The 71,552-nt window shown below is 43.0% G+C and overlaps 2 protein-coding genes across 15 annotated transcripts in view; both read right to left on the reverse strand.

Moving 5' to 3' along the window:
• Nucleotides 1-1,792: 1,792 nt before the first annotated feature.
• On the reverse strand, nt 1,793-34,945 carry CAPRIN2 (caprin family member 2). Of its 11 annotated transcripts, XM_064737482.1 has the most exons (21): nt 34,925-34,945; nt 33,544-33,806; nt 31,824-31,886; nt 28,708-28,794; nt 26,583-26,821; nt 25,137-25,219; nt 23,178-23,342; nt 22,629-22,672; nt 20,459-21,304; nt 19,530-19,571; nt 15,207-15,338; nt 14,922-15,009; nt 14,413-14,468; nt 13,728-13,829; nt 12,041-12,151; nt 11,254-11,406; nt 8,174-8,357; nt 6,460-6,645; nt 5,066-5,166; nt 4,282-4,348; nt 1,793-2,713 (listed from the first exon to the last, which is right to left on the reverse strand). In XM_064737482.1, exons 2-21 carry the CDS (start codon nt 33,790-33,792, stop codon nt 2,145-2,147), a joined length of 3,567 nt encoding a protein of 1,188 aa, XP_064593552.1. In that variant the 5' UTR covers nt 33,793-33,806; nt 34,925-34,945; the 3' UTR covers nt 1,793-2,144. The 11 variants fall into 11 exon arrangements, with proteins under 11 accessions (XP_064593552.1, XP_064593548.1, XP_064593538.1 ...); XM_064737478.1 differs by lacking the exon at nt 34,925-34,945 and having other exon boundaries at nt 6,460-6,582; XM_064737468.1 differs by lacking the exon at nt 34,925-34,945 and having other exon boundaries at nt 1,793-2,710; nt 6,460-6,642.
• Nucleotides 34,946-52,480: 17,535 nt separating this feature from the next.
• SINHCAF (SIN3-HDAC complex associated factor) overlaps nt 52,481-71,552 on the reverse strand; it is a 19,483-nt gene continuing 411 nt past the window's right edge. Inside the window, exons 1-6 of one of the 4 annotated variants that reach the window (XM_064737520.1) lie at nt 70,064-70,181; nt 60,154-60,301; nt 58,456-58,555; nt 57,401-57,527; nt 55,904-56,054; nt 52,481-55,035 (exon numbers count right to left, since the gene is read on the reverse strand). In XM_064737520.1, coding sequence (XP_064593590.1) covers nt 54,873-55,035; nt 55,904-56,054; nt 57,401-57,527; nt 58,456-58,555; nt 60,154-60,281 — 669 coding nt within the window. In that variant the 5' untranslated portion in view covers nt 60,282-60,301; nt 70,064-70,181 and the 3' untranslated portion in view covers nt 52,481-54,872. Of the gene's footprint in view, nt 55,036-55,903; nt 56,055-57,400; nt 57,528-58,455; nt 58,556-60,153; nt 60,302-62,134; nt 62,346-62,392; nt 64,119-70,063; nt 70,182-71,552 lie in introns of those variants that run through there. The other 3 variants (XM_064737523.1, XM_064737529.1, XM_064737536.1) reach the window with 3 other exon arrangements.

The following is a 71,552-nucleotide window of genomic DNA, read 5'->3' on the forward strand; positions in this document are numbered from 1 at the left end:
GAGTTGCTTCTAGTCTGAAACCTTCCTTTGGACAGTACCTGCTCAGTCGTACTTACCCTCCTTTTGGTAACAGAGGTTAGCAAAACCTGCATTCACAGCTGGCAAAAACACAGTGAAAACCAACAGTTCTAGCTAAAAAAGTTGGATGTGTGATACCTACAAGTCAATCATATTTTTTAGTTATTCTAAGGGAGGAGACTTCTCCAAGTTGTGCATTCTTTTTAAATAAAAATAGCAGGACAAAGCCAGACATATTTTAAAGTAGCTACTACTTGAAAATTACTGTAGTAGAGATTACTGGATTCAGGCTAAAGCTTAAAAACATTCACTTCTTTAAAAAAACATCCATTAGATAACCTGTGGTCAAGGAATTGTATAATTAATTTTTGTATTTCATCTTACCTGCACAATTCTGGCTGTAACTGTGTATTCTTTTTAGTTAGGAAGGTAAAAATGCATCTTAAACAAGATACAGATCTAAAACTGGAATATTTACCTCTTATCAAGTTAAACTGCCTCTTATCAAGTTATACTTATTCTGTAGTGGGTATTCTACATTCAATAGATAAGGCTTGACATTTTTGTACTGGTAAAAACTAGGTTTCCCAAAGTTTGTCCTACCTCAACTTCTCTCAAAATTTCTAAACCCATACTTGAAATATGAGCACCCTCAAAATCTGTATGAAAAGAAAGCTGAGCTTGGAACAAGATCTTTATGCCAGTAACTTTATGAAGCCATGCCAGACTGGTTTTGGCATCTGCATGATAGCAAGGGCAAACTGAAGCTGGAAGCTGTGAAACCACTTAGCAAGAAACAGCAGCTTTATACCAGGCCTGAAGTTGTTCAGTTCAGGTTCTTACTTTTATTTAAATAAGCAGATAGCTGCCTTCACTCTGCATAGTTCTGCTTCAGCCTTAGATATACCAGTCAGGCTTGTGCACTGGCTAATTTAGTGCACTCAGATCAAGTGCTTTCTACTGTTAAAACAATTTACTGAAGCTTTTGAAAGGAGAGAGAGCCACTGACCTACCTTCTTACTAGTTCATATTACCATTTTAAACATTGAAACTATTTATAGTATTTGACACAGTAGCTTAGACAAGGACTGTTCAGTTCTCAGGCCACAGGAGTGCTGAAGGCTGGTCCAAAACCCCAAGAGCTTTAAGAAAGGGATTTCAGAAACACTTCCTAGCATTTGTATTCAGGTTTGATGTAAAATGCAAGCACCAGGCTTCAACTACAAATACCAAGTTCCTCAGCAGTTCTCTGAAATGAGGAAATAACCTGTATTAAAATATGATTCAAATTTCACACAGGGGGAAGCCATCCACATTTATGCTTCATAAAGTTGATTTTAACTTTAAAATATATTGCAGCTGAACAACAGCATAAGCCAGCCCCTTGAGTGACTGTTTGCAGGTTTAAGAATTTCAACTAGTTGACTTCTGAAGGACTGATGCTATGATGACCATGCCAGATTTTGACAGGGTATGTATTTAAAAGCAGTAGTTCTGATGAAGTATGTAGCATTGCACTTGGAATTTCTTGATCTTTCAGGTAATTTCTGGACCTTTAGAAAGAAAAAAGGTAACTAAATCTTGAACTCATTTTGATCAAGGTAACATTCTTGAGAATGGCATTAGGCAGGAACTAAATCAGAGTTAAATTTTAAAACAAATTAGCCTAAATTATTGAAACTTGGAGACCAGTTCTATGTAATATTCATATTCACCCCACATCAGGAAAAAGGTCACTGATGTGTCTTAAAATTAAAACCACAGGCAAGATTAATACTAAAATGCATATTAACTTGTTTTATTGAGGCACAACAAGGCATTGTGAATAGCCCATACTTGAGGCAATCAATAGTGTAGTAAGCTGGACATTAATACATTTTAGGGTAAGTGCAAACAATATACATTCACAGCTTTATTAGCAAGGCTACATCACAACTGATAAAGTGCCAAATTAGTGCTGATTCAGTACCCCAACTCCATGATTTCACCTTGCAAAACAGGACCACCATTTCCCACCAATAATGGAACCACATATCCTCTATAAAGTCAGTAATAAGTGCAAAGCTAGTCCCACCCCCCTCACCAAGGTGTTTGGAGCAGCTCTTTTGTAAACATTGCACTGGATTTTAGTCCTGATAAAGGAGGTATCCCGAAAAGGTGGAGTATTTCCAGCTACTTCCATAGATGGCTCCCCGGTGCAGCCGTAGCCAGATCTGATCTCCCTGGAAGAGCTGCAGCACTGCATGGTTACTGGCTGTCTCATGGTCAGGAGCCCCATCGTTGGCATAGGCCGACACAAGGACCTCCTCATTCTTCATGAGATTCACATACAGAGGGACATTGACAGCCAGTTTCAGCATGTGGAAGATGAAGACGTAGGTACCATTCACTGGACAGTTGAACCTCCCGAGCTGGATATCAAAAGTTTCTCCGAGGTTATTGAGCAGCAGGTCGAACACGATGGGCTGGTCCAGAGTGCCAGGGGCCAGGTTGGATGTCCGGGCGGCGGAGAAGGCGACCCTCATCTGCTGCGGCAGCGGGTACACGTGCACGGGCAGGATGGTGGCGGCCTGGCTGCTCACCGGCACGTCCACGGGGGTGATGCTGCGCGAGTCGCCCTGCCCCGAGTCCCCGCTGGTAAAGGTCTCATTGTCTCGCTCTGGGCTGCTCACCTGAGAGGAGTCACTCCACCCTGCTGGTAAAAGCCATTAGCAGCAGTGAGTATTGTAACAGACGGACACCCTTAAGCCTGTGGGCATAATCTTAAGTATACAGGCTTTGCAGCAGATTGATCTTCAAACCACAGCAAATTGTCAAACGACCCCAGTGAAAACACAACTTGGAAGCTGGCTCTCATTCATCACACTAGTATTGAGCAGTATGAGACATAACTGAACTATGAACAACTACTTATACTTCCAAGTAGGAGAGGGCAGCAGGTTGTAACACAGGGAACTGCTGCTTTTACCTAGTCAGGTTATTTGTGAAGTTCAATAAGGTACCATTGTGTCAAAATTTTGACATGAATGCTCCAGACTAAAAATAGTGAAATTAAATCCTCTGTAATTGTAATTGTTTTTGCTTTTTTTTTGCTTTAGCATATCATATGTGAACTTAAAAAGCATATGCTAACTTCTGAGAAGAAATAAAACAATTCTGAAAACACTGACAAAGTTAGAGGCAAGTTATCTTCAAGATCTCAATTTTCACTTCATGTTACTCAATACTGTTCTTCTGCAGTTGCATTTCTCGTAGACTTTGTCAACTTATGATGCTAGAATATTTCAAGTCTGACAAACTAGTGTTGCTTTTGCATCTTCTGCACCTCACTCCCCAAAATAAAGCTGTTAATCTTTCCAAATACCCAAGTTAGAAGGGTGTAAAATGAAAACCTTATTAGATCTGAGAAATTTGGAGCAGTCACAGTCAAGCTGCAAACCATTGTTACTTCCACAAGAAAACAACACCTTAAGACAGACATTAAAATAAGTGAAGCTGCTGTGAGATCCTAATGCTAATGAGTACTTTCATCAGCTGTTAATTCACCATCATCTCCTATTTAGTTCTCTTCTGAAATACATTCTATCCCTCAAGCTAGGATATGACCTGTGTTATCCTAAAACAGCTTCTACAATACACTATAAATTCTCTTTAGTATCTAAGATAGTGATCTACAGCTATTCTATCTCATTTCTCACCTGTAGCACTGGAAGTCCATATTTTTCCACCACATACAGTAGAAACAATTCATCTTGTTTCCAACTCAAAACACATGCTATTCATGCTTGGACACAACTAGCATTATGTATTTCTTTAGGTTTTATACTCCACTATGGAAGTACAAAGTACACCTGTATTACCAAATACATTTTCATGGACAAAATTACTTTACAAAGTCTCTGTGATCTGACAGCCTACCCAGAATAAGGGAGGACTACACACTTCAGGGGAGAAACCCAGGGCTCCTTCCCTGAACACAGGGAACTGCTGTTTTCTCCTAGTCAGGTTATTTGTGAAGTTCAATAAGGTACCATTGTGTCACAATTTTGACATGAAGACTCCAGACTAAAACTAGTGAAACAAAATCCTCTGCTGTGCTGTGGAAGAATAGCACTGAAGCCTCCAGCTAAGCTTGGTTAACTTACACCAAGCTCGATCTGCTAGGTGAGGGATCCTGTTCTGCTTTTCACACTGCTCCCAGTGACACCCCAGCTGCAAAGCCTCAGCACACACTGGACCACAGGGGGCTGGTGTTGGCCTTACCTCTTGAATTTGCTCGAGGACCACTGCTTATCCCACCTCGTTTATAGCACTGCTGGTAATTGACATCCTGGAAGAGAAGTGTTAGAAGAAGGCTATAAGCAAATCTGAACTCAATTGAGGTAATACACTTTTTTCACAATGAATTCCATCTCTAAAGTACACTGACAGTTCAGAAACAAGATGCAGATAAACAGCTTTACTTATGGAAAATTTACTTATTTTAATAGCTTGTATGAAATGAAAGATCTACTTTGATGCCAGTTGTAGAAAATTAGCTTCTGAACAATTGAGGTTACTGAGCAATACTCTTAAATCTCAAGTCTGTTCTAAGTCCATGAACCTGCACAGAAGACACTGACAGACTTGCCTCACACCAGGAACCTTTGCCTTTAAGTTGTTTTTATTATTATTTGTGGGGTTTTGGCCTAGCCACATTCTCAGCCAGTCCATTTAGGAGTTCATTATTTTACATTACAGAGGCATTTTAGTGAACCAACTCTTTTAAAACAACAGACTGGACCCATACAATATATTGTTTACCATCTGTTTGCATTTTAAAGATTCCTTTCAGACTAAAATCAACCTGTCATACAGAGATGTTACCTTTCTGAAATAACTTATTTCAGCTGCTAGCTACCATTCCACAAAAGGGTTTCTCTGTGAAACAAAACTAAACACTAGCTTGTAAGTAATAGTTCACCTGTTAAGGTAATGAAAAACTACCATGTTAAAAGATTTGGCTCCTATACAGTGGAAGGCTACTGGAAATAAAGTCAATACCTACCCTCTGAGAATATGGCATTCCAGCATAATCTCTACCAGGAAACTGTAGCTGGCCATAGTTGCCATTGGTTAATGAAGGTGAACCTCTGTAAGCATCAAAACCTGTTCAAATAAAGTTGATTATTCAGTATCATTTACTGTTTGATTTACAGTACAAGTCCAGAATATAACTACAGATCTTTTTTTGGCAATTATGTACATAAAGTTATGCAGTAACAGAGCTATTCTTAAATTTGGAATTGAATAAGAACCTTGCTACTCCTATAACAAATGCATTTCATTAGCTACTCATAACTTACACACTATGGCTATATCAAAATTCTGTATTTAAAAATATTAAAATCAGGCCCTATCCATTGCCTGTGATACTAATGGGATGTCAGAACAGCTGAAAAGCTTGCTAAGTCCAGAAATGGGATTAAGAAACATTTTCTGTTACATACACTGAGCTATTACTGGTATACATTAGGGGCTACTACAATATTTTGCCTCTTCAGCTATTAACTTAAGCTATTATTTAACTACCAAAGCAGAGCTGCAAGTAATTTCATAGCAGACACCACCAAACCCAGGACTGCTGTTAAGTCAGAACTATGAAACTCATCATTTGGTACATGTTCCTACAAGGTACTGAGCAGGCTCAGCCCAACAACTGAAGCACCTATCACAGACTAAGTGCCCTTCCCTTCAAAGGGAAATATGCCACAGCCTGCAGCTGGTAGCTACCAAAACCCTTATTTTAGTAACTGCTTAAAGTCTGCTGAAACTCAGCAGTAGTTTTTCAGTACTCAGCAGTAGTATTTCAGGTAGCAGCCAAAGAATAACTGCTCTGCAGAGACCAAATAAGCTTCCTCATAAAACTCTTCAGTTTGTTATTTGTCTAGAAGGACTCTTCACTACTGGGAGCCTCTCCCCCATCCTGGTTTCTGCTGGTAATATTAAAGTGAGCAGTGCTAAGCAAAAATTACTTTATTTTGCACAAACACAGTAAGTGGTATGTGAAGAGGAAACTGGCCTGCCCAGTTTGTCAGCAAGATACCAAGAGAAAGATTTAAGTTGGTGAAAAGTTCAGAAAAAGCAAATTAAATTGCCGACAGAAAAGTCCATATGAGTAATCTAATAACCTATTAGTGAAAGTTTCTATCTTCATATTTAGGCAAGCTGTGAAATTGCTCTGCCATTTGGCCTGACATCAAGTCCAGGGACCACAAATAAAAGTCAGAATGAACTTCCTTGAATTCTACAACAGAGGGCCCCATTCTCTGCACATTGCCCTTAGTCTTGTTTGGAGACATTTCACATACAGAACATGAATTTAATACTGTGTCGTGCTAAATCACATTCTACTGGCAGGACATTAGATTTTCTTGAGGATGCCAGTAAACACAGACATACCTTTGTAGCCACCAGGGGGGCGATAGGAATTAGCCAGCGACCTTCCACCTCTGGCAGACCCTCTGACAGACCCACGACTGTTGAGGTAAGGCTGAGGGGGTCTGGGAATAACATTAGCCTGTGCTGGATAAAAGGCAAGGCTACCATTGCTAACAGGAACAGCTCCATCAGGCTGATAGTTCACTGCTTAAAACAGAAGGCACAGGTAAGTCAAAGCTCTTTATAACTGCAGTTAAGTTACCACACACAGAAGCAAGGGCTGTATTAGGACATTCAGAGACCAATTAAGCTGCTCTGAATAGTCTGTTCTTCTGTCCCTTCATTACTTCATTTAAGTGATTGGATCCTATTTTTTTGTAAAGTGTAGTGCTTGTTAAATCTACTGGAGACATCAAGGCTCTGAGTGCAAGCCCCTAATGCATTCACCAGGAGTCAGTTCTCAGGTGAGAACCAGCAGCATGAAAATACCCAATCTAGCTTAAAATCAAGTAATATTTGATTAAGAATTTTCACTGATAAACTAGGTCACCTCAGTATTGACATCCCTTGAAACAGCAAGACAAACTCCATCACACCCAGATAGCAATAAGATAACTGTGGAAAGCAGGTATTTGGGTTCAGTCTCTTCAATAGACATTCCTACCATATGCTAGGCCCTTCACCTCCAAGCAAAATGTATTCAAGATTGCTTTTCACTCAGAAGGGTGAGTGTGTGGTTAGCTTTAAACACAAACCTTGCAACCATGAATGTATTTCCACAAGATCCTCCTTTATTTCAACCCAAAAAGCTTAAAATTGATGCAGAACAACAGTATAAATCCCTGTATGAAGTGTGTGCAGAGCCATTGCACAAGGCTATTAAAAATTATGATTTTCCACAAAAAAAACCCAAACAGAAGGCTTACCACCCATAGCCTCAGTGAGGAGAAGGAACATGGAAGCTAAACATGCTTTCCTGACTGCTACACTTACACTGTTCTTTGTCTCACTGACTTCACACACTATCAGTCTGTTTCTAGTCTAAGACCTGTGACCATCACTCTGCAGAACAACAGCAGTTGTAAATGACCTTGAGCCATTTCATTAGATTGCCTTATAAACACAGATCCCTCGTTGTCACTTTCTTTCCTCCTAAAACCTCAAGACATTCAGGGGCCAGTTTCATGCCAAATTTAGCATTAGCTATACAAACCCACCTCTTGCAGTACCTGAACATCAAGTAAGTCAGGTTTGTGTTGAAGACCCCTTAGTAGCTCAATATTTCTCAAGTCAGAATGAAAACTTATCCCAGATTTCCTACTTAGCATTCAGCAACTCCCAGCACTATTACCAGAGACCAAATTAATGGTGCCAAATAAGAGTATTTCATCATTGCTACTATTCCAAGCAAGTCATTGTTTGACTGGCAAGCATCACCACATACTTGAATTTCTCACCTACTGGGAAATTCAGGCATGTAAGTGACAACAGTCTGTTCATCTAATATAGAAACAAGTTTGAACCAGCCTTTCATCCTGCTAGCAGTTTTTAAATTAAGTTTACATACCATCAACTACATTAGAGTTGATGTATGCCTATTAGACATTTACGTAGCACCTGTTAAGAATTTCACTGGTTAGAAGTATTCACAGCACATGACAGTGAATTTAAGTACTATTAAAGACTGAACATATTGAAAGACTACTTGAAATACAGATGCAAGTGCAGTTCTCACCTGAAGACAGAGATTCTTGTGAAAGAGAGGTTTGTTCTGCAACATGAGAAGACTGCAGCTGGCATTGAGGAGGAGTCTGTGTACTTGCTGTGGAGAAACTCTGGTTATATCCCGCTGAATATGAAGAATCCTCTTTAATTTCTTGGTCTTTACGTGGAGGCAGTGGTGCATTCACTTTAAACACCTATATCAACATATTTGAAAACAATTGCTTAACACTACCAGCTAACATCCCTACCTAATGCCCCCACCCTGCCATGCTGTGGTTTGAATCCATATGCTTGTTTAGGGTACTTCTAGAACACCAGCTGTTTCTTAGAAATAACCAAAAACATCATACAGCAACCCATGCTTTTCCCTCTCAAACTTCCAGAACACACTCTTGTTTATGGAGCTACTACCCAAGGAACAGCTTGATTTGCCATAGCTACTGTACTCTGTCAGCAGAACAATGACCATACAACAAGCTATTGTCCTTCTATGGGAAATCCTCTGTGAAATCCACAAACCTGCTGTCCTACAGCTCAAGCTGGAGCTGGGACAGCCTATTCTGAGATGAGATATTCACATTTGGGAAGAACCTGAGTCTTTCTGCATGTCTTGGAACCTGATATAACACTTAGCCACTCAAAAACCATACTAGACATCATTTGCCCCTTCAGTAAGTGGAGCTTCATCTTTCCTACTCATTTAACATTCTCCAAGAGTAAACACAACCTAAGTCAAGCTTGTCATTCAAATGTTATAGTCTGGGCAATAGAGTGATGAGCAGATACTACTGCTAGTTAAATCTAATACCCAGACTTCAGTCCCTCCAGTGAATGTACTGCTTTATAGCCAATAACACAATTACCATAAATAATGCTGTCAAAAGTGACAACTGTATCAACATCAAATAGGCAAAGTCTATTTTGATTAAAAGTATCTAAATTTCACATAAAGAGCTGCCAGCAGTACTGATACTAAGTCTACAGGTGTATCTAACAAGACTATAAACTCTCTGCAGACAGACTTGGGCCAAAGCCACAGCTACATGATGCAAGAAACAGCTTCAGAGCTTGACACTTCTTGCCATTTGCAGACACCCTTATCATTTAAAAAAAACCCAAAATAATACTTTTTCCAGGGTCAATAAACCCAGTATTGCTTCTAAGAGGCAGTAGAAATGCCTCATGATACTGAAGTGTTGAGCATAAATTTTGAACCACTGTAAAGTAAAACTAACTTATTTGTTTTATTTTTAATTTTTGATCACTTCATCTGGTAAATAAACTGATCCAAAGCTATCCTTTTCCTAAAAGGAATTTGAGAAGGGAGGGCAGTCAGGCTGTCAACACCCATACTCTGAAGAATTTGTAGCAAGTGGTCTGCTTTTTCCTGCAGTGAGGGTTACAGGTGGAATTCAAATCAAGGACTAGGGCTACAGGTCAGGCCTGCCTTTAAGCTTCCATAAGCACAATAGCAGCAATGGGATGTTTGAGAACCTGTGATCAGATACTTCCATTACTGTCACTGTGATACCACTATTTGGCACAGAACCATCCTGGCTTGTCTCCTCCAGTCCAATGGCTGTGCTTTCCTGGCAGCAATAAGAACCTAAGCAATGCAGGGAAGAAGAAAACCCTGCACTGCATAGTTTGAGATTTCTACCACTACAAGAGGAATGAACATCCTTGTGACTTAGTGACAGATCTTTGCCAGCTTTCCCCAAAAATCCCAAGAGCAATCTCAGACACTTAGCATCTCTGAAAACATGGAAATCGTTTCAGTGGTATTGTTATGATTAAAGCACTCTGAACACAGACAGCAAGTTCAGACATAACCAGAATGATAGGCTGGGACTCCATATTAATACCATGACAGATGCTTCTCTTATAGATTGGGTCCCCAAAAGACCCTGGATTCCTTAATCACAGCAAGCTGCCATTTCTCCACTTCCAGAAAAATCACCAGCCAACAACTTAGCATAATTTAAACACATCCAGCTTAAAAAAAACCACCTCCCTACCACAAGTTACTTCATTTGTAATGTGTAACACAATTCTGTGCCTCTGAGGTAGGTTTGACTTGAACCTCTTCTACAAAGCCAGAAAATCAAGCAGAAAAAGTCACTGCAGTGATTTTACTACAGACCACACCAGGATGTCACAGAAGTTGTAGTTGTTAACTCCTGTGATTGAAAGGCTATTAGACACCTTCCTCCACCAGTTCCTACCACATCAGTCTCAGTACTGCAAGACAGAGCCCAGCAAGTTGTGAACTACACTGGTACTTCTGTTAAAATGGAGAATGCCTTTGGAAACCCTAAAGCTTGCTTTTTAGAAAAACATTAAATCAATGTTTCTATCATCTTCTGAAGAATGTAAGAGGAGTAAATAATGTTGCCTTCCCTGTACTTAATACAGACCCTTCCTCTGAGCCTTTCTAAGCCTGCACTGCAGATTAGTAGGAAGTAGCAATGTTTGATACTATTATTTTTTCAGGCCATATATCATTACAGATTATATTTGCCTTGAACACCTCAGACTGTGTGGTATATTTCCTAGATATGTACACTGACTACTTGTTAACAACAAAGGATAATGAGCAACACCAGTTTTCCAAAAACATGTTTTCCATTATTCCAGTGGACTGAATTTTACCCTACTGAAGCAAACAGTATAACAAGACAAACTCAGGCTTCTGAAAGCATTGTGCCTAATATCTATATTCAGGATTCCCTTTCTCCAACAAAGTCTGTTGTATTTGAAATCTTTTCCCAAGAACAGTAAGTGCAGTTCACCTTACTTTAGGGCACTGCTATCAATTTGTTGGTTTCAGGCCTGACTTCTCCCTCTTAGTTCCTTAAGGCTACCAAGAGATCCTAGTATTAGTGTTTTGGCACTACACAGAGCAAAACCAGGATCTTTGCTCTTAGATGATCTGTTTTAAGTTCTGAAGAGAATCAGAGGACTAATCTAGATTTTACTGCTAAAACAAAATGTCCTATCAATTTCTGTACTATTCCAAGAGGAGCCAAGTCCTCAATGTTACTCCCAAGTCACTCCCAACCTTGTCAGTTCTGTGTGCTGCATACTTACAGTCTGCATAGCCTGAAAGGGAGCTGCTGTGATTGTGACAGAGCTGCTGCTTGCTGGAGGAGACTGAAAGCTTTGTGCTGGTGGCACTGAGGGCATGGGGGTGCTTGAAGTAGGCAATGGTGACTGTGGCTCACTTGGGAGGGGAATAGTTGCCTGGGGGAAGAACAAATGTAATGAAAGGTCACTTGATAATTATCAGGCAGTAACAGAAGCAGTTAATTTGCTCTAAAGCCTAGACTGACAGAAGTCAGCAGTTTCTACAGGATGACATTTGGACATAGTAGAGCTACAAAATAGCTTTTGCTTACAATTTCAAATCTTGCTGTGCATCCTCAGCAAACAGTACTTCTATTGCAGTCTCTGCTGATTAAGTGAAATGTGCCTATGAGCTACTATACATACCATTCTTTGGAATAATATCACAATAAAGAGACATTAGGTATTTTTCTCTCCACTAAGGACACACAGAATCCTTTCAGTTCCATTTAGTAGAAGATGATTGTTTGGCTGATATTAGAAATTACTTCCCTTTTCTGGAGGAACTTAGAAAATTTAGGGGGTCTGATTTTTTTTTTCCCTTACCAACTTAATTATGTTTCAGATTAGAAACAATGCTGAGTTGTCCAGACAAAGTATTAACCAGCATTAGGCCTCAGCTGAGCAGATGGCAAAATGAAGTGTTGATTTAGAACACCAATATTTACACAAAACAGGAGTCAAAAGGGGACATGTCTAGAGCCTTACTATTTCAGCAACTTAAATATTTACCTTACTTGTGATAGCTCACCTGGGCAATTTCAATCTTTTTAGGTATCAGTGGCTCAGAAATACGTGAACTTGTCTGATACAGAGGCTGGGAAGTATATTTCTCATTCTCTTGAGAAAGTGATGTTGATGCCTAGAAGAAGCCATAAAGCACCTGCTGTTATGAGTAGCACTACAGAGCTCTGGTAAAGCTATAAAACACCAGTACTAAGGTTGAATCAAATGGATTTTGAAAGACCATGACAAACATTAATTCCAAAGCCAAAGTATTAAACAGTCATCTTAACCAAAGCTTCAAGTAATTAGCTTTAGAGATTCAGATTTAGATTACTCTTCTTACACAACTGGTTGCACAACTAGCCCTGCAAAGTCAGATCATTTTAAGAATAGTAGATTGCTTCAAGCACTTACAGTGAAGTCTGCAACACACACCTGTCTCACTGAATTAAATGGAAAAAAATGGTAAGCTCTGTTGAACGAGGCTTTGCAAAGCCTGTGTGTCCTGGAGTTAGCTCACACCTGTCATGCTACATACAGGAGTTGCTTAATGCCTAAATACAGAGCCTAGGGCTCTGGGCTACCAGTCCTGTGCTCAGCATGCACAGATCACAGTGCCTCAGACAGCACTGGGGTGTACCTGCACACCAGGAGGAGCACTGCACCATGGAGTGCATTCCCTGGCTCTGCTGGGACCAAAACTCAGCTACTGGAAAAGAAAGACAGACTCTAGTCTTCAAGCTGAAGGGACCTGCACAAGCAACCCTAATTTCAAACAATAAGGTTGTATTCTACAAAAAAATCCGATGTTCCACTTTATAGCACAACACAGGCCTTCTAGAATCAAACTGAACAGCAGAATTATTGAATTCTTGTCAGCACAAGGAGTTCATGGCACTGTAAAAGTTATAGAAAGTGTCAAGAATTGGGACAAAACTGCTGATTCAAGAGGTTGTAAGATAATAGCCCTATCAGTATATAGTATATTAAGAAATAAAACACTACATACACATATGCTCATAACAATTACATCAGCAAAACAAATGTAAAAAGCAAAAACATTTCCCATTATAATCTACACACTGAGTTATAGAGTCCAACAGGAGAGAGCCAGCTGTGTTCTTGAACACAGCAACAAAATTCACAAGAGATTAAGACACTGATCTGCATAAAGTGAAACTTTTCAGCTCTAAACACTATTTGAATGTTATTTGAATGTTTATCTGCACATAAATACAACTAAGCAAGCAAAGTTTTAGGCCTTAGCAGAACATCAGGAAGTGAGATTCCCAGTATTTCTTCAGTTAGTGTTTGAGAGAATATATCTCAGTCTTCAGGTTACACACAGACTCTGCAATTTCACGACAATACCCATCTCAATTTATGCAACCTTTTTGTCATCATTAGAGGGAATACCCTACACTGTAACCAAAGCAAATATTTATGCTGCTCACATGTTCCCACAAGAACCTGCACCACACTTTTTAGTGAGCACTTTTCATCCCACACCCTTCCTGTGTCAAGCAGCAGACTGTTCACTTTGCACTCATTCAGTATTAGCAAGAATTTGCCACCCATCTTTAAGCATTCCAGACTGTAGGCTGTACTACTCTTGTTACTTTGAGGTTGTTCCAGGAGTTATTCAGGAGGCCCCAGCTGAGCTTTCTGTTAGGGCTGGCTGTCACACAGATCTGAATGCCAGGGTATGGTACCTGGGGTGTCACCAAGTCCTCAGCTTCAGAGCCAGAAAGAGCATGATCAGCAGATGCTAGGGAAGTGTTTGAACCATGCAGCACCATTGATGAAGCAGCAGCCTTGCAAGGAGAGAAAATAGACATAAGGTTTTGAAAATATCAAAATGTAAATGTTTGGTTTCACTAAAACACCCTCAGCATGTCCAAGTAAACCTCTGAATAATTCAGGGACTGAAGGGTCTTTACCAGTCAGTCTTCTAGGAATTCTTGTTCATGGTAAGGAAACACATTTAAAATCAAAAGTCACAAGACATGCAAGCACAGTGACTGAATTTAAGGCTCATTTAACCAACTACCAAAGCTTGAGATACAGTCTTTGGTGTAAGGATCTTGAAGATGAAAACACTATCTAGGAAAGAAACTAGCTGTTCTTCTGCACATGACTACTGGCTATGACCTGAATCTAAAGGGAAAATATGCTATTTCAGTGTGCCTTCAACATACTTCAAGAAACTTCAAGCATTTATTGCCTTTTCAACCAGAAGAGCAGCCAGTTTTGTCAGCATTTGAGTGAGCTTACACTCACAAGCTACTACATTGTATGAAACACAAAACTACTGGCAAGAAAAACAACTCAAGTATAAGTTCATGCTGGTAAATAACCTCCATCTGCCTCTTCAGGGCAGTCCTAACTTCAACTTACTTGAAGGGGCTGTTGAAGAAAATCACTCTGACTTGGCAGTTTCTGCTCTTTTGAAGCTGTAACAATAGAATGCATTAAGCAACATTTACTCTTCAATTCAAACACCACATATAGTTTTGGTGTGCAGTTCTATTTTTTAAAACATTTGGGATGAGAGGTTGCAAACTATTTTTACCATGTGGAATTCAAATATTTAAACCTAGCATCAGCAAACTACACCCAATTGAAGACTTCAGGTTTTTGGTAAAAGAGGACAGGTATTCAATGACAAAAACATTGTTATCACAGAAAAGATATCCAGATTAAGAGAGATTTACCAGATTAAGACAGACAATTAATCAACTGGGTAATTGAGTTCTGCAGCCCAAGATCCACCCATTCTTTCAGCATGATCTGTTCTTTATATTTAAACAAGCTATCTTCACCAGCCCTACTGACCTACAGCCCAAGCAAACCCTGTTAGTGCTTGCAATATTGTACATACCACTTACACTTATAGTACCACCTACCTACAGGACTACTTGCTGGAGTAACTGAAGGAGGTTGGGATGAACCAATGGCACTTGGTGAAGCTTTATCAAAATCCAGAATGGACTCCTTTCAAAAAAAAGATCACCATTGGGAAGAAAAAAAATTAAATTCTAGATACAAATGAAACATTTTCACTTGACAAGCTGCTTTTAGCTAATTAGGGCTAAATTCATTCATTCAGCGCCAACACACATTGTCAGCAGTGTTCTCTCTAACCCAGTAGGAGCAGGAGCTTTGTGCTACAGCAGCAGAGAAAAACATACTTGCATGAAGTTGTAAGTCCCTTGTATCTGAGTCATCAGATCCTGAAGCTTTTCCCTTCTCAATACTGGATCTTTTGGAAGAGTTGAAGTAGAGCAAAATTCTGCAGCTGGCTGATGTACAGGTTTAGGCACCTAATAAGGAGAACTTACATTAAATCTAATACTGGAAGCAAGACAAGCTCCTTATCCAATGTACTTCCAGAGTAACCTAGAGGTGTCAGACACTGTGGGCCAAGGAATTCTGTGCTCTTATTGATATTTCCTCAATCACATTTTCACTTTATTAGAAAAAAATCAGCTTCTGTTGCTACAACTAATTAAGCATAGATTTCATAGAATGGTTTGGGCTGAAAGACAGCTTGAAGATTATCTAGTTCAACCTCCCTGTCATGGGCAGGAACACCTTTCACTAGATTAATTCACTTCAGTTTTCATAGCCAAATTTTAAGAATTAAGTTGCCTGCATCTAGTGCAAAATGAGGCACTTCCATTTAAGGAAACTTACGTTTCAGTTGAAGGCCAGAACAAACTTAAAAATCAAAGCTACATCACTCAAGGCTTATTTCTCCTAATAGAGCCTACAACAATAAGTACAAATCTTTTATTAGAAGGGCATCTCCAGACACTCTGAAGAAATTGCACCTAAGAGATAGATTGCAAACAAGTAACTCAGGATGAGGCCAAAGTGTTTCTACTAAAAAGCCAGACAATCTCAATGCACCACCTCCTGCAGAAAGTATTACATCCCAGTTTGGCACAAATACACCCCTGCTTCACACAAGAGCCTAACATGGACTTCTGCAGGGCTTCATTACTCCTTGATTATTTCCTATTTATTATTAAGCTGGTTCCTTAAGAGTTCATCCCAACTGGTTCTCACTCCACTTTAAGAGAAGGAAATGTTTTGTCAGGGAACAAGTCAGTCTAAGGTAACAGAAAAATCACTATAGTAAGTTCCTTAAGCAGCAGAAGCCCTGCTATTCATAAGGTGACAATAATATTAGACTGTCTAGATGGTCTAACATGTCTTTTGAAAGCAGCCTGGAGAGGAGGTAGGCTCATTAGAAGTATTTTAAACTCATAATTTTTTGTGGTTCTCCAAAGTTTTACTGTTCTTATGTTGGTCTGTGCAGCTAGAGGGAGGCAAATCTGAAGACATTTAGTTGAATTATTTCAACTGGCCCAAATGCTGAGATATGCAGGAAGATGTGAAAGCTTTTTTTTCCCTACAGGACAAACAGCTGTGTTTCTAACAGGAGGTTACAACTTCAATATATTGTACAGCAATGTTATTATTTGCATAGTCATTGGAAAATATATGGCAGAAGGGTATTTGTGCTATGATGACAACTGTCACACTAAATCTACCATAAACTGATGAAGTGCTTTTTGTTCACTTTTGGGACAAGCCTAAAAACACTTTTGCATTTCCTTTCAACAGTTTTCTGAAAGCAATCTCTGGCCTTTGCAGGAATTCCAATGCCATGCACAGGCAAGAAGCTTACAGCACATTACTAACTCTGCAGGACTCAGTTTCTCCTATCTATGTGGCCCACATGACAACTGCTTGATGAGCTGTGAGAAGTTTTCCTTTATTCTATAGTTAAAAGAGTGCATCTTGGTGCAGCTCTATCTTAATTAGAAATTCTGCTGCACAAGCACTACCTTTAACTAACAATTAAATACAAGTTTGCATTCCTGTAGTTTCCAATAATGAACAGTAACTCCAGCTTTTAAGGATATAAGTGTAGGACAAAAGACAGTTGAATTAAGTTAATCCCAGTGAGTTAAAGATTAATTTACTGGCAATCTGGATCTTTCTGTCCATCATTTTTAGTCCTCACTTACAAAAAGTCTTAACTTTACAGCACTCACTGTCATAGTAAATCCATTCTGGGTCAAACTGATTAATGCTTTTGTTACCCTCTTTTTCCCCCACTACCATCTCTGCTAAGACACAGGGACATGACCAAACTGGTTCTGTGTTTGAAAATGGGTAACAGAAGCTTTTCACCTTTAGGTGACCTAATTAGGCCAAGTCTGGCAGGTTCTAAAACTCTCAAGATAGTGCACTTGCTATGTGAGTGAGATTTGCACATTAAACACATAAAAAGGGTAAAAAAGCACCAAGGACATGAAAGCAGAAAAGACTTGTCACTTTTACTTCCAAACATGATAAAATTCCTGTATGCTTGTACAATTTGTCAGAGCTTTTATCTCCTTCCCCAGCTCATACTCTGCATTCTGTTGGTAGCATTCTTTACTTCAAGAAGCACAAGAATGCAGGGTTACATATATGATATCAGGGCTTTAGGCTGGGACTGAAACACTGGGACTTTCCATTCCATGGAAGTTATTTTCTAGTTCATATAGAAATTAAAATACACCAGCCAGATGAAGCTGCAGTGAAGCTACCTCATATTGATTTGCTGGTTTGCTGGTACCTAGGGGTTCAATATTGCAATTTAAGATGATATAGAGGAAAGTCTCAGGAAATAAAGTATTGCAGTTTTTATGCTTTTTAATAAAAAGATGCTTTGAAGAGGAGGAGGTACTTGACATTTTTAAGATGTTTTCTTTCTAGGCTACAACTAGATGCTGTTTCTGGTAGTCATTAAAAGCTAGCAGCAGACTGACCTATTAGTCTGGCTCAGATCACTTAACATTAACCTGAATGCTGCTTGAACCACTACAGTTGAACAGCACTGGCAAATTCAGAGTTTAATTTGTCATAAGAAATGTTTCTAAACCTAACATCAACACTACTCCCATTCAGCAATGCATCTTGACTTACATCCAGAGAACTGACTGACTAAAAGTAGAGGTGAAGCATCTAGAATTTTTTCTAGGACCAGTTAAGTCACTGAAAATAAACCAACAACCACTTTGGAATTTGGCCAGTCAGAATGCAAATTTACCAGGGATTCCTGTCAAAGCTGGATTTTTTAGAGACTGAAGGTTTACTTACATGCAACACTAAAATACCACTTCAACCATCTCATTTACTAGTGAAACTTCACCCCATGGGACAAGACTTGAATTCCTCTTTAGGTTTGTTGGTTATGGAGTACTAAATGAGGTGGAATGGTGATACCTAAGCTGTAGGTAGTGATTGCCATAGATACACAATTAAAATCAGCTTTCTACTGAGAGCATTCACAGTGGGTATGAATTGAATGACACTCTGGCTGACAGCACAAGCCAAACTGTTTTGCTTTCCCATACCAGGCCACAAATTCAGCTCTAACCAAGCTTGCTGGTCCACAGGTTGCACAAACATTTACACAGAACAACAGTTAAACAGGTTGCACATCAGCTCACCCTGCTGTCTTAGGCTCAGATTCTTAGGCACTCCACTTTACAGTATATTAAGTTAAACAAGCATATTTTAATATCTCAAGACATGGGTTTTTAAGACTTCAGATCTCTAACAGATTCAGCTCAGAGGGCAGCAGCAGTGGCAGGTCTTATCTGCCATGCCTACATCCCTGCCTAAAAACATTTATAGATTTTTTCAGAGTCAAACAGATCCAGCTACAGCACTGCATTGCCTCTCTTTTATATAAACAAGGGCAAAAGAAATTGTTATCTGAAAAGCTTAACATGATTTTAATTGCTCTTTGTATGCACTTCAAGTCAAAGACATCTCTTTTAAAAAACTGGTTCTGGAAACTAGTTATGTAGATAGTACAGTTTTCTACTCATTCAATATACTTTTAGTATTAGGATTCTTAATAGCTACTTAGCAAAAATAAAGGCAGTTGATGTTTTCCTATGGTTTACATAAATTCAGGTTTGCATACTTTAAAATATGCTTTCTTTACTTAGCTCAGCAATCCCCCTTCAGTGACTTCACATTCCAGCAGTTAGTTTAATTTTGTCAGTATATTGAAACTGCACACCACTAGGGAGATTCTGAAGCAGTTTGCAAGTTTCTCCAGATGACTGGAGACCCTCCTCTTTACTCACTGCAGCAGTTTTCTCAACCACCTCAGCCATCCATCTATTCATCCCATATAAAAATAAGAGGAAGCATCTTCTCATTAGGAACCATCTTGCATTTAAGGTAATCTGACACCAGAAATTGGGACTTTACAAGTGCTTGAGACTATTCCAGTACTTAGTTTCAGTTACAGGAATACTGTGCATAGCTGGGTGCACAACACCTATTTGTGCTCAGAGTTACTTAGTGAGGCACCCAGGTTTTCCACCTGTACCACCACCACCAGTGGACACAAGGTTTCTACTCATGTTGACTGTAAAGATGGCCCAGCTGAAACACCTTAATCCCACGTTGTTACCCAGTGCTACATCATTACATACTTTTTTAATCTCATATTCAGCCTTCGGTTTGCGCTCCCGTCTCTAGACACAAGAACATCCATTTTTTCAGTTTTTCCAAGTTTACTGACTAAGATACAAGCTTAATCATCTGCCATGAGTAACATGGGATATACTGGTTCCTGCTTACTTGCAAGAAGACAGTTGTGGTTACAATACTGTATACAAAGAACTGCTCAATTCCCCATATTTTCTTCCTGAAGTCTACCTTTAGATTAACATTTCTCTCAGTGACCTAAGGCAGACATAGCAGAGCTCAGTTACCTCTTTCTACAGTGACCAGAGTTGCTGCTACCCAGGCACAGGTGAGAAAGAAGGTAATGTGACCAAAGGGCAGCAGCCTGTTCAGCTGTAAGCCCTGCAATGGCTTTTCTTTTATACTTCTAACACTACGCTATTGTTAGACTCCCAGGACAGCAATATGGTTTATGCATTCATCTGGAAATACATATTTAAGCCCCTGTACAGTTGGTATTGCTTGATCTAGACATTAGCTCTCTCTTGAATCAGCAGCTATTTTAATCAAAAGCCTAAAAATTACTGAAGTGTTATTCACATGCAGCCACAAACTATTTGATCCCTGGATGAGTCATACCTGCTTTGTACTGCTAACAGAGGCCAGAGCCAATAGCTACAGATGAACCAAGTTAATTCTTCTGTCTTATGCATAAAGCAGTTATTCAAGGCTCAAAATCAGCAATACTGTGCTGATATAAAATGCAAAGCAGGCCATCTTGCTATTCAAATATAAACTTTAGCCTCCAGAATTATTTCCCCAAGAAAGAATGAAACAGGAGTCTATATATTGGCCTACAAAACACACCTCAGATTCCCTCTGCTAATAGGTGGCTTTATCCCAATACACTAATGCCAAAAGCTTATGACAGATAATACTACATATGCCAACTCACTTCTTTGGGTTCCATATCAAACTTCTTTGGGCCCATCTGTTCCTTTGGCCCCATACTGGCAGCTGCCCAGGCCTTCGGAGGGTTCTGTAACTGTGGAGGTGACACTTGCTGCTGCCTGTCAGCTTTCTCCCAAGCCTCTCGAGTCTCCTGCTTCTTTTGTTCTGGCTCCTCCCTAACATGTGCAGCCCAAGCCTTCACAGGCTCCTGCTTCTTTTGCTCTGGCTCTTCCCTAACAGGCACTTCCCATGTTTTCATAGGGTCTGGCTTCTTTTGTTCTGGTTGCTCCCTAGCTTGGGTTACCCAAGGTTTTGGAGATTCCTGCTTTTCTTCTGGTTCTTCCTTAACTTTGGTTACCCAAGGTTTTGAGGGCTCCTGCTTTTTCTGTTCCTGCTCTTCCCTAACTTTTGTTACCCATGGCTTAGGTGATTCCTGTTTCTTCTGGTCCTGCTCTTCCCTGACCTTTGCTACCCAAGGTTTGGGAGACTCCTGCTCCTCTTGGACACGTGCTACCCATGCCTTTGGAGCTTCTGCCTTCTTCTGCTGTTCCTCCTCCACACGGCTCTCCCAGGCCTTTGCAGACTCACACTTCTGCTCCTCCTCTTTACCACGAGCTTCCCAAGGCTTTGGAGAATCTGCTCTCTTGAGTTCTTGCTGTCTAACACGAGCTTCCCAAGGCTTTAAGGTCTCTGGTTTCTGCTTCTGCTCCTGCTCTTTAATATCAACAAGCATCTCCCAGGACTTTGGAGGTTCTTGTTTTCTAGCACACTCGGCTTCCCAAGATCTGGGCTCTTCTGGCTTCTTCTTGACAGAGTATTCTGCTTCAGGCAAATAACGCCTGTTGAGAAACTATATAGACCAAAGAAACTTAATGGCTCCCAAGAACACATTTTGCTACTACAGTTCAGGTCAGTTAAATAAGGTCACCCAGCTACTGAAAACTGCTGACTAAAAGCACAGCCTAGACAGTCTAAGCACTAGTCATAGAAACAGTGACCATGGCTTTATCCTACAACACTGCAGCCTAGCTTTGCTTGGCATGCCACAGAGAAACAGGGAACAGTGCTGAACAGCACAAGTAAAACCCAGCTGAGCCAATCTACTGCCCTTATCCTCAATGCTCCTAGGCAGTGACAATATCAAGTTCAATTGTGATTTTTATAAAGGTAGCTCTCCTTCTAAGCACCTAAAAAGCTCTGGTACTATATTAGCAGACATTCTGCTAAGCATCCCAAAATATTAGACCCAGTAACCAAGTATAACCCTCATTCTTGGTGGAGTTTTGATACTAAAATGCCACCAGATTCTCAGATTAAGTACCACTGGACTTCAACTGCAGGCTGTGTTTAGGGTTAAGTCTGAGAGTTCAATGATGATGTGCTAAGTTTTTCTAAGTTACCACTTGGTCATGAACAGGAAGTAAATACATGAAGTGTAGAATGTACAAGGCTCACTGGCTGAGACATTTTTTTCTGGCTAGATACCAGATGAGAGTCAGGTAACAGTGTTAGCAATAAGTTACAAAAACTTGTTCTAGAGTACACCCTCTAGTGGGATACCTGGGAAACAGGGATTCAGCATTTTAAGAACCAGTATTTCCATTTGGAAATAGACACCCTTCCCCACCTTTTGAACCAGGCCTAATGATTTCTATGCTACTGATAGTCAAAGCATAAGTTCAGGAGTCTGAAGAGCTGCTGAAACAGGTCTACACACCCCTGTGCACACAAGCCTGTCCTGGGTTTCCTACCTTCCTGACAAATCAGAGTAGACCAACATCATTCTCAAACCCACCAATATCAAGCCTACTGCAACAAGCTTAGTTTTTAGCAGATGTCTCTTTTCTCTATTCCCCAGTACACAAAAGATCAATGCTCCCACTCTAAAGGCAGATGCTTTGTTTTAGTCAGGAAAATGCCAGAGCATTAAAGTACTATACTGCTTCATGTAATCCTGCTCCATTCATCCCAAAATACAACACCAGATGCCATAAATTTGGGGTTAAAAACAAATGCAAGCAAGTCTTTAATGCTTCCTACATCAAGTAACACCTAAATTACTGTTCAGACTCCCTTTTTAAGTTTAAAAAAGGACAGCAGAAGAGCATTTATAAACATGTGTCTGAAAAAAATCACAATACTAAAGGCAAGCAATTAACAGTAGAGTGTCTTACCTCCTGTGGCTGTATTTCAGATTTCATAAGCTCCATAATGGATTCTAGAGAAAGGATGTTAATTTGTTTCAACTGATCAAATGCAGAAGGGCAGATCAAACAGTAGTAACTCTTTAAATCCATTTAAATAGCAGTACAATTTGCTAAACCAGATATTCTGAAAGCTCAGCTTGCCATTCAACATGCTATTTCTAGACAAGCTTTTATTTTCTAAGTTTTACAGCTGCAGAAGTTTGGAGTTAAACAAGAAACATTTTATAGTATTCACAATTTTGTTATTCTAACATGTAACTTTACCTACATACCAGACAGTCCCCACATCTTCAACTTGCTCAGAAGGCAAAAGCATTCTATTACTATGATTTAAAGGGTTTTTTTTAATGTTACTAGCTAAAATAGAGCTGCAAGCCCTGCAGGTTCCATTTCAGTTACTACACTGCAAGTAAGCTACAGCACAGCATTAGATTTAGCACCAAGTTATGCAAATTCAGTGCTCAGTTCAAGCCCTTCCCAACACAGATATAAAAATTGAACCCTGTAATATTTCACCTGATTCTTTGGCAGACTCTCCTTTTGACAGCTGTCTTGTTTTCTCAGGTTTTCTATTTACTTCTTCTTCCAGCTCTTTCACTGGCACAGCGGTGCGAGGAGTCGGGATACTTTCAAAGTAGCCAGAGTCTAGAAGCTTGGACAGCAGGTCCTTCATGTGTTTATCTAAAGAGTAAAAACCCTTAAAGTTAAAACAGCAAAATCTGAAATTAAGGGGCATTCAGATTACAGATTAAGCCTTTTTACTTCCTCCCTTTATATGAACTGCAGTTACTCCAAGTTCACACATCTTACCAAGCTATAGCAAAATGTTTTAGTAAAGGAAATTATTTATTAGACTGCTTAATTTAATGCAGTTGAAAGCATCTGGCAATACCAGGGCAAGACTGCAGCTTGTGTTTAATGCCCACAAGGTAAACACAGAGCCACCTGGTCTCCTATATACTTGGAAAGGGCTTTGTTTACCATGTATAAGCTAGTCAGCTTTGATATTAAAATCATGTGAGACTGCAGCAGAGGTAAAGCTAAACACTCACAACGGAACTACTCAACAAGACACTTGCTGATAACAGGATGGTGTCTCAGAAAGAAAAGTTAAGAACTGTAGAAACAAGCAAGGGAAATGCAAGGGAGTGATCCCAGAATTAACTTACTCCTCTGAAGCTGGAAAAAGGTCAGAGCTGACATGGTTGAACAAAAGCTTAACTGTACTCTGAGAAGCACTGTCCAGTTTGCTCCTCTGTGCAAACAAGAGACAGCAGCTAAAAATACAGAGCAAGATCTCAGAAGTAACAGTGATTCTAGGAATTGTTTCAGAGGAGCTGCAAACAGGGCAGCCTTGAGAACAGGAAGAACTTTCAGTCAAAGATCACTCCTTCCAATGACAACCACACAAACAAGAATTGTAGCTAGAATTTACTATGGCTATAAAAAACTGTCTTCCAAGGCAATGAACACTAATAAAACAACCTAACAGCATTATCTGAAGTCTAGCTTGCACACAAAGGGATGCAAGACAGACACTAAAGGGACAGAGATACTGATAAACAATCTATTCATATCAACAGATACAAGGCTAAGGTTCCCAGCCTGCAGCAATCCAAGCCTGCAGTCTACACAGGAAGATTTAACACCTAGCTGTCAGTTCAGCTACCTCTGTAGAAATTAAACAGATCACACTAATGCTCTGCTCTAACAGTTACTGACATTGTTGTCATAAACACAACAAGCAAGGGCTGTTTGCAGTAAAGACACTACAACTCAATTAAGGGCAGTTTCCTCAGAAGCAAGTTGTAAATAGGAGAACAATGTGTATGTTGGCTTACAACCAGGGATTTTGGAACTGTGCCACAAATGGAAGATCTGTAGAGTCCTACAGATTTCAGTGTGCTTGGAAAGTAAGGACACTTCCATTACATCAAAGAAAACTGCAACTGTGCATGATGAGAAATCCCAGCAAGCTCCATTAACAGCCTGTGTGGTATCCTGCACTGCAGGGAGACAACAGGTATGAGTCTAGAATTCCTACAAAGAAAGGAGACTCTTCAATGCTGTGGAACCTTTAGCCCAGCTTTGTAATATATCAGGGTACTCAACTAAGCATTTCATGGCTGGGAACTGTTCCAAGCTTAACCCATTTGCACATAACTAAACAAAAAGCTTCCCACTGTTCTGAAAGGTATTCATGCATCAGGTATTCAATTGCTACCATCAGTATTTCTCAAAAATATGCTAGTACACTGATTGAAAAGTCTTGACTGGAAAAGGAAAGCAGGTGGCATTGATTGACCTGTACTTAACTGAACTAGGAACAGCCATTCTTCCTTGGATAATCAAGATACACACATCACCTGAAAGTGGTTAATTTGGTGACCTTCATGTATATTCACTGGTTTTAAGATGTTTAACAAGCACACAAATTTTAGATCTTTAAGTTATTTCTCTAGATGAGACACTCACATGTTGTTCCAACCACAGGTTTCTCACTTCCTTCTAGAAGGTCCCAGAAGTAGAGAGATGATTGCTCCATCTGGTCCTCAACACTGAAACAAATGACAATTTCACCAGGTAGAACCACAGCCAAGATCAAGTGCTGCACTATCCCAACACCCCTCATTTTACAACATTCACTAGTGTCCAGCCTTCACTTATTTCCTGCATACACAGAGTGAATAGTAAGCCCTGAAATCACTGGAAGCAATTCAGCTGTCTCTGTCTGCACAGGATTTAACCTAGCAAACCTAACTTCTTTTGTTGGTCAATATAGAGATCCTAAGCACTGTCCCACAAAACCACATGGCTGAATTTTATTACAAGCCAGGGTTCCCAAACAGGGCAACAACTGCTGTTTAATCAGCTGGTCCCATTTACTGGATGAACTTGTACAGGTGCAACCAACAATAGCTGCCATTCTCACTAACTAGCAGCTCCTGGAAAACCTTACTATAGGTCCCAGATCCACCTCCTCCAGAATAAGGAGTTTTCAGTCCACTGCAATGAAACAGTATCCCAAAGGAAAGGATTAAGCTTCTTGTAGAAGTAACACCATAACAGTAAACTAGAAACAAAGTTACTTCATTGGGATGAGACACTCCTGTTGTGTAGTTTTTTATAAGCAGCTATTCTTTGGAAGCAGTTAACTAAAGAGCAAAGATTAGGCAAGTCTAGTGTATGACAAGTGACTGGAATTTTGAGGCACTTAAAGAATTAATCCATAGTCAAACATGACTTATCCATAAAGTGTCTCAACTTATCACCTAGTAACTACTTATTCCATATTCAAATACAATTCTTGCTGCACTACCCTCCCAGCCAGGCTGTCACACTAAGCATGAGCCATCACAGCACCAGAGCAGTGCCACATGAGCACTGATACTGACATTACCTCTCTAACACCATGGTGACATGCATAACATTTAGTGCAGAGGGATCAAAAACTTCAGGCAATCTTTTAAAACTACTTTCAATCTAATAGCTAGAGCACCTCAGGAGCACCATCTTGCATTCCTTGGAATAAAAAAGCACACCTGAATCATCAATGTAAATGGAAAACAGAAAGTGTTCTGATTTAACTGCACTTTTTTCATGAGCAGTGAGAGCTCAGAGAAGCAGCACATCCCCAGGCTCCCTGCTAAGGGTGGTATTGGACTGTGTCCCCTCAGTCCCACAGGGAGATGTAAAATGGCAAAGTCTGTCTGTAACCTGCACTGGGGCTGTAATTACTGCAGCTTCCCTCTAAAGCTCCAACTGAGGTAAATCTTTACATTCCTAACCTCAGACAAAAGGAAGTGTACTGAAGAGAATTTTCACATTACAAAACATGGTTTTTAAAGACACAGCAGTGTCAAACAGAGAACATTTACCACAATTGAAGCATAATAATTAGACAAAACCCCCTGGACTTACCTCAAGTTCTCATTTCTTTCTGGACATGTCAGTTTTGCAAATCTTATGAGGTAGTCTAGTTCTTTAGAAGGCAGGTATATTGCACCATTCACACCACCTTTGAAATCTTTCTGAACATGCTCTTGAGTGAAGTTCTGTAGCACATACTGGACTTGAAGTATTGTACGCAGCTTCTTCTTCTCTGCTTCCAGCTTCAGTAGGCTCTCTCTCCTCTGAGCCTTCTTCTGTGCTTTCAGCAGCTATTTTAAAGCAAAATCCAACAATGAAACACCATTTAGTGTTTAATCCTGTTTAGTAACAAGATTCTGGGACAAAACACTGAGTTCTAGTATTGATTATACTACAATGAGGAAACCAACTATTCATTTTGGTTTAGATAAGCTCCTAATTCTTCAGATATCCAGAATCTTTTCAGCTCCTCCTGTGGAAGAGCTCTCCATTTATCTACTAATTGTCTACACATCTAACTTTCAGTCAAACTGGATACTGGTAGCTTCACTTGTGATATGCCTTTGTGATATCTAGACCCTAATTATGCATTCTAATTATTTTATTGTAACAGATTGTAAAGAAATTGATAGAATTGATACCAATGCATCAATCCAGGCCTAGATGATCTTTAACATTTACCACATAATTAGAGAGGCAGAAGTTATCTCAAGTCTGTCCTAGTAAGACAACTGCTGTTCACTTTTGAATACCCCAGCTTAAAGGACACAGCAGAATCCTACAATTATTTCTGTTGGCAGAAGGCTAAAACACTCACTAAATAAGCAACAACATGAAATTACAGAACACAGAGAATATGCAGTCAAGTCTCTCACCATGCACTAACAGAACTACCCAGCAGAAGCCATCCAAGTAACTGCAGAACTTAAAATGCCTCATTATGTGTCTCAATCTATGAAGATTTTGTTCCCTACAACACCCTGCAAAGGATGCAAGGATGCCAGAATGGCCCCTAGTGCTCCAGTAATGGCTATTGACTGTAGAATCCATAGCAGCAGAAGCAGAGCCAAGTTAAAAACAAGCTGGGTTAGCCTTTAAATACAGCATAAGTTCAAGAAAAAACATGAACTGGTGGAATGCTGGATTACTTAAAACACCTGCACAAAGATACTGGGTCACAAGGTACCAGTCCCTCAGCATTCTGTAGAAATAATGCCAGAGCAGTGACTAATCATGTTTAGCTTTGCTACCACTACCTTGGATCAAATCTATAAGTGTAGAAACTGCTTGAGCCAAGAGACCAGTTTCTCCACAGCTAAAACTTGCTTGCATAAAAATAATGCATGGAGTGGCTTAAATCCTGAACAAAAACCTAAATAAAGCACTAAATCAGTGTCTTGCCACTATTAGAGACAGCTATGGCAGATTGAGTAGCAAACTCCACAAGCTTCAGTTAAATTTTACTGAGGGATGCACTTCTCATTGAAGTCAAAGTGATTTAAAACCAACACTTTCCCTCACCAGAAGCAGTAAAAAATTCATTTTGGAAGGGATCTTGGGACATTGTCCAGCCTAGCCTCCAGAAAGGGATGGAATCAAGACCAGATTGCTTGGAGCTTTGTGCAGTCAAGTGTTGAAGAAATCCAAGGACAGATTTTACCACTTCCATAGGCAGCCTGCTTCTAATGTTTAATCACCCACTGAGTGATATCCTCCTACCTGTTAGCATCTATTTCAAGTAATGATCATTCCTTCTCCTACCACATCTCAGCAAAAATCCCAGCTCCACCCTCTCAATATTTGCTGTCTGAAGGATAATTGTGCATCTCCTGGCAAGCCTTCACTTCACCAGGCCCAACAAGCCCAGATGTTCCAGGCTCTCCTCACAGGTCTCATTTTCCAGGCCCAGCCATTCAGGGCCCACCACTGGAGTCCTGAAGCCTCTTTAGCCTTTGCCTACCAAGTGATCAGAAACAGACAACTGGTTAACAAGCACCAAACAATCAGTTCTCCCCAATCAACTGCTCCTCATATGCCTAAGCTTCACTGCTGCAGAGAAACCAGACAGGAACTTCCTAGCAAGGGGTGCACTGGAATAGAAGTGCAGCCATTAAAGTAGTAGCACAAAGTTCTGCAGTTACCTCTTGTCAATATAGAGAAGAATAGTTATACTTACATCTTGGCTAAGCCCTGAAAAAGTCTTGTGAAGCTCCTTGGCAAATTCCAGGTTGTGCACAACTTCATCATATTTCTCTACTGCCTCCTACAAAGGAATAGATAAAAAATGTATTTTTCATGCCTCAACTACTGATTGCAACTCTATTGCCTTGTACTTAATCTCATTATGAAGAATTGAGTGTTCTTCTCTGAAACTGTAGCTTTTTAAAGGTTCTGTGTCTGTGGCTGGTACTTTAATTGCAAATATCATTCACCTGTAACTGAGATGCAGCTCAAAGCCAGCTCATACCACCAGACAGATACACTACAAGCTTGCTTGGCAATCAGAGGTATACAGCTATTTAAAATCAGACTGCTCTAAAAACCTGGAAGGAACACAGGAGAAATTCAGCACAGATCTTCGACCCTCATGCTTAACTGAACACCTTTAAAGAAAATTTATTCAAACTTTAGAAATATATACAGCAAGTCACACTTCCAGAAATAAGTCTTTGCAATTTAGTTTCCACGAAAGAAGCCATGTTCCTGTCTTCACTAATGACTTTAACCAATATTTTACTGGCTCATCTTCAAAAATAATTGCAGTGGATTATTAATTGCATTTTGATATACCCCATTTTTAATAGGTTAGTAATTTCTCCAAGTTCCTTGACAGCTCTGAAGATGGCAAAATGCTGTAGTCCAGACATGCTGCCCATATCTTCACACCACAAGGCATGAGTAACAAGTTTAATGCCAGTTGTTCACATGTGCTTTACACCCAATTTGGTTTATGCTCCTGACATGATACCACAGGTTTTTCTAGAACAGGCCCATCAGTCTAACATAAAGCTCGTTCACAGCAGTGTTAGTGTTTCATCACTGCAGGGACAAAAGCTTAATCTACTGTCCCAATAAGATTTGGGACATCTGCAAACCATATGTGTTCCTAAGCAACTGGAAAACAAGTTATATGTTCATTTGTTCAGTTGCATTGCTCAGTTCCTTTTATTCCCTTGTTTGTCACATACTAGACACTATCTGGACTAAATGCTACTCAGCACAAGGTGCAAGCTCTCACCTGGTGGTTTAGGTTTGCCTTCACACAATTTACCAAGCAGCTTTGAAGTACTATTTAGCAATTCACTTAGCACTTGAGAGAATGACTTCTAAGGACCCAATGCCCACACATTTGAGGAAGACTCACAATTCACACCAACAATTTACTAGTCAGGTTACAGTAATTGTGCTTTTAACAACACAAATTGCAGAGTAAAACTCTGCACCTGAAAACATCAGGAACAGCTACCACTGCTCTCATGCCAGGCTGCACCTCAGCCCAGGGGAAAGCAACAGCTTTCTTCTATCACACCTGTTATTAACACTCATTAACAGCACCTTGGAAGAACAGCACTGAGGAAAATCTGCTCAGCTTGCAAAAAGCACAATAAGCTGCTGGAAGCTCCTCATTCTTGAAACAAATGTTTCCTAATATAAGGCTAGCACACACATTAGGTCTGGCAGGCATGCACAGTAAGTAATTACAGCTTAATCCAAATTGCTTGCAAAACAAGTTCATCAACAGACATGCACTTCTTCCTCTGTGTGAGAAAAGTAAAGTTATAGATGACAGCAAGTTATATTAGAACACCACTGTATTATAAGGCAGTTGGTTTCTTTAGGTGTTAAGATCTTTGAAGCTCTACTCCAGCTTCAATTTGAACATACACCACAAATTTGCATCTGAAAGTTACAAATGCAGTATTTCTGTATCTTAACCACTGAAGCACAGGACTTTACAAGATGATTAATTAAATATTGAATGCATATGTGCTTCTACAGTGGTCACCTCCACTATGAAGGCTGATTCTAGTTCTTCATTTTAGTAGCCTAAGAAACTCCAGAAACTGGGATGAAGACACTAAAGCTTGAAAAGTGCAGCCCAGCTAGGAATACTAAAAATCAGTAACCAAGTTAATGTCATTTTCTAAACACTGTCACCTAACAGCTTTTCACAGTGCAGGGCACATACCAAGGCAGTCAATACATCCAAGACTATTCCAACTTACAGAACATTGTTCAACAGTCTCACTGCTCATGGCAGCAAACAGATTGTAAAGAACACCGAAGATCTAAACACAAAAGTTTCTTGCCCACCTGACTGAGGACTGAGTTGAGAGGAATTGAAAGGTCCTCAACCTACTCCAAACCATCAGATTTAATTAATTTACTTTTGCACTTGATATGGCAAGAGACCACATCAGATTTTGTAGTTAAGTACTAAGTGACAATTTACTCCAACAGGTTTACTCTACTTCTAAGAAGGTACCATTTTACCTCTCTTATCCCACTTATGTCTAACTCTTTCACAAATGATTCACCATAAGAAAATAGAATTGTGTTCTCAGACTGTTGCACTGTGACAAAGTTAGCAATCAGTGACATTTTTCCAGCTGGTTCATTAGCAGGATCAGCACTATCACTGAAGTGTCAGTACTCCTCAGACAATCACTCCTTAGCACATGTCCACTACATTTTAAAATGTGACTCCTAGATTAGTAGAGCAATAAACTCTTTGGATTATGTGACACGACTCAGCTCAGCTAAAGTTTTCAAGTTACAGAAACTTGCTTTCAGATCTAAAATCCATTCCAGACCAAGACAAAAAAGAGCCAGCACTATCAGTTATATTAACAGCTACTTGTAACCAACAGCACTGTTCAGACAACAGGCAATTTCAAGTAATAGCTGCTAATGAAGAAATCATGAGGATTAATTAGCCATCTCAGAATTGTTGAGGCTTAGGTTCTAACACTGCACTGCCATATAGCTCAGCTGTACACAGTTATCTCATTAAGAAACAGAGGTGCAGGAGCACTGAAGCTGAAAGTCTACAGAGCAAAGATAAACAGGGATCTTCTATTCCTTCAGGGAACACCATGAAGGTTAAAACAGGCAATGGAGCTTATGGGCTCAACATTCAGCCTGATAACCAATAATTTGTTAATTTGGTTTTGTGAAAAATACCTTTAGGTACTGCTTCTATAAAAACACTCATCTCCTTCAGCAACCCATCCTTCCTGCCAGATCAGAAGGTTTTGAGGCCTTCCACTCCTGCATAAAAAGCTAGCTTACCAATTGGTCTTGATTGAGGGCTTCCCCTTTCTTCAGACGATCTTTGTAGTCTTCTAGTTTGAGCTGCAGAAAATTCAAAGTAAACATTATACAGTAATCAATACAAAAATTAGGCAAAGGCTATGAGTGAAATACTGTAACATAGAACAGAAAACCTCCTACTTCCTCTTGTTTCTGAAGAAAGGAACACAGAGTTTTACTATGCCTTTGATTTGGCAATTTCAGTCTGCAGGACTGTCTACTTCCTTTCCCTAGCACTGATCTTTCAGTTCTTACTCACTACTTTTGTTTCATTTAGCAACTATTAATGCATTGATCCAAGATCTTTAAATGGCTTCAAATACATCCAGTGTCCTTGCTTAAGGTAGGCTTGTTTGGCTTTCCCAAGTCAATGCTGGAATTTAGTTATACCATCCTCGAATAATCCTTGTTATGTCTTTCAAAAATTTGGCTTTAGTTACATCAAAAATTTATAGCCCTGTTCCCTAAGAAAGTAGACAAGTGTATTTCCAATATACCAAAGCATTCTTTAAATGCTGATGTAAATAATACAAAACTAAGCTATTTGGTATTGCAAAACTTTTTCAGGGAAAAGAAAGGTGACTTCACTGGCATGAAGTCAGATACTATTCCATTTGTGTATCTAGAGCTTCACTGACACAATACCTATAGGAGTGTAAGACCAGGAATATTTTCTACTTATTTTACTAAGTCACAGTTTTATTTGCTGATAAGGCCATACTGTCATTCATGTGAAAATCAAAGGTACCAGAGAAATCCACAAGAAGAAGCTTCCTTGGACAGAATCAGAATACAACACCAAGTGGTTTAATCACACAGAGGAAACATGCTTGTCTGATGTTATTCAAAATCACAGCATGATGCATGACATGAGACAGCAGTAATACTGCATCTCCTGCAGGAGGATCAAGTGCCCTAAGCACATGGCCAGATGTCTGATCTACTCTCTCTCCTTGCCCTAAGACATAACTAAAAGCTTTTCAGGCATTTAGAGTAGCACAACATATTCACACAATTGCTTTTCTTGTAATCTTGATCCAGCACCTTCAAATCTTTTATCCTACAGAAAATAATATTCTCTCAACTCAAAGCCAAGCACACAGTCATCTGCCAATCAGCTGAAAAGCCTTAGAATGCAGAAGTCTGATTAGCCCCAGCCACAATAATTATCTCAGTTATTATTCTTATTAACAATGTTCTGTTCCCCCAACATCAGGAAAGCAGAGATAAAAATGAATGATCAAGTTTTGGACAATTTCTGTATACAAAAGTTTTCCAGTCAGTAACATTAGCCTGTATTTAAAATATATAAGTCAAATATTTATGCAAAATAAAGGGCAATACATATTTAATATAATCTGACATTTCCACTGAGGAAATGTCAGATCATATTAAATATGTATTCCAAAGAGGAAATGCTTGCTCTAACATCCGATTTTACAAACAATTTACATCTAAATTAATATCAGATGCATATAATTGATGAAAGACCTCTGCAAGACTATAATCACGTTTAAATCAGATGCAAGTTTGTTCTGAACTGATTTGGTCAAGAGAAGCATCTTCAGTTTTGATCAACATACATTAGTTCTCTAAATACACACATAACCTTATTCCAGCAGTTAAAAATAATAGAAATAATATGAGATGTTATTTTAAAGGCAATGAGCTTCACTATCGGGCAAGAAAACCGAGTTACCTTCTTTTTCTCGATGTTCCTGATCTTGTGTTTGAGGCAGATGAGCCCGTTGTCGATGTAGATCTCGTAGGCCTGCGAGGGAGAGGCCGCCGTGCTCAGCGCGGACTGCAGGGGGCTGGCGGGAGCCGGGCTCTCCCCAGCCGGGGTCACCTGCTGCTTGGCCGCCTTCATCCTCTTCTCCTCGCCTTCCTCCGACCGGCCTGAAGGTGATGATGGACGATGGAAAGGGGCTTGGGAAAGCCGCACCATTGAAATGGATGGAGCTGCAAAGAAACTCTTTGATTTAGCCCTCTCACACCCTGCTCCCCCCCTTTTCGAGTTACGCCTTTTCTTGTCACAGAACATTTAGCCACAAAACTGAGCCTCGGCAAGGAGCGACCACAATTTTTCCACGCTTCTCCCTCCCTTTCAAAATATCTGTAGCAAGAATTTCAAAGCAAGGCAAACTTGGTATTGTTCGCAGCCTCCCCACCCATGCAGACACCAAAAATCCTTTACATAGGCAGAATTAGACAGCACAGGGGATGATTCCAGAAACTCAATATAGTGACCATATAAAACTAGGCAGGTTTCCTGCACACATCACCCACAGGGAAAAAACTGCAAGCAAGCAATTGCAAATCACACCGCCAGCCCGGCATCCGGGCTGCAGCCTGAATGAAAATTTAGAGGGGCCATGCCCGAAGCTATAGCCCCTCTTCTTCTCAATCCCCTTAAATCGGTTCTACCCTTTCATGACCTCTGCAGCAATCCAAGGGAGAACTTACAGTCAATTCAATTACAAAAAAAACCCACACAGACAAAAATAAAAAAAAAAAAAGAAAAAACGTTTGATAAAGCAAACTAAGCTAGCTTAGTTACAACAGCATCATTCTTCGTGAGGAACTGGTCCCTGCCTACACCCATCCCAAAAAACGTGCCTGTGCCACGGCAAGACACCGGCTTCCATCGGAGGGGCCGTAACCTTGAGCAGAGTTTCTGCAAGACACGCTCGGCCACCCTCATCTTCAACTACTTACGGACACCTGCTCCTGGAAAGCAATGACACCACAATTCTGCCTGCCCGCCGCCGGGGAGGCCGCACCACATCACCCCAGCGGGCAGCCAGGACAAATCCTGCCTTTCCCCGGGACAGCCTCCGCCGCCGGGGGAGCCGAGGCGAGCCCTCCATCGCGTCCTTGCCAGGGATGGCCAGGGAGCTCCTCCAGGGGGGAGAAGGGCACGGCCGCCACGGCTCCCCGAGCGGGGCGGTGGCGCGGGGAAGGGAGGAACAGCGGCTCCTTCCTGCCGGGGATTCACCTCCGGCGCCTCCCGCCGCGCTGCGGGGCCCGCCGGCCCCACACCGCCCGCCCGGCTCACTCCCTCCCGCCTCCCCGCTCACCTCGGTGCCCGCACACGCTCAGGCCCGCCCCGCCGCCCGCCCCTCGCCTCATATAGCGGCGGGGCGGGGCGGCTCGGCGCCGGTCAGCGCCCGCTCCCAATGGCCGGCGCCGCCTCACCTGCCCGCCCGCCCCGCGCCGCGCCTGGAGGGCGGGCCCGCGGGGCGGCTCCCCTGAAGGTCGGGGCGTCCGCCCAGCAGCTGTGCGGGATGTCCTGGGCATCTCAGGAGCGACAGAGCAATCTGACGGGTGGGGTCTGCTGCTCCTGCAGGGACCTGAGTAATGGGCGTACGGGGACAGTGGCCTTGACCCCGGCTTCGTGGGGAAGGGAGGCCAGGTGTGACACTCCCCGTGTGCCGTCCGTGAGGGCGAGGTTTGGCACGGGGCCCTGGCAAAGCCACGGTGCGCTGTCGCATGGCGTGGATCGCAGCAGCCTGGCACCACAGTGAGCCCGGGGCAGGCGGGCAGAGCTCCCCGAACAGCCCCACACAAGGGCTCCATCCTCCCAGGGCAAGGGCATGCCCTCGGCCCTTTCAGAGCCCACTGTTCAGCCACACCCTGTGACAGGAAACGTGTTTGTCTGTGCCTGCAAAGCAGATCTGAAGGGCTCCTCTGGGCCTGTAAAAAGTCCTGGAGGGGACCTGCAGGACTGTGGGTCACCTTATGTAGCAAAAAAATGAGTGTTCTCTAATAATCACAGAATCGATTTGATTGGAGTCCAGCCTATGACTGAACTGTACACTAGACCGAGACACTGAGTGAGACACCCAGCCCTTCCCTAAACACCTTCAGGGACATTGACTCCACCACCTCCCTGGGCAGCCCATTCCAATGTCCAGTCACCCCTTCTGTGAAGAAATTCTTCCTAATGTCGAACCTAAGCCTTCCCTGCACAGTTTAGGACTATCCTCTCATCCTGTCCCTTGTTACCAGGGACAAGAACCCAATTCCCCACCTGGCTACAACCTCCTTTCAGGCCCCCCCTGTTTCTCCTTTTCTCCAGGCTGAACGCCCCATCTCTCTCAGCCACCCATTGCAGGACAACCCAATGCCACCCAACCATGTAAACTCTTGATAACTACTAAAACCATTTGAAGCTAATTGAATATAAATTAATCACAAAGAAACGTCTGTTAAGCCCTCATAATCAATGCTATGGAAGGCTGGCAGACTAGGGAAAACAGACCTTCCGAAGGTCAGAGGACTAAGCTGGAAATCTGTTTTCTGTGTTTCTGTTTTTGTGGCCATTACCACAAAGAATAAATAAACTATATGGCAAGTTCATAGCAATCCTGAAATTTGTGAAAGTAATGAAAATAGAGACATTTTGAAAGAGAGAAGAGTGAGTTAGTGAGGAAGGATTGCAAAGACGGGTTTTACAGAACACAAGATGTATTTATGTAGTACAGTGGATGGATGAGAGAACAGGGGAGGAAAGGTTATACATAAGAAATATTGCTTTTTAAAATAAAACAAGCAAATGATACATGATTCAAACAATAAGGAGAATTCACAGAGTATCACAGAATCAGATTCAGCTGTATGCAACCACCTGTAGCATCCACAATCTTGCCTCTTCTCAATGTGAAAAATTCTGTAACCACATGTCCCAAAAGTTTACATTTTTTTAAAGCCCTGGCTCCTAGAATGAGGTTGCTTTGTGAGGCAGTTTTCATGACTGAAAAGAAATGTTAATGAGTAAGACACAGCTTGTGTCTAGGATCAGCGGTGTGCTCTGAGAGTCCTTCCAGTAGATTTCTGTGGGGCTTTTGCAAAGCTAACACGGATGGGCTAGATCCTTGAAAAGTAATTATGAAATGAATAATCAGTTAATGCATTTGTTAATAATGAGTCATAATTAATGTTCATACACCTGGGACTGTTCTGTAAGTCATAGTTACTACTGACAAACTGCTTCATAGTGCACTTCTACATTATTTGTATAAAAGAGGAAAAAACAAAAGGAAAATTCATACAAGCCAAATCCATATTTAAAATCATAAAATATTTTAATTTCTTTTTTTAAAAATAGAAAGTAGCTAATTGAGACTAATGCTATATACATTTATAATATATCCATGGTCTCTAGAGCGCTGTAAAGAGTGTACTAATGTGGTGAGGTCAAGCCCAGTGAAGTTAGGAAATGACAGGATTAAGCACAGCCTAAATTAATTACTTTCATTCTTGCAGATCCGTTGTGAGATCATCTCTAAGATGATCATAGGTTATGATAGTCAAGCCATGCATCAGTCATAGCCATGGGGATCTGTCCCTTTTTTCTCTAGGATCATAAGGAGAATACACTCTAATGGCTGAAGACAATTGTCCTGTTCTTTTTGTCATGTTTGATTGATTCTGCTTATCCCCTCCCACTGGGACTGCCCTATTTTTTCCCAGTCTCAGAAGTTTATCCTGCTCTCATTTTTCTCAGATTCCAATTTCCACTCCTGATCCCCAGGCTCAGTCTTTCTCCCCAGGTCTGCACGCTGTCCAAGTCACAGGCTCCTTTGAAAAGGAGGATCTCCTTTGCACACAATTCCAACCCTTTGCCCAACCACTTCCAGTTTTCCCACCCAACTCTTTATCCAGCCCACTGAATCCCTTCCCAGTCCAGTGGCATTCAACTCCAGCTGTGTCCCTCCAGCTGCAGTGGGCCAGCCCACAGCCAGCTGTGGTGAACATTCACTCCCTGTCATCCCTTCTGTCACTGCATTGTGAAATTCCAGTAAGTCAATGATTAGAATAAGATCAGTTCCTTGTTAACTTCAGGAGAGAAAGAGACAGTGAAGATGCTGCCAAGATTATCCACCAATGGACTAGAGAAATCTGCTTCTGTCATAGAACACATTTCAGACAAGCAAGCTGAGGAATTCTGGATCCAACATGAGATGAATACATTAGGTCTCACAAAGAGGATTGTTAGTCAGAATTACACCCTATTTATTGGAAGGCCTTGGAGAGGAAATACGTTGCTACAAGGCTATTTTATGCTGCAAGGAGTTTTTTCCACACATAAACCCTGTGGCTGCCTGTCTGCTGTTCAGAACTCAAAGCCAAGAGGTCTGGAGAGAGTTTGTTCCACTCAGTGTCCACCATTGCCTTATCCAAGTTAGAAATCACTGTGATTTCTAATTTTGGAAATGCTTCTTAAACATACACTTCTCCCTTTACACTCCAGCTCCTTGTCTTCTGTGTTTTTGTCACAGGATCCTGCTTGCAGTTTCCTTGTATAGAAACTTTTCCTCCTTTTTTGCCTCCATGTTCAATCCTGCCCAGCAAACTGGTTCTTGTTCCTGCTCTTTGCATGCAACCAGTGCCAGGCATTTCCATTCCATTTCCTTTCCAATTCCCAGATGATTTCAGTTGCCTGGCTCACTTCTCACCTCACCAGAATTCTAAATTCTATTGATTCCTTTCCATTCCTCTCATTCTGCTTTTCTTTTTTTTTTTTTTTTTTCAATCACTTTCTGTGTTTTCATCAGAAAAATTCTCCCAAAACTTTCAAGGGAAAGAAGAAAAGAAGCAACAAAATTAAACAGAAACAGTTACTGTGCCTGGAAGAAGCCATTACAAGATTAGCCAAATTTCACCTACCTAGCTGCAGGCCAAACAGCATGTGTTTAATTAAGGTCCATGTTAACACCCATAAGATCTGCAAGGGAATGGAGTTATGTTGCCTGGCAGAAGCTGAAATTCCTGTGTCCAGGCTGTGGGTTTCTGGAATTTCAGTGAAAGTGTAGAAAGGATCCTGTGAACTACTTGTTTTTTCAGTCCCACTGGGAATCACCAAATGATTGGGGTTGGATGGGACATCTAAAGATCACTTAATCCAAACCCTAGTTCATCTCAACTCAATTTGAAGCACTCACCCAGAATGGAAGAGTTCATTTGGAGCTGAAAAAGTCTTACAGCAAAAGCAAATTTTAAAAGTTCTGGGCAAGCTTAGCAAAAGGAGAATCCAGCTAAGCAGAAAGATTATGTGATCTGAGCAGTGGAAGCAGCAGCACCTGCCTCTGTTAATGTCTCTGTCCTTGCTTAGGAGTTAATAAACCTCAGTTGCAAAAGGGGAAATGTTGCAGGGTAGGCATTCATATGGGATTTCTTTATTGTGTGTCCATGAGGGAAAAGTTTTTTTAAAAAATCACTTATTTGCAGCTGTGAGATTAAAGAGTCATGTGCCTGTAACAAAACAGGGACCAGTCCATTAAAGTGAATTTATTTGAGTCAGAAACATTTCTTGTTGGTACATTGATACGTGAACACATGTAGAGTGTTATTCTCTCCTATCCCCTTTTTCTGTGCCTGGCATGGATGTGACCTTAGAACAAAGCTGGGCTGTGCATTAAAACAGTCGAGTTCAGGATTCCCTAGGTTTTACAGGATTTAGAAGATTTACAGTGAATGAGCAAAATAACTGCAGGAAAAGAGATTTTTATAGATAATGCAAATGAACATTGGCTTTTAAGCTAAATTAAGCTATCTCTGCTACAAACTTCTGAGGAATTTTACATGGATGTGTTCTTCATTTTCTAGGTGAATTAGGATCTGGTTGGAGGTACAGAGCATTCACAGCTGCAAAAAGCATAAACAAAGGGGGTGCTTTGAGCATAATATGGGCCTTTGAATACAAATATCCTGGACATTGAGGAATTATGTCTTGAATTATGTACTCAAAGTTAGCATCTGTGACTTTTGCCTGTAGAAAAGGGGGATAATCCCACCTCCACCATTCACAGGAATGCTGATTAAAAACTGCCCAGGTTATTTGTCCATCTGAAACCAACAATGTCTCCAAAACAGATCTTTATAATTTCATTTTGTTGGTCTGTGGAAAATGTTTTCTTTCTCATGAAAGGAGAGTTCTGTGGTGAAAAGAGTTTATTGAAAAGAGGAGCTATAGAACAGCACACACTCACAGTTCTGCACAGGGATTAAAAACATGTTACTGAGATACTGGGTGTGCTACCTTCGTCTTCTTCCCTGGCAGAACCTCAATAGTCCAGGGATTCTTTGCTTCCCAAGAAGTGCCTATGAATTGCTTGGTGTTCTTTTCCTTCCATCACAGCCCTAAGAGCCCTTGAATGCTGCAGCTCTCCTTTAAAATATTACTCTTACCTTGTATTTTCCTGCTGCAGCAATATGGTTTTTGCTAGGGTTTTCACTTCCATGAAAGTTGCTTTCCAACTGTTTTTAAGAATCTTTCTGAGGTCCTTCCTGATCAGATTTCTGAGTTCTTATGTGATCACATTTTCTTCTCCCGGAATTTGGTTTTCTTGTCCACTGACTCAGCTGCAGAACCTGTAATGGCTCATGGCTCTGGTCTCTGTGTGGCACCTCACAAACATGAATCTCATACTTCCTGTACACTTACAACCAGAAATATTTAAGTTAAATAGCTTTTAAAAATATAACAGCCTGACTTGCTTGGGGTTTTGATCCAGTTAATCATCCTAAGTATGGTTTAGATAGTAATGAGTTTCATGTCTTTTACTTCACAACCAATAATCTGGCTCCTCCAGAGAAGCTAATGGATTTTTATTATTCCCAGGGAAATGCTAATGACAGATTTATGTCCTTCTTATTGCCACCTAAACACCTTTGATTTCAGGCTTTTCAGGTGGACCGGTGAAAAATGTTTTCACTTGTGTTTCCCTTTGAATCCTACTGTGTCACTGATGCATTCTGGGACTCAATTAAACTTAATTTAAAAGTCTGATTTCAGACCATTGCAGATTATCTCTGCAATTTGGTAGCTTCCTCTGCATCATTACCCAATAAGTTGAGAGGAAAGGAAAAAATAGGCCCCACATTCTGATTTTTTTTTCTCATTAGGAAGAAAGGATGAGTGGTAGACAATTGACATTCCTGAAATCTCTCTGTGACCTGAATTCAGGACTCAATTTCTGTGCCTCCATTTTTTCCTGCTTCAAGTTCTGAGCAATTCAGTGTGCAAAATGTTGTGCATCTGTATGTAATTGAATAAAAAGAGGGGCAAAATTTTGCAACTTCACAAAGTGTTATTGTGAGATTCAGTCAGGAGGGAAAAAACCATCCGAAATTATTAGTGAGCAAAGCTGGAAGACTGGAGAAATTTTTATTATCAGTTAACTTATTTCATTCATCTGTGTTCCTGTAAATACTTTAATTTTACATGAAATAACATGGTATTTATATAGGAAAAATGTTGACAAAAGTTTAACATACATGGTAAATGGAAATCATAGGAGAAAATCACAAAGCAGAGATCCAAAACTTCTCTCTGGTACTTTTATAAAACAGAGAAGGGTTTTTGAATATGTGCATGCATATGTGTAATTTTATTTTGGTCATTTAGTCACAATATAAAACAATACTGAACACATGAATGCAAATAAACCAAATCAAGATTTATAGAACAGGCCCTGTCTTTCTTGAAGGCTTCCAATGATTCCCTGCAGAACTCAAAGTACAAAAACCAATTTTGATAATAGTCCTTCATTTTTCTACTTTTTAATAAAATCCAGGCTCTTCATTCGTTTATATTCTAAAAAGATCTTATCCTGCAACCAGTATTTTTTAAGACTCAGCAGCAAACAAATTGCTCCTAAATCTATAACTATATTTATAAAAAAGCCATCGATTTTTATGAGAAATAAGAATATTGTTGACAATTTTTAACAAGGCTGAAACCATGCCAACAATTTCATAAAGCTCTCAGAGAGCAGCATTGTCTAGGGATTCTGACAAGTTGGGTCTTAATATTTTTATACTATTAAAATTAATTCAATGTTGGCCATTGATTTAAACCCCTGCCTCATCTAACACCCATTTTCATTTACTCTCGATCTCTGTTACAAAGAAAACTCCCTCTTAAAATGCCTGCATAGAAACTAATGTGGTTTTCTCTTACCTTATTAAGTTTTGCCACAAGAAGGAAACATTCACTTGAAGCAACTTGATTAAGTAAAATCTAAGGATGCTTCATGGTTTTTGATTAAGTACTTGGCATTTTTTATGTTTGCTGTGTTGATATAAGTGCAGTCGTTCACATGAGTGTCAGAACATGGAACCACAGGGAGTATAAACTGCAGCTGAACCTGCAAATTATCTCTTTTTATTCAGGACCCTTATTAGCCATCTGCATAGCCCATGTTTAACCCTGAGCAATTGACTAATCCCACCGACTTAATTAAGGCAATATGCAAGTTTCATTTTTATTAAAGATTAATATTGAAAAGCATGCAGGTTTTTGCCTTTGCTGTTGTTTCTGCTCACAAGAGTTGTGATTTTAATGGGATAGTTCATCTTCTCAAAGAGAAGTAGCAAGTGCTTCCTTGAGATAAAAAAATCTAGACAGCTTTCCAGGACAGTATTAGGATGCCAATAAAAAAGTTACATGAAAGAGCTTTACTTTGAGTGTTTATAAATAATTATTTATTCTTGATATTATTCCTTTATCTAATCCAGATACATATGTATTATTATGCTTTAAAGGTTATGAATGCTGGTCAATTCAGAGATCCTGTTAAAAAATAATTAAAAATAATAAAACCTTAGTGTTTCTGCAGCACTTAGAGCATGCAGACATGTAGTTAAAAACAAGCAATGAATAATGTTGTCAAAAGCATATTGCTCTCATACCTCCTAGAGCCAATGGAATACCAGGAACATTTTCTGGTAAAAAACATCAGAACCATCTCTGAAGCCTGGCAGGATATAGGAGAATAATTAAATTTTCCTGCTTTTCAATGGGCTGCACACTAGATAAAAACCCTGTGAAATAATGAGAGCCTTCAGCCTCCAGACAAGGTAACAGCAGCAGAGTGTTTTCAGATCCTCAGAGGAGCACTCTTGCACTATCACTGCTGATAACAAACAAAGAGCCAGGAGTGAGCCTGGGAAAACTATAGAAACCACATCAAAGCACAAATCTTACAGTAAGGCTGAAAGGCAGCACAGACAGATCTTCACGTTTCAGTGATAAATAAATATGTATTCTTTTCACAGAATAAAACACCCTGGATTGACTCAAGAGTCAACAGCATGATGATACACAGGATTGTTAATATAAACTGGAAAAAAAAATTCCCTGTGTGTCTGGTGAGTGGATCAGAGCTTGGATGCAGAACCAGGAGCCATTCCATCTTAACTTCCTAAAAGACCCCCGGGGTAGGTAGGACCCCAGGTAGCTCTAGACCCAGCAGACAACACCACAGCTAAAATCTCCACTTCCAGAAATGCTGAACCATCTAGAGCTCCCTCTGACATCAGAAGGAACCAGAAAGTCCAGCCACTCTGAAAATCAAACCAAAAGCCCCAAGGTCTGTAAGTATTTGTTCACAGGTTTATGGTGAAGTACGTAAGTAATCCTGCAAGACATCACCCAGCCTTCATTGAAGGCATTGGGAATTTTGCTGGGGGCTTCTCACCAGTCAGTATTTTGCCCCTCACTCCCTCTGTACTTAGGTATTCAGTGGAGACCTAAATGTGACTTCTGTGCTCACAAAAAATCACCAAACCAAAGCAAACAAACAAACAACAAAAAAACAAAAACCACAAAACCCTCACTCTGAATATTTAGATGTATTTTATGAGAAAGATTTTAAATTATAAACGTCCACATTCCCCCTTGCTTTGCCATGATGCCTACACTTGATGCTGCTGTTAGTTTCACATTTCCAAAGGTTTACCAGTTTCAGGTTTGCATGTTGAAAGTTTGCTCCTGTTGACAGTTTCTTTTGCTGTGCAGTTCAAGTTTCTTGTACCCTTACGAAAAAGTCCCCCACGCAGTGCCTGACTGCAGGTAGGTGGATGTTTCTGCTCTCTGCAGGGAAACATACAGTAAAAACTCAGAGAATCTTGAAAGTCCACTGGGAACTGCATTACTCATCCTGATTTTACAAAGATACTCAGGTGTGATGGCCATACAAAGTGCCAATATAATTTAGAACTGTTATTTTGGCAGTTATTATTTGTCTTCATTCAGTGGATCACAGGCTGAGTCTCATACTCTCTTATTGAAGAGCTGTGGGGTTTTTTACATTACACAGGGGATCCACAGAGCTGGAACATCCCCATAAATAAAATGTCTCTACACAAGGCAGTACAACACTGATCAGCTCCTCTTCTGCTCTTTGCTTTACATGGTGGGATGTAGCAGAGAAAATTCAATATACCAAACCCCAACAATTATGAATGACCTTAGGGTGGAACTTAAATCAGTTGCCTAAATTTCCAATGCAACTTAAAGAAAATACTTTTGTGAAACTTCTGCCCCTCCAGCCTCACAGCAAATGACCCTTCTCACAGCCAAGCGATTTTGTGATTATTTACACTGAAATTATATACACAGACTTCAAGTAGAAAAATTATAGCAATTAAAAAAAAAATTATAGCTGCAAAACATTTCTGAAATTTTTTCATGTTTAGCTTTTTTTTCATGTTTCTGAAATTTTTTCATGTTTAGCTGATGTTACTCTTGCTATTAGGAACTCATTCAAGGCAGCAGGTGCAGCTGAATGGAACTTCACATGGGAACTTCCCTTGAAAACTGGCATCAAGGATAAAAAAAAATGTGTAAAGTAGCAGATTGAATTTTAGGAAATTGACTGGATGCTTTCTCTGCCTTCCAAACAGCCTGCCCCTCCAAATAGATAGAGGAAGAAGTTGCTGTACTTTTACATCACAATCATCAGGAGAGGAACATGCGCTTCACACTGTGTGTGTAGGAACAGGGGGTGTTTACATTTTGTAGATTGAGAAGAAATGGGAGTATTTCTAAGTAGAAGCATTTTATGTGATTAGTATGCTGCCAGTCCAGCAAAGCACAGACTTAAGTGCACAAAAAATTTATTTATTCCAATTTAATTTAGCACCCTTATGTGATTTTTTTTTTTTTTTAGTTTCCTTAGGCTTTTAAAAACATACTGATTAGTTAATAAGTGTTTAGACTCATGTTAATTGTTGCAACAAGTACTGTAAGTGCTGCATTCAGACAGAGCTCAGTTAATTTTATCCAGTACCTTTCATGGGAATCTCATGGTTGTCTGGAAGTTTCCCATCCTAGGAGAGAACATCTGTGATGATGGATAGCATTCTGATGAGGGAGGGAAGCTAAACTATGTTTTTTAATAATCTGTTGATTGGTTTCATCCTGTTTCCTTTTTTTATCCATTCTCCAAATATTCCATGGTCCTTAGAGGGTGTAAGACCTGTGTCCAACATTTGTTCATTGATGCTGCTTCTTTCTCATAGCCCCAGGCTACCTGCTTCCCTTCTCCATCAGACAATTATCCATGATGAAATGTGCAGCATGAAGTGGAGGGAAGGAAAGGATGTCTTGAACTCATTATTTGGAGAGATGCGTAACAATGAACTGTTTGTGATGCTGTTGGAATAACATATGAAATAAATCAAGTGGAATCGACTTTGCAGTTTTGCATGTGATAATGGAGAGTCTTAAAGCAATGCTTTAAAAAAATTATGAAGGTGATTGAAATTATTATACATATGGGTTCTACCTCATACATTAATAAGAGAGTTGTGGCAGTGATTTCTAAATAGATAATAGAGAACAGTGAACTCATACACATGCTGTAAAATTGTGATTTAAAATTTCCCACTTTGTTGCATAGTCATGAGGCTTATTACTTGCACATCTAATTTCCTTTGAATCCTTTTAGCCCAGTGAATGTTAATAATTATTAAATGAATGTACTGAAAACTGAAGAATTTGTTATTTTTAAAGCTATCTAGACACTAAGGCAGGTAGAAGTAATGATGAATGTGTGGGGTTTTTCAAAGCCAAACTTCCTTATTCTGTTGGACATAAGTTTTCAACTAACCTGAAAATTTAAATGAATTTATGGTCTACAAGAAAGACAGTGCTGAAAACAAAAATCTCATTCTCCTTAGTGTTTCCCAGTGGTTACTCACAACTGCTGTACTTATAAGGGCTATGGCTGAAAACAAGCAGTAGTCAGCTAATATCTGCTATTAATTTGTATGTTGGTTTTGTTTGTCTGACTTTGGTGGGGTTTTTTTGTTTGGTTTTTTGTTTGTGGTTTTTATTTCAAAAAACCAAACAAGCTTTTAGAAAACCTGAGGTTAAAAAAAATATTGAAATTAGGTGGAAATTCCAAGGGGAAGGGACAGTTTTATAAAGCTAGCAAGAAGCCTGGGTAAACCCCCATCTCATGCACATACACATATAACTTTCACTATTGCCACACTATAAATGAGAGAAAATACTGAAACAAAAAGATGCAATTTTCACCTTTTTTGTTGAGACAAAAGCAGACCTGACAGCATAATTTTTGTACTGTCTTCTCACTAGGTTTAGCCAATAACTTGACAGTAACTGGCCAAACTCCTCTAAACAAGGAGACAGGCAATAATTTACACAGTTTAAAATACCATTTCCATACTCATTACAGAGCACAAAGCTGTGAGAGCACCCATCCTGAGTAATGGAGTGGGTTTGTTCCCTGCAGCCACAGGCAGGCAGAAAGCATAATCCCTTATACAAACACTGCCCTTTCACTTTGGCCAGCTCATAGGTACGTAATCTCCACATTAGAAAATCAGGAGAAATCCACCTCATGGTTCACAGCTCACAGACATTGCTGCTTTTAACCTAACACAAGAGATGTAGGAAATAGTAAAGCACTACTGTGAAAGGAGAGGGCGTGACTTTCCTGACAATTTTGTGTTAGAAAATCAAAATCAAATCTCTCTATATACCCCAGTGCCAGAATCACCTTCTAAACCACACGGCAAAAATTTCCAGAAGCACAGGAGACAACAGATGGTTGCTGTGTGTGAGCACTACTGAAAAGTTGTTCAGGTCCTGATGCTTCTCAGATCTCCTCCTAGTCAGTATTCCCACATATCTCCCAGACCCTTCCTAAAAGGCACATTCCTCAACTTCAATAGGAACATGCATTATACTCCTGTTTACATTAAGAAAAAAACCCGATTTTTTCCTTCATGTAGAAAACATACTCTGTTCTGTTTCTTATTAAGAGGCATGTTTGCTTAGCCTTCCTATGAAACCCATGTGGATTCTCTGTTCCCACTTTCCACGTGATCTTTGTCTCAAACATTCAGCTGGTGCCAGGACTGCCATCTACCCCCAAAGCTGCAGAGTCAGCGGCAACCCCAGGATGATTAGTTATCACTCAGACTTCAAAAGTGTGTCCAACAGGCTAGACAAAAATGACAGAAATGTTAAAAGGGACAAAGCTGAGAGAAAGGGAGAAAGGGGGGGAGGCAGGATCAGACTAAGCGGGTGATGTTACTTAGGAGAGTTAGTGCACAACATGGTTAGATTTTACTCCGGTTTTTCTTTCTAGGTGCCTTGATCCCTGTTCATGACTATTCTGAAATTTCTAGAAGCTCTGTAACTTTAGAAGATTAAAATAGAAGAAAGGAAAAAAAAAAGTAGCAAACAGATTCCTATTTTCCTGCTTTATTTCAGTGAGACATAAATGGGCATAATAAATCTGAAGCCCCTTCAGGATCTAAGATAACTGCAGCAGTGTCTATGCCACAGCAGCTTCAAGAACAATGCCTATCTTGTTTTGTTTCCTCCCCTGGCATTTCTGTCCCCATGGCTGGCTCAGCAGGAGGCCACGGACTGGCTGTGTGGCACCAGGGCACTGCTGTGCCCCAGGCACATTGCTCTGTGCACACATGGAGCATCCCATCACGCTGACACACGTGGCACTGCAGCCATCCTGCCCAGCACTGCAGCCCCTGCCAGGACCCCAGCAGGTTCCTTGGCACAGAGTCCCCTGAGCCCCAGGGAACTGTCTGCCCCAGGAGGTGGTGGAGTCACCATCCCTGGATGTGTTTAAAAAAGGACTGGATATGGCACTCAGTGCCATGGTTTAGTTAAGGTGTTAGGAGATAGGTTGGACTCAATGATCTTGAGGGTCTCTTCCAACCTAGTGATTCTGTGAAAGGGTTGGATCACAGGCATTTTGGTAAATCAGACATAAAGAATAATATGAATAAGAATATTAATAATTAAGAGTGCTAATAATTTACAAAGATCTAATCTGGTCCTCGGGAACTCTCCCTGTGCCAGGGAGAGTTGTGCTCCACCATTACCAGGTGGCAGCCTTTCTGTAAAGGCTGTGCTTTGCTCTCCAGTTCCTCACAAGGTGGCCTTGCCATGAAAGCAATCCTTGTGAGGAGCCATTAGTGACTGACCTGTGATGCTTCACCTGGATCCAATCCACTGCATTTTCCCAATTACCTAGTGAGGTTTCTCAAGCAGGTGGAAGATCTCCTCCCACTAGATCAGAACTCTGCTGCAGCACCAGACTGCTGTGGAATACAGTGGCCTAATTAAGGCAATGTTAATGAGCAGCAGGAGCACATGGATGTGAAATCTCGTTGGAGTCGAACAGAAGTTGTTGATTCTGGTTACGTAGTGTCTGGGAATCAGCTGCAAATTTCACAGCCATTTAATTTGCACCTGTTCTCAGATGAAAGAACAGGGCCTTTTGACTGGATTTCAGTGGCCTGCATCTTTGAGCAGGATTTGGCCCAGTGCTCTGCAAGTTATAGGTGCCATGTGTGCCTCTGCATGTCCTGCACTCCCATTTCTTGAAGAAAAAAAATCACAGCAGGCATGCCAGCAGTTATGGGGCAACGTGGAATGCCAGAGCCTCCCAATGTAGTAGCAAAGCCCACCTACTGGTTTGTGACCAGATGTGTGCTCTCCCTAAAGCAGGGTTGGAAAAAGCCTGTAAGTGGATATAAGATGTATTTCTTTCACAGTGACAGGTGATGGGGAAGAGGTCACAATCCTTGGTCATCTCATTTCAGGAAGAAGGGGAGATCAGAGATCATCCCTTGGAGGCAAACACCCAGAATCCAGCTCCTTGATCAGGCAGAGCCTTCAGGAAGAAGTTACTGCCTAGATGTCAGAAGGTGAAACACGTACTAGGTTAAAATTCCTGGGAACAGACCTGGCAGCAGGGAAGCATATCCAGCCCAGCTTCTAAGAAAATTGCATGCCATGTGTCCCAGCCTGCAGCAGTGCTGGGCCCGTGCCCTACTTTGCTGTGGAGGTTGGCCAAGCAGAGATCTGCTCTCAGAACCTGCAGGGCAGACACATCCTCAGAACAGCAGCTCCTGGGCCAGGATCACCCTGAGTGTGGCTGTGCCTCTCACATCCTCTCCAGCAACAAGGAGAGCACACAGACCTGTGTGTGCATATCCACCGAGCTGCTTTCCCTGCTAAGGGATTCTGCTGGCAGCAGCTCCTTTGCGCCTTTCTTACAGCCTGCAGCTGCTTTAGCGGGCCAAACCTGGTGCCGCCTGGCTGGGGTGACACAAAGACGCTAATTTACTCAGGCTGACAATCATGAACTTCTGGTATTGCCGAGATAAAATAAAGGCAATCAAAGCCCCACTTTGCTGCGCCTGTGAGCCAGGAAGAGCAGCGCTGAGGTCTGAGCTCTGTTTTTGCTGCGGGAGAGCAGGGCCGGCCGTGCAGGGGCAGGGCGGAGAGCCGAGAGCTGCCGGCTGTGCCTGAGCTGTGACAGATCCCAGCTCCATCCCGGGGCTCCGCCGGGACTGCAGCGGGAAAGGAACCTGGGACTGCAGCTGGGCACGGCGGGGATGTTGTGCCTGCAGCCGGGAATGCCCGGGACACTGGAACTGCAGGGATGCTCTGCCCGCAGCCGGGAATGGCCAGGACGGTGGCACTGCCCCTGGGCACGGCAGAGATGCTGTGCCCATAGCCGGCAATGCCCGGGACGCTGGCACTGCAGCCGAGAATGCCCGGGATGCTGTACCGGACCGGACGCAGCCGCTGTCCCCCAGCTCCGGGCCGGGCCGGGCCGGCGCCACCTGGCGGCCCCGGGAGCGGCGGTGGTTCCGAGGGGCCGTCGGGGACTGAGGCTTTCCAACCCCCTCAAAAACGCCCGTGGTCTCCCTGGTGTTGTCAGGCCGTGCTGTGGAGGTCGGCAGTGAGAGCCACCCGTGCCACCCCCTTCTCTGCAGCCCTCAGAGTGCGCGATTCCCCCATTCCTTTCCAAGTCTCAGCTACGGAGTGTTTTCCAGTCCATTTCTAGTGCTCTCCCATCCTCTGGCTGCTGTAGGGATGCGGGGCCAAGGCTGCAGATGAGGCATGACACCAAGTCTGTGGTGATGAGACTCCAGCAGCGAGGGAAGAGCTGAGCAGGATCAGACCAATCCCTTCCCACAGCCAGAACTGAGGGTTAGGATGCCTGGGCAGTTTCTCCCTTTCCAGTCACTCTTCTGCTGGGCCAGAGGCAATGGCAAGGAATGTGCCACACTCCTCTCCCTCAGATACAGTAGAAAGTATTTGCCAAATAAGTCTCATTAATAAATATAAAAGAGACACAAAACCTAAATTCACAATGCTAGATGGCATGAAATGTTAGTGTCACATTCCTTTCAAGCACATTCAGGATTTGGAGTACACAAGGGTTCTGCCTACCTTTCTTTTCTCAGAATGTGTAACTTCTCTATAGAACTTACCTGTTCTCCATTAATGGAGCCCAAAGCTGCTGCTGGTCAACACAAACATGGAATTTCCAATAGAAATGTCACCAAAGAGCAAAATGGGGTTTCCTGAAAAGGCTGGGTTGGCTACATAATGCCCATTGTGACCAAATAGCGCCACAACAGCTTTACAAACCCTACATGTAGCTGTCCTGAAAAGGAGCACTGGTTTTGTGCTGCTTTACAGTAGACTGCTTCTGTGGAGGAAGCCAGCAGCATTTCCCTGGTGCCACTTCCAGTGTCTGAGAACGAGGAGCTGGACAGAAGCTGGACACATGGACAGATGTCCAGGGGAAAGAGACAGAAAACTAAAGCCAAAAATGAGTTAGTTGTGTCTCTGACATTAACACTTGTAGGACCAGGTCTGCAGAATACATGTCAGACTGCTCTTACCCCTGATCTGAACACAAAAAACTTACATTAGATACATTAGAACCATTTACTTTCCCTTTTTCTTACATTATATTAAAATGAAGTTTTTATATGACTTGGGAAGAGCTGTAACTTTTTGGTCACTGGGATTGGATGGCACCCAGTCATCTGCTCAGAAAGCATGTCTCAGGTTCAGTGTTGTAGAAGTCACAGAGACTTCAAAGCTGTACAAATCAGAATAAAATTACCCTTCATGCAGCAGCACACAAAAGCAAACAGACTTTGCCATTGCATACTTCAGCAGCAGCACTGGATGCCCAGCTCAGGCTTTGGAAATAATGGTCCACTGGTGACCTCCAACAAAATATCTTCTTGTCCCATGCTGTGTTTTTCTCATCTTTCAATACAATCCTCTGTAAAGCACATTTATAGTGCATGCACTGTGAAGTATTTTAGCAATGCCACACTTGTCATCGTGACAGCTGACCCAGGTGAAACACAAGAGGGTTTACACCCAGGATTTTGTTTCCTATTGCTCTGAAGATGCCTCCCCGGTGTTCCCAGAGGAGCATCCTCCTCCACAGCAGTAACCCTGTTGGGTTTTCTGCCCCACAATCCCTCTATCCATCAGCACAGATGTCCTCAGTAACCTCCTGGTGGTAGCTGCAGTCACTGGTGTGCAGCAGCAGTCTAAGGGAGAGTGAGAAAAGGAACCAATTGTTTGAAACAGGGTGGAAAGTTGCATATAATGGGTTACATAGTAGGTGACCTGCTTTAAACCACCTTTTAGTGCATCTGTTTCTCTTCAGTGACTTTACACAGACTTTACATGTTAGGTGAACTGAATTATGCCCAAGGCATGTTTAGGCATCTACAGCAGATAATGCAAATATGTCAAAACCAGATGCTATTGTCTCACAATCTGGCAGTCTATGCAGAGCTTTGTGAAATGACTTCTACATGTATCTCTGAGTATCATCATGCTCAATTTGTAAAATAGCCAGCACATCAGCAGGAATAAATCAGCATCCCCACCGAAGTCCAAAGTAGCCTCTTGCAACAAGCCATTGTGCTTCAGGTTGCAATATTTCCCCCATTATCTTCTAAACTCAGTTACTCCCTGCCAGCTCCTCCCAGAGACCTTGCTCCCACCAGTCTGCTGGAGCTCATCCAGCTGCCCGTGCCTGCTGTGGGAAGGGACACACACCAGGCTCCAGCTTCAACAGAGCAGCACAAGTCTTCCACAGCTCCTCTGGATTTTTGGAAAGGGATGTTTCCAAATGCTGTCAGCACCAGCCCTTCAGTGCTGTTACTTCAGCTGGCCTTTGATGAATGCTGGTGAGCTAGACAGAGAGCAAGGCCCCTGGGAACACAAATGGAATGCCAGCACCACCCACTGCCAGTAAGGGAATGCCTGACACACACTCAGTGCCAGGGGAAAGCTCTGTGACTCTGCCCTGAGACAGCTGTCTGTCATAACAAACACCACCTCCTTCCCTTGCTCTGCTCCTCTTTCCAAACTAAATAGGAAGGGAATTACCTCATACCCCCTCAAAAAAAAGGCTTGGTCTTGTTCAAATAGAAACGTGGGTTGCCTGGGCTGGCTCCAACACTAAATCCAATTAACAGAAGAACAGAGCTGAAATAAACACATGAGAAGTTGCTTATTTTCTAAATAAGACTAAATTTATTCATAACCCTAGTAAAAACAAAGTTTGGATTACAAGTGTCTGAACAGTATAAAAGTACAAAACAGGTTCCATAGATTTCTAATACATTAATACAAAGTGCATGACTACTCATTTTGCATTACTACTGGGAATGGAAGAGGTGGGAGGGAGTAGGGGAAGCAGTTGGCGGTTGAAATCCAGCAATAAATAAATAAATACAGAAGAGATGATCCGTATCAGAGCACATCCTACCACCAACACTGCAGCCTTCTGAGGTGTACAGAATTACTGATGCTGAAAATACAAATTCACATGAAATAGGTGTCTGCAAACACAGCGAGGACTCTTGCTCAAGCCCTTATTAGACATGACCAACCTAGTTATGCCTTTATACAATCAAGTATCCATTGTAGCTATGGCTGGACTCAATGGGCTTCGGTCTTTTCCAACCTGAACGATTCTATTTGGTTGAGAATAAAAGCAAGGTAAGCAGCTTTGTCCTCCCTTAAGAGCCCCAGAGTTTAGGAAAAGCAAAATGAGTCCAAGGAAAGCTCTAAGGTGTAAGGCTGTGATAAGTCAAAGCCCTGTTTCCCCTGATTTTCTTTCTCTCCAGAGATTGGCTGACCCAACAGGAGAGGAAAAAAGAAAGAAAAAAAAAAAGCTTTGAGGGTAGAGGCTCCTCTTAAAACCTGCATATCTTTCCCTATCTATATTTTAATTTGCTAAGTATTCCCATTTCAGGAACCAAGACTACATGGAAATCCAGTCCTAAACCCTACCCACCACAGTATTATGCCAATGACTCTCACAAAAAAGGAAAGCTTAGAATCATAGAATATGCTGAGTTGAAGGACCCATCAGGACCAACTCCAGCTCCTGGCCCTACTCAGGACACCACAAGAATCACACCATGTAGCAACCCATTGTAGGATATCCCAAAAGAGAAATAGTAAAAAACAATCCTCCCTCCCTCTAAAACCAGGAAAAAACCAACCAAACAAAAAGCATAATTCCCAACTCACACAAGTAAAACCTTCATAAAAGGAACAAGAAGCAACTGGGAGCTAAAACTGCAGCACAACCTTTCAGGAAGCTGCTTCCACCCTAGAGGCAAAGCAGAGTTTGAAGGAGTGTCACAACGATTTGCACACGAGCTCATCTAGGAATCTGTGTAGATTATCTTTTGATCACATATGCAAACAGAGCTGCTGCCTTGATTCAGCACAGCACCATTCTTAGCAGGACTTTTCAGATTCAGTATTCACAAATGTGTTGACCTGGCAGTTGCTTAAACAAACAAATGGAAAAAAAAAACAAAACAAAAACCAACAACACCCAAACACAGAGAAGCACTGCAGGGGAAGGGTTTCAAAACAGTTATTGTGAATCCAAACCCCAGGCTGCAACCCGATTATGTCCCTGGACCAGAGCCTAATTTGCTTAGCAAGGGGTTTGGTTCTTTGTCAGGTCCAAAACCAGGAGGAGTCTTGTTTGTGGTCACATTTCAGCTGCACTGGTCCTACAGAGAAGAGTTACTCAGTTTGGGCTGCCATCTGCACCTGACTTGGCCATCAAGGGGTTTCTTGGTCCATCTCTAACCACCTGGGTTTACTACACCAAGCTCAAGGTGCCTGCTGCTGGTTTAAAAGAAGTAACCTCCCATTTTGCTACGTTCAGTTCTTAGGTAAGTCTTAATCCTTGGCTAAGGTGGGGAGCTCTCCCACCCATTCTCAAGAGCACTTTTATGCTGGAGGCCTTCTCAGATAGCTACACTTGAAGGAGAGATGTCTGCAGATTACCAGTCTGTGCACATGGGAGGGATGAAATATTTGTCTTTGTTATGTCAGTAGTACAGGGTGAAATCGCCACACCTTTAAAAATATATATTTATATAACTAGAGAGGTGACTTAGAACATTTCTATGTATTAATTCATCTTATTGACTCATACATGTCTAAGAATGAAATATTTTCTTGGGAATTTAGGAAGTTTGCCAACCAACTTTTAAAGAAATAATAAAAACCAAAACCAAAAGGTTTACAACCACTGCTTCTTTCAGTACAGAAACATGAACTACATATACTTTAATATACAAACCCCATCCTCATACTCACTTGGGAAGTGAGTGTGGGGGAAAATTAGACAACCTTGCAGCAGCATTCAGCTTTGCCAAGTGTTCCATAGCATCTTAAATATTATGTACAGTCTTTCTGAAAGGATACCAACTGGCTTCAGAGTTTGTGGAATCGTAGCAGTAAAACCCAAAACAGTTCCAGGGAATAGTCTTTTGGCAGCATAGCAGGTGTCCAAAGTGAACAGTCACTTTTCTAGTATTTTTCCAGAGAATAAGAGGATCTGTATAACCTTCTGCAGCTATCCAAGGAAGTCACCACTCCTCTTGGGTGGAGATTGCTGGAGATTGGGGTCCTTCTTGTTCTGGCTTTTCAGTGGCAGACTTTTTATTGCTACAACAAGGTTTGAAGAGATGAGTGTCTATGAGGACTTCTCCAAAACGCCCTTTGTAAATAATTCCACAGCAGACCTTTTGCCTGGAAGAAATGGCAGGGAGACAGATACTTTGTTTAGAATATACAGAATTCACAAACATGCAAAAAAGCAAGTCTGATCCCAGACACTACTTTATTGAGCCTCCAGCCCAGAGGACAGGGGCAAAAAGACTGCTCACAAACAGAAAACAGGTTTGTGTCTAAATCCACAACAGCTCTTTGGGGCAAAAAAAAAAACCAACAAAGAAAAAAAGAAAAAACCCAAACATGTCTATACAAAAACCAAGCCTCCAACTTTGCTTCCCAGAGAAGTTTCAGACACAACCATTTGGTCTGAACTAACCTTGGCTACAATGCACTTGCAAATATTATTTGAGAGGAGGCAGCAAAGTCACAACAATTCCAATTGAGCAATTAGCTAAACAAGGGATTACTGTGTCACAACATGCAATAAAAGATAACAAGCTCGTCAGCTCCCAGAAAACCTTGTGGTTTTCCTCCCACTCCAGCATTTTGTTGGTTTTTTTTTTTTTTTCCAAATGACTACCATCACAGGTCAACCAAATCAAATGCTGTGTTTGGCTGGCAAGCTGGGAGCACTCTTGTATATAGCAACACATCATATCTACGGGGCACAGTTTTAAGAGCGAGATAATGGCAGACAGGAATATAATCTGCTATTCCCAAAACCAGCAAAAATATTTCCCAGCAACTGTTTTAATGTTTAGGGAACTGAAGGGAGATAGGGGAAAATGCCTTAAACACAAAACATTTCTTTCCAAGCATGAACAGACAGGTGTTGTAATTATTATATCCTTATACCAGATCAGGATGAAGAGGCAGAATCAAGCAGCATGCACGCAAAGTGAGCCTGCTGCCTGCACAGAGGGCAGGTTCTGGTGCTTTTTACCTTTTCCAGTAGGTGAGATCTAGGAAGGAGAACACGGGTGTCCTGCTGGCCCCGGCGCTCAGCTCCGTGTCAGAGCCCTCGTCCGACTGGTTGCTGTAACAGGGCGACTGAGCTGGGGAGGCACTTGAAGTTGTGCTGTGGGCATCAGAGTCTGCAGGGCAAAGAGGAAATGCAACGATCAGGACATGCATCCAACAATTTACCCTCCTCCTGACCTGTGGATTGGGAGCAGAGGCGCAGAGGTGCTTTAATTAATGAGAAAACCTAGCAGTGACAACCCATTTATTTCACTTGCTCCTGCCTGCTTCAGCACAGAGAGTGTCAGGATTTGTCAAAGAGCTCTCTAAAGTGGAAGGAGTCCTTGTACATGAGGGACTGGAAAGAGGTTCAGGATCAGGCTTCAGTTTCTGGCTCTCAAACCTAGCCCACACAGGCCATGCTCTGAAATCACTGGGAGATTCCTCAAGACAGCGAAGATCTGTGCTTCAGACTTTCTCTCTCACTGTACATTTTCTTTCTCATCCCTTCAGGTAAAGTGCTGCAAAGCTCTTCCCAATAGTCCATTTTATATATATATATATATATTCTCATTATGTGTTAGGGAGTATTGAGCTTTTGCTGGATCAGGACCAGGAACTACAGACCCAGTGCAGACACACCTGAACAGTGTCTGCTCTCCCACCTTTCAGCTGCCATCTCTGGCACATATAGTGACAAAATTAAATTAACTGCAGTGCCTTGAATGAGGAGATAAAAGCTCATTGGGTCAGGGCCTTTACTGATTCTTTGGAGACTTCTCCAGACTAGGCAGGATAATTGAAAGAGAGAGAGACCAGGTCAGCAACAGTGAAGAAGCTGGAAGATTTGCTTCAGGAGAAAAGCCTTAAGTACTGACACATTTAGAGCATAAGTGGCAGATGGTTTTGTTGGAAAGCTATGAATCCAAATCTATTTGGAGAGTCCTTGTACTACTGGAAAGAAATCACTGAGACTGGCAGAGGAAGGTATAAGGAAACATGGTAGGAATTTAAGGTGGGAAGGGGGTAAATCTATGTTTAAAAGCACGTATGGAAGAAAAATACTGCAATGTTTTTTTGGGAAAAGAGCTGAAAATGGCCACAGCACATTACTGAAAGCAGGGAGAAGCCTCTTCCAGCTTCAGTTTCCATGAGATCTTTGCCCAAGATGTTCTTTCTAGGGATATGTCATTTAAGAGTGGGATATAAGCTCCAACTGCCTGCACTTTCAAGCCAGATTCCTCACGCCCCCTTGCCACTTCCCCACCTCTGTCTTGCAGCCCACCCTGCACACGAGCTCTTCCTTCTCATTCCACACCCTCCCAAAACTCTCAGAGGATCAGAGGCTGTGAAAACGGAGAGACCAAACGTGGGAGTGCACACAACCAGATCCAGGCAGTGATTCAGCTTGGCCAGTTCACAGTGAGCTGTGTTAGGGGAGGCTGAAGTTTGCTGCCAGAATCCCTCTGGATCCACTTACTGTGCCGCTTGAATTCCTTCTGCAGCTTGCTGATTTGATTGCTCTTTATTCTGCTTCCAGAGAGGGTTTTCATTTTCTTTGGTTTCAGTGTTGTTTTAAGGCTGGGTCCAGCCCTGGCATCTACCACCTAGGACAGAGAAAATGCATGTCTGAGTACTTGTGCATCATGCTGAGGTATTATTGCCCCTGTCCAGACACAGGCACTGACTTAGCAGAAGGTGTTCAAAACCCCTGAGTTAACCCAAGGCATTTCTGTGCACTGACACTCTCCAGTTTCATTTAAATCTGGCTAAATCTCCACAGGAAAACACAGCAAACTAGTTTAAAAAGCACACTTGGTTCTACTTTTGCTAATTTCCCATTTTAACACATTCAGTTTAGAACCAAATAATGGTTTAAGCTAATACAGGTCCAGTTAAGAGTGTCTGCCAAGCATTTGCTCTGTGGGTTTTTGGGGTTTTTTTTTAGTAATAAATTTAACTTTTGAGTAAAGCCAGTGGTAGTAATAACCATAGTTATGGCTCCCATTACTATCAAGGCATCCTGGATAAAGATTATTATATACACAAGGAATCCTGATCATCCTCCCAGCCTTAGGCCTGAATTGAATTAGACATATCAAAACAGAATATATGAGTGAAAATAGCTGCAAGATTATTAGTCATTGTAATTATCTGATTAAATGAGATTGATTAATGTGTTGCTTGAGCAAGTCACTTTGTTTGGGAAAAAGAAAACCCAAACAATTTTGGATAAAGGCCAAACTTGATTTGTTTTTTGTTTTGTTTTTAATGTCATAAGAGACTTTTGGACGAAGTTATGAGCTTCTGAAAACAAGGAATTACAAGGCAAGTTGGTCTCTGACTGCATTTCAGGCTTGCATAATCACCATAAGCAGGCAGGAGCCACACAGTAGTAAATACTGCAGGAAGGATTTAGAGATGCTGAGGGTGGGAAGGGAGAGTGTGGGTGAAACAGCAAACCCCAAACCCCTGCCAGACCTCCCCTCCCTAGAAAAAGTTAGTTTTGGGGCAGAAGAGAAAGAAATTACTAACGTGATTCCAGTTTTTTTTGGATCCTGCTGGTAATTTTTTCCATCTTTTCACCAAAAGGACACAGGCATTGCAAATATCTCCCGAGCGAGCCTCGTGGAGCCTGGCAAAAACAAAAGCAAAGATCACTTAACAACAGTTAATAAAAGCACAGCCCCACTTGCTACCAGCAAGAAGTATAAAAACTGATGAATAAGAAAGGTTCTGAAATTCTGTTTTTCTGAAATTACACTTGATCTGGATTGCTCCAACAGTGCCATTTAAAGACCAGGTCTCACTTTCAGAAAGCACCCTTCCACACAGTCATTTCCTCTATTCTTCCTTTGCAAGCCATGCCAGCACTGCCTGGTTTATGGGTTTATGAAGGAATTGTATTACATGTTTATCATCATTTTTCAGTATTTGGAGATTTTATTTCCTACTTATTCATGCTCCAGAACTCTTGGTAATGCAGATCTTAGTAATTAAATGTTCTCTACAGTTGGCATTTTAGAAGCAATCTCACTATTGAAATAAAAAGGTGTCACAATCTGCCTCCAGAGGGGCACTGAACACAACAGTCCCATCACCTGCAGGTTTTGGAATCTTTTCCCCCAAAACCAAGACACAATTGCAGTGGATTGGTTAAGTTTGGGGCAGGAGGAATAATCACGTCATTCAAAAGCACACTTGGGAACAAACATCAAAAGCTTGCTCAGGTCTTAACTTTCCCACAGAGCTTCAAGGATGAGCAACAAACATCACCTAACACACTCCCACACGAGCACAGGATAAGATTTCAGAAACAGCACTCACTGGAATGACAGCAATACCTGCTAACAAGCTTTCCTCAGGAACCATCTCTACTGCTAATCCATGCTAAAAGAAATATAACAGGGAAACACTGCAAAACTTTCCAGCCAATTAAACAGGAAGGCTTTGGATCATTTATAGATGAATAAGGCAGGCTCAGAAAGCCATTATTTGCTCAGCGGTCAGTCTGCATTTTTACCTTGGCAAACATATTTCAGATAGCACAACAATGATGGACCTGGTAAACTGCAAACTGCTTTGCTGCAGTTAAAAACAACCACCACCAAAAAAAAAGCAATGGATCTGCACAAAGCCTTTGCCTGCCAAGGACAGTAGTGAAGAAATATGATAAGGAAAACTGCCAGCACCAGACTTGTGTACAAAAATCCAAGGTAAATACAAAGCACTCTAAAGTTCACTACATGAAGAGTGTTTCTAGAAGTGAGGAAAATTTCTGAATTTTATACAAAATTTCAAAGCTCTTCAAAAGTATCCCAAAAATTTGAAAGCTCACAGTAACTGGTACAAGAAATCTTGAGTATTCATAGCTTTATTTACCAATGCTTTCAAGTAACACTATCTAACTGGAAAGTTAATCACTTTCCAAGAGAATGGTTTTCCAATGAGAAGTTTTAATAACACATTGCTATGTCCTGTTTGAACAAAGACAGCAATACTTGTAACGGGGTACTCTGCATAAACCCTGCTGAAACTGCTAAATATTTACTCATCAAGTTTAATCTAACATTCTTGAATTTTCAGAGCCACAGAAAGCCCCCATGGATGTGTAGAGTTCATTATTTTATGTAGGTGTTTACACACCTAATCTTTCAGAGCAAGAAGGACACTACATCAGGTTTGCAGCTCAGAGATCAATGTCAAAACTGCTGACCAAGGTGGGAATCTTACCCAAAACAATTCTGGAAATCCTTTTCATAACGTTTGCTGTCAGTGAAGCGAGAACTGGAAGACTTAGCCCTGCAAATACAGCAGCCCTCTATACTCCGGTACATCTTCGGTTTGTGAAAGCCAAACATCTTTTCCTCCCAGCTGTGCCCTGTGAAAACAAACAGAAACTGGTGTTAATTATCACTGTTAGATAATGAAAGAAAGAAAAAAAATCTATGCTAGATTAGGGCATAGTTTTTTTATCAAATGTGTCTTCAGAAGAACAGATGCACCTAGAATGCGGTTGTTAAGAAAATTATATAATTAACAGCTGGAATATTAAGCAATACCCAGCAGGACCTATAATGAGCTCATTTACTGCAGAAATGTACTCCAAGGGCACATGCAGAGGCAGCACAACCCAGATGTGAATGCAGCCCAGCTGGCCACTGAGGGCCCTGTGCAGGTGGCAGGACAGGCTGCAATGTGTCCAAGCCATGGGTAAGGAGCTGGCACTCAACTCCGGGTCACTGAACTACTTCATCACCGGTGCTGGATGGAAACACCCCTGGCAAACTCTGCTCTGAGAGTGAGTAGGAGTCGTTTTAAATGAGCTGCAGTCATACCCCCGGGCTGTAGGGCAGACATACCTGAAAAGCTGCTCTAAAAACAGCAGGGTGGAGCCGCACCCAGCCCTCAATGGCCCTGTCTGCACTGCAGCACCCGGGAGCACCTCTCTGTTCTCAGGGCCTGGGTGAGCATCCCAGCTCCATGTCAGCACATGCTCTGCTCTCCTGCCTTCCCCACCCTGCTTTCCATGGGAAGGAAACCGAGCTGGGAAAGAAAGGCCAGGGAGCAGGACCCTGGGGCACATCTCAGCATGTGCCTACCACACATGCCCTGCCAAAAGGATGGAAAACTCCAGTCACAGGGAGGCTGTTGCTTTGAAACCACCAGCTCTGTACACTTGGTGCCAGCCCAGAAAGCTGAGAATGCCCTCCTGATCCTGCTCTGTTCTTTTCAGTACACTAAGGCTGGGACTTGCTATCAGAGCAGGTATCATACACTGAAGCCATTTTCCAGCAGAAACTTCTCAAGTTAGTCACTGCAGCCACCATGACCCCCCACCAAACCAGCTCTCCCCTATGTTGGTTGTTCCCCAGTGCAGACCCCTGCCAGGCACAGTCTGACACAGCATGAGCACAGTCAGAGCAAACAGGGTTCCCACAGCGCCCCAAAAACCCAAACCAGCAACTGAGCAAAGCTGCTGCTCCGCTGGCACTGGGCCTGGACACACAGCAAGTCCTCACAGGCCACACAGCATCATCCCATAATGCAGGCAGGGGCTGTTCCAAGATGTTCTCCTTTGAACAGAGCCTGGTGCAAGCTTTGCCTCCACCACCTGCTGCAAGGGGCGAGCAGCCACCTCTGGTGCTCCCCACACACCAAGGGCTCAGAGAGGGCACAGGCTGCAGGAAGCTCCAGGAGAAGAGGTTCCCACTGCTTTAAAAAAATTAAAATTGGATGGAGCCATGCAAATAACAAAACATTTCCCTCTCTTTCCTTAACAAAGGCCAAGCTGCTGAATTCATTAAGAAGCTAACAAAAAACAAAAAACAAAAAAAAACCAAAAAAACCCAAAAAAACCCCAAACATCTGAATGACCCAGCAGCTCAGGAGAGGAGCAACTGTGGTGAGAGGGAACTCTCAGTCACTTCTCAGTCTCAGGTAGTACCAAGTCCCATTAACCCAACTCAGTTACTGGTTAACGTTTGTGCCATAGGCATATGTCCCCAAATCTTCCACCTTCAGAAAGGTAAGGGCTGTAATCCTTTTACCCTCCAGTGGTACAGAGAAAAATCATCTGAAATCTTGTGCCTACACTGCCAGGACTTGCCACATCATTATGGCAATAAAATATTTTGAAAGACAGGTTCAGGTGAGTTCAGAAACATGCTTCCACAAAATGATCATACCCAGCATGACCATGTCAGTCACTCACCTGACTGACAGGGGGATGCTGTGCAACAGGAAAAGATCCTGCACACATCTGTGGGACCACAGCAAAAGCTGGGGAACCACCCAGGCCCAGTCCTGTGCAGAGGTGAAAATACATCCCTCACCTCAGGGGGGAAGATCAAGAGTAAAGGAGCACAGCAAAATTAACATGCAGTTTTCCAGACTCTTTAGAACAAGAGAAAAGTAAAAATTGTATCCAATATTGTTGCCTAATACTCTGACACAAAATCCACCAAGGAACCTGTTTCCAGCTGAAAGTGTGCATGTTTGCATTTCAGTTCAGCATACAGAGACCACTTGGGGCTCACTGAGGTCGTGGCTCTTTGCAATTACTACTGCACCAACATTCAGGGAGACTCAACTCTCCATAAAGCTTGTCTTGACTTGTAGAGCCTGTGGATGGCAAGGCACTTGCTCAAGCTGAATGCCAAGGAGATCCTGCAGGCCTAGGAGAGAGATGGAGAGGATAAATTCTTCCTTCCTTCCTTCCTTCCCTCCTGTCCCAGCTCATGCTGTCTTCCACAGGCTTGAAGTGCTGAATTCCTTTCTTCACATTTACAGCACAGGGAGCTCACCCAGGGTTACATTCTCCCCAGGTTAACTTGTACAAATATCCAGCAAAGTCACCCCAAAAGGTGGCAGGCTTTTTAGGAGATTCACTGCTCCCTGTATTGGTACAGCAATGGCCTGAAGGCCAGGAGTAGATCTGGTAAGTAGAAGAAGATATCCAAGTAGTGACCTGCTGAATGGACTCATGGAGGGATGGTCACTCTCAGAACTACTCTCAGCCTCTGCTGGATGTGCAGCAAATGAATGCACAGCCAAAGCAGACAAATATTCCTGGCCTGTCAAGAAAATAAACAACAGAGTATCTAGGCAAACAGAGTATTTAGTTTCTTAGCACCTAATGTGCTTCTTTGGGAGATACTCTTGAGGACATTGCCCAACAAGCCTCTGGAGATCCAACAGCACGCTCACCTGGGAATTTTCAACTTCCAAACAGCAATTTTAGATGTTGTTTGACTACTCCAATGTTAAATCTGTGGTCTGGTACTTTCCTTTAGAAAGTCAAAGACTAATTGCAGACACAAAGTTCACCTGTGCTGCCAAACGTAAGCAGCAAGAAAATCTTGACTGCTACATGGCAAGAAACAACTATCAACAAGGCAGTTTACCTTCTAACCAAGTTCCTTCTAGGAATCCAGCAGTGATAAGATGATCTCTGTCACCAGCTGGTATTTACACCAGTGTAGAATAAGATGCATGTTTTACAATCAATGTTCTGGCAAAGACTGGAAAACACTTATATTCTGAAAATATTTTGCCTTGCATCATTGCTGCCATTCTCACAGGAGCAGCCTTTCATCACCATCCCTCAATAGAAGGGAAACTAGTGCCATCTGTTTCCCACTTGATGAATGGTCAGCAATGGCATTACCACACATCATGCCTGAATGGGGAAGAGCTAGCAGCAAAACCACAAGTTAAACAGATTTCTCTGACAACTGCATCCAAGTGCAGTTATAAATGGAAGGCGTCAGTCCAGTTACACATTTAATCCTAAACAGTTGCCATTTGACCATTATACACTAAATTTTCTGTCAGCTGGAGAGCTTAATAGATAATATGGACTTAGAAGTAAATATGACTGTGCCATTTAAAAGGTTTAACTTGAAGGCTTTGCAATTTAGATATTGAATTAGAAGCAGGCAGTTAGGATGCCAGCTGCCCTAACACCTGAATTTTGGCTGTGCAACTACAACCATGCAAAATTTGGGACAGATAAAAAAGATGGCAAGTAGAAATGAAGTAACTTGCCTAGAAGTTAAAAAGCATTGCACAACATAATTCTGATAAAGCTAAGCATGCCATTAATGCTATTTAACTTTGTTATTATTTGCCAAATTTAAGCATGTTATTAAAATGTATCAGCAGTTGCACAGAAGAGAAAGGGAGAGATCTCAAAAAAAGAATCAGAAATCTTAGCAGAGCGTTATCTGTCATTCTGCAGAAATGAAGACTTACCTGCACTAGTGAGAAAGCAACATTCCCCCAAGCCAGGATAAAAGTGATGCTTTTCCCTCCCTGGTGTCCCTCTCCACAGCTTCTCCTTGCAGAAGTTGCTATTCCCTCAAGTTCTGCTTTATACAACTGCTTTAGCAACATGAATGGACTCAGAAAAGTCCCCAGGAAAATGCTCTTGCCATTATTCTGCCCTCTCACTTTCGAAAAAGCAGCATCAAAAATAGAAACTTTTCTTGCAGAAGAGATCAGTAAAGTCAGGAAGAGAAAAAGTAGTGGGAAATTAAAAAAAAAAAAAAATCCCCACACCCTGCTCATTACCTTTGTGAAAGGCTGGTACAAAGAAGCATGTGTGTGAAAATGGTTTCATATTTTTGTTACCTGTCAGGACTAGAATCTGGTGCTTAATTTTCTTTGCAAAATTTAATTTGATGATCTAAATTAAAAGGAGGCATTGCTTCAGATGCTCATTAAGTTTTCAAGTTAGGGAAGAACTTCTGAACTCTTTCAGATCTCAAAGTAAGCTGAGCCACTTTCATTCGCTTTTCCAGATTCCTTCTGCATTCTTTCTGATCACCCAAGAAGAATGAAAACCTTTTATAATAGGAAGGATGGAATTCCTAGAAGACAGGCATGTCTCCCTTTGTAACACAATTACCAGGCCAGTGGGAACGAACACGCTCACCTGCTTCTTGCAAAGCCGAACGAGAAACATTCCCTGGAGTTACACCCAAACACAGTATCAGCATCCTCCTCTCCTCCCATCTCCCCTCTCTGACCCGGGATCGCTCACCCTCTGTGCAGCCCAGAACTGCCAGCACCTCTGCCAGAGAGGAGAACAAGGATTTCATTTCCCTTTTTGTGTCCACAACAGCCTTGGCACAGCCCCCCTGAAGCTGGGCTAGAGAAAAACACCATCTACCCTACATATGTGGATGCAGCCGGTTCCTGTCAAAGTAAGACTCTCACAATTGTCATCCCTACAGCATTCCACTGGAACTAAGAAACACAGCCAAAATTGCACCTATTTTTTTTTTCTTTCTTTTAAAGGGAACTAAACAGATGCCTTAATATAGAAAGAATATAAGTGCTCTGGCTTTTGCCTCTGCAGGAGCATACACCCAGGCACATGCACACACATGAAAAATGCTTCCAGAGCTGTCCACGGCGCCACAGGCAGAGTCACCCATCTCACAATAAATTCTGGAGCCTGTCCCTCTGCTGAAATAAACTGCAGTACCTCTACTGCAAATCAAGTGCAAGACAGAGAACTGTACATCAGCAGAGGAACTGATCTGTATCAGAGCCTCAACATAAACATACCTCCCCTGAGTTCACAGGCTGCTGCAAAAAACCCTTGGAAGAGAAGTTAAGTTTGGATCCCTCAAAAAAAAAAGAGAATATTTTAACATGCACAGAGCCAGAATGCTCCAAGGATTGTAAGAGACCAATCTATTTGGAGTCATCTGAAAATGCAACTTCAGTATCTGCAAAAATATTTTTTACTGTCATCTCTCCCTATAGTTTAAAACAGAGGCACTAATAACCAACAACCATAACCTTGGAACTGTGCATATTGTACACACTTCTGGCCCCCTATATCTTCAGATTTTCCTTGCACTTTCCTTCCCCTCTCCACCCAGAACAACTTTACTAGGAGGAAAGCTGCATTTACCAGGAACATCTGAATGTCACAGCATGCTTTCCCTTGACGAGTTCTGCAAAACCAGAAAAGGTCAAAACCACATCTTCAGGAATCCCTCCCCTGACAAAATAATAAGTCACTCTTTTGCTGGTAGATGCCCACAGCTACTGTTGTAAGTGAAATCTCAGCACAGCCAGTGCACCTAGCAGCATGCATACTAAGCATGTATCAAAAATCAAATTGGACACTTCTTTCCCATGTCTGAGTCTCCGTGGCATCCTAGCTGGATCCCAAGCTGTTCCTGGTTCCATTTGCAGCAGCAGTCAAGCCATAAAGAAGCATACTCACTTGTTGGATCTTCCCTGGGAAGGAAGTTCCTAACTCATTTAGAGAACTGAGAGGCTGAGCCACGTGGGTGCTCCTCTGAGCTGCCATGTGGTTCGTGCTCCACAAGGGATAGGCCAAAGCATGAAAACAATAATCAGCAAGATTTGCATAAGGGGGAAAAAAAATTCCAAACCTGTCCCACCTGCAGACATTGCACCTTGAAAGATGACTTCCCCCTGCCTGAAACTCCTGTTGCATAACTCACACCACGCTCAGCCTGAGCCCAGCAGGGAAAACTGGGATGTTCTCAGACTTGTGCTGGAGTTCAGGCTGAGATGCTTATCTGGGTGCAGCCACCACAGCTGTGATGGTGCTGTCTGCCAGCACCTGCTACTGAAAAAGCATCACAGCCACTCCGGATCATGAGACACCGAACAGCTTTTTTTGGCTAGGTTCTTTTATGTTGTTTTTAAAAGGGATAACATACCTGGATAGGGACTTAAACAGAAGGAGCAGTAATTATTTGGCAGAACAACTGAGGTAACTTCATTAAAGAGGATACTTTTCCGTGTCCTTAAGCAATATTACTGGTCATTTCACTTGGACTTTGGACTGAGCACATTCTACAGAAATGCAAAGGCTTGAGTTGTGAAATGGAGCCCTGCCTGGGCAATTTTCAAGTCCCAGCTCACTGGCAACTTCTTTGTGTTAAAAAGCAAGTGCTACAGAGGGTGCAAGAATGAAGCTGATTGTCAAGTAGGACCCTGTGGATGTCGTTCATGTCATTATGAGGGAGGTACAAGAAATGAGGTGTTAAGAATCAATGCAAAGCAGAGTTAGGTAACACAGAAAGAGCTGTTCAGCACGAGTGAGACAAGAAACCGTCACAGTTTAAACTTTATTTTTAGCCCCTGTGAATTTATCAGCTTATTTAACATCTTCTGCAAAGAAGTCACTGATATTTTCTTATTAAAGGAAGACTGAATACATCGGCAATTAGCTTTTTTAGAGAATGAAGTGAAGAGGAATTTTTCCCAGAGGCTCTGGCACTCAATCCCACCTACTTTCAGTGGGAGCTGGGTGTTGCATGCCTGTGGGTGTGTTTGAAAATCCCGACTTGCTACTTGCTGCTTTTCTACCAGGTACCACGGATCCCAGGAAAACTAGAGGTCACCTGTGTACCAAAGGAGCTGAGTGTCCACTGGTATCAGCAGAAAGGGACAGACAGCGAACTGGAAACCTATGGCACAGAGTTTGAGCAATCTGTAATTTTAAAAAGCTGCAAACTACACAGTGGATCTGCCTGCAGGCTGGTGAGAAGGGGGTGCACACACCCTCTCACACGGCTGCCAGGAGCAGCCTCAGCTTTGGAAGCAAGCAGGAAAGGAGTTTGCTGAGGAACCATCACCCTCACCGACTGCCTGTCCAAAGAGCACAACACTCGCGTGTGGCAGCCTGCCACCTTCCTAGGCGCCAAATCAAAGTAAAAAGGAGCATCGCAGGCTGTGTTCAAGCACAGCCGCTGCTGTTGGAGCTGTGGGCTCAGGGCAGGACGCTGGGCCCTCTCCTGCCGCTCCCCAGCCACGGCGGCAGCGCAGACACGTGTTGGGGCACGGCAGCATCCCGCATCCCTGCCCGCACAGCCAGGGCGCGCAAGTTTCTGCAATTGTGATGTTAATTGAATAATTCAGGTCCGAAGAACGGGCCATCGGTCGGGGACGAGGCTCTTTGTAGGATGAACCGGGGTTGTTCCCGCCGGGAGAGCGCCGCTGGGGGGGCCGGGACGGGCGGGATCCAGCCCCGCTCGCTGCGTAAACAACAGGTCTGGCAGGTCCCTTTAAACCCCCTCAGCATCCGGACAGGGGCCACGGGAGCACAAGGCAACTTTTATGTCTGTAAAGTGAGAGCGCCACGCGGAGCGCTTTCCTGGCGCAACACGGCGACTTTAAAACAAAACAAAACCCCACCAAACCCTAAATAACAACGGTGAAAAACGCCCCAAAAAGGCAGAGCTCGGGCCGCCGCGTGGCCCCGGGCACGGCCGCGCTCCCCCGTTAGCGCCGGCGGCCGGAGCCGGGAACAAAGACCCCCCCGGGGCACACGACCTACTTTGGCGGGCGGCGCCGCCGGTCAGGTGGAGCCGCGGGAGCGCACACGCGGGTGGCCCCGGCCCTGCCGAGCGCTCAACGCGCCGAAAGACGGGCGAAATCAGAAATAAATGAGAAGAGCCCAGGAAGGGGAAGGCGGCGCGCCAGGGAGGAAAGCCCCGGCGCGGGGGTGGGCGCTGCGAGGCGGCCCCCGCGCTGCAAACGCCGCCCCACCACGCGGCCGCGGAGCTGCCGCCCCATGCGGCGCTACCGGGGCAGCGGCGGGAAGCGGGGACGGAGCGGCGGCCGCACGGCCCAGCACCGGGAGCCCCGTTCCACCGCCGTGCCCGCCGCCCCCCGTGCTTCCCCCCCGCCCCGCGCCGGTTCCTCATGGCTCGGCCCTGACGTAATTCAAACATGGCAACAGTTTCACTTCAAAGGGCCGTCGCGGACCTCCCGGCAACGCGGGCACGCCGTAACGGGGGCAAGGCGGACCCCGGAGCGCGGGGCAGCCCCGGGGCGGCCGCCGGGCCCTGCCCGCCCCAGCGCCGTGCGCGCAGCGCGGAGCCGTGTGGAGCGCGCCGGCAGCCAAAGTTTCACCGCCCCTCCAAACTCCTCCAAAACCGCGGGCAGCCCTTAAAAAACGCCGTCCCGCGCACGACAAGTGCCGCCCCAGGGACACCCGGCAGCGCGGGGCCGAGCCCCGCCGGGCGCGGAGCAGCGCTGAGCCCCGGGGAGCCGCGCCGCCCGCAGCACATGCGAGCCCTTTGTTTTCCCTCAGCCGGGCGCTGCCTACGTGCCGCGCCGGGGGCACGCCGCCCGCCCCGCCGCCCTCCGCCGCCCCGAGTCAAAACTTGTTGGCGCCGGCAGGAACGGGAGCCGCTCGCACCGGCGCCGAGCTACGGGAGCGGCAGGACGCCATCGCCGCCCGCCGCGCCGGCCCCACGCCCGCAACGCCGCGCTCCGGGCCGGGGGCAGCACGGGGCAGGCCCCACGCCGCGACCTGCGCGACCGACCGACAGCACGTGTCCCGCCAGCCCACGGCCGCACGGCCCGCTCTGTGCAGCGTGCACGGACCCGGACTCCCCCGCAGTTACCAACGATAACTGGAAACAATAAGAGTGCCCCGCTCTCCCCACGTGAAACACGGCGAGGGAGGGATGGCGGCACCGGCGGGTCCCCTCCCCTCCTCTCCGCGCCGCCGGCACCAACTCGAGCGGGCGCTACAGGTGTGCGCTGCGGGGCGCGCCGGGGCCGCACCTGCGGCACCCGCTCCGCTCCGCCGGGGCCTCCCGCGTGGCCAGCCAGGGCAGCCGCGGCCCGGGAAAGGCGCCCTGCAGCCCGGCATCGCCAAACAGCCCGCTTTTCCCAACCCGCTCCGCACCTTGGAACTGCTTTCGGAGTTAAATTGTGGGGAAGTGGTTACTCTTCCCTCCTAAAGACTTGGAAATTTAACCGTGCTTTGGGATGGGGGGCAGAAGTCAGAGTTCCAGGGATGGGTCCGCAACAATGCGGGAGGCGTTCCTCTCCGCTCGCGCATCCTTTAAAACTCTGCTCATGGAAGGAAAACCCGGGCGCAGCGCCGCTCGCAGCAGCCGCACGCGTGTCAAAACGTTTCAAGGCGGCAAAGTCTTTTTGCCGCTGCAAAAAACTGCGGGCAAGCTCCGGCGAGTAACTTGGAATGAACGCAAACCACCGGCTGCTGGAAAAAAAAATAAATCCCAACACCACCAGAAAAAAAAAAAAAAAGTACACCCACCGAGAGCGAACAACATAAAACAACAAAAAAAGCCCCGAACAACAAGCAGGGAAGGCATCGCCCATCACTCACCGCCGCGCTGCGCCCACCAGGTCCCGTCCGTGCGTGCGGAGCGCGGCGCTCCCGCCGTGCGCGCGCTCCCGCCTCCCCGCGCTCTGCCCCCGGCGCGGGCGGCCGCGCGAGCCCCCCACGCCCCGCCCACCGGCCCCGCCCCTCGGCCGCTCTGCGCAGGCGCGATTCCCACGGCTCCGTTTCTCATCAATCGGGCCCCGCCGGCTGCGCGCGCCCCATTGTCCTTTTAAGGCAGAAAGGGCCGCGCGGGAACAGCGCGCGCGCGAGGGGGGGCGGCGCCCGCCGTGACGGCGGAGGTGACTTCACGCGCGCGCGCCCCCGCCCCGCACCTGCCTCGCGCCGCCCCGCCCCGGAACGGCCCCCGCGAGACCGCCCCGAAAACACAGCCCGAAACATCACTGAAAATACAGCCCGAAACACGGCCACAAACATCACTGCAAACACTGCACAGACCCGCAAACACAGCCACAAACATCACTGCAAACACAGCCCGAAACATCACTGAGAATACAGCCCGAAACACGGCCACAAACATCACTGCAAACACAGCCCCGAAACACAGCACCGCAAACAAGCCCCGAAAACATCACCGCAAACACAGCCCCGAAAACATAGCCCCAAACATCACTGCAAACACAGCCCCAAACACAGCACACACCGCAAACACAGCCCAAAACACAGCTCAGCCCCGCAAACACAGCTCGAAAACATCACTGCAAACACAGCACACACCGCAAACACAGCCCCCAAAACATCACTGAAAACACAGCCCGAAAACATCGCCACGAACACAGCTCAGCCCCGCAAACACAGCCCGAAAAACACCACCGCAAACACAGCACACACCACAAACGCAGCCCCAAACAACACCGCAAACACAGCACAGCCCCAAACAGCCCCAAACCATCACTGCAAACACAGTCCCAAACATCACCGCAAACACCACCGCAAACACAGCCCCAAACGCAGCGCAGCCCCGCAAACACAGCCCTGAAACATCGCAAGCACAGCCCTCAAACATCCCAACAAACACAGCCCCGCAAGAGGGCCCTGCCAATCCCGGTGACAGGTCGGTGACAGGCCGGTGACACTCCGGTGACACACCGCCCCCGTCCCAGCGCATCCCGCCCGTCCCCAGCCGCGCTGGTGCCACCGCCGCCGCTCCGCACCGAGCCCCGCGGGCGGAGCGCCGCAAGGAACGGGGAAAGGTTTTTTTTTTTTTTTTTTTTTTTTTTTTCCGCTCCGGGTTAATTTGAATGTTCCCTTTCTAAAGCGCTCCAAAAGCCGTCAGCGGCTTATGTAACTTTTCCTGCAGCGTCACAATGAGTGAATTGAAAAGTCGCGTCATCGCAGCCTTTGGGTTCACGGCTCTTTTGTGCAATTTTGGAAGGAAGAGCTGCTGGGCGAGGCGGCCGGCAGGTTATGTTGAAATAGATTTTCTTTGAGGACTGTGTCAGACGGATTAGCGTGTGGCATACGAGGTAACACC

Source organism: Zonotrichia leucophrys, chromosome 1A (genome assembly GCF_028769735.1).
Source record: "Zonotrichia leucophrys gambelii isolate GWCS_2022_RI chromosome 1A, RI_Zleu_2.0, whole genome shotgun sequence".
Classification (NCBI taxonomy): Eukaryota; Metazoa; Chordata; class Aves; order Passeriformes; family Passerellidae; genus Zonotrichia; species Zonotrichia leucophrys.

Coding starts and splice junctions, on each gene's coding strand:
- CAPRIN2 (XM_064737482.1), bottom strand. CDS start 33,792: ATGGTGCGGCTTTCCCAAGCCCCTTTCCATCGTCCATCATCACCTTCA. Junction 31,887..33,543: donor GGAACATCGAGAAAAAGAAG/GTAACTCGGTTT, acceptor AATTTTCTGCAG/CTCAAACTAGAAGACTACAA. Junction 12,152..13,727: donor AGGACTTGGTGACACCCCAG/GTACCATACCCT, acceptor GGCTTCTTCTAG/GCATCAACATCACTTTCTCA.